General features: G+C 32.7%; 6 protein-coding genes across 7 annotated transcripts; 2 read left to right on the top strand and 4 right to left on the bottom strand.

Annotated features, from left to right (window-relative positions):
• Nucleotides 1-3,984: 3,984 nt before the first annotated feature.
• On the bottom strand, nucleotides 3,985-6,757 carry LOC107858360. The gene is made up of 5 exons (XM_047407871.1): nucleotides 6,509-6,757; nucleotides 6,247-6,424; nucleotides 5,267-6,183; nucleotides 5,057-5,209; nucleotides 3,985-4,569 (listed from the first exon to the last, which is right to left on the bottom strand). The coding sequence occupies exons 1-5, from the start codon at nucleotides 6,755-6,757 to the stop codon at nucleotides 3,985-3,987; spliced, it is 2,082 nt and encodes a 693-aa protein (XP_047263827.1).
• A 714-nt stretch (nucleotides 6,758-7,471) lies between these two features.
• On the bottom strand, nucleotides 7,472-8,760 carry LOC107861426 (MYB-like transcription factor EOBII). The gene is made up of 3 exons (XM_016706764.2): nucleotides 8,517-8,760; nucleotides 8,140-8,269; nucleotides 7,472-8,034 (listed from the first exon to the last, which is right to left on the bottom strand). The coding sequence occupies exons 1-3, from the start codon at nucleotides 8,659-8,661 to the stop codon at nucleotides 7,536-7,538; spliced, it is 774 nt and encodes a 257-aa protein (XP_016562250.2). The 5' UTR covers nucleotides 8,662-8,760; the 3' UTR covers nucleotides 7,472-7,535.
• A 5,854-nt stretch (nucleotides 8,761-14,614) lies between these two features.
• On the top strand, nucleotides 14,615-16,020 carry LOC107860424 (phosphoglycerate mutase-like protein AT74). The gene is made up of 2 exons (XM_016705787.2): nucleotides 14,615-15,249; nucleotides 15,553-16,020. The coding sequence occupies exons 1-2, from the start codon at nucleotides 14,790-14,792 to the stop codon at nucleotides 15,933-15,935; spliced, it is 843 nt and encodes a 280-aa protein (XP_016561273.1). The 5' UTR covers nucleotides 14,615-14,789; the 3' UTR covers nucleotides 15,936-16,020.
• Nucleotides 16,021-20,789: 4,769 nt separating this feature from the next.
• LOC107860425 (probable tRNA (guanine(26)-N(2))-dimethyltransferase 1) lies at nucleotides 20,790-28,665 on the top strand. Of its 2 annotated transcripts, XM_016705789.2 has the most exons (13): nucleotides 20,824-21,173; nucleotides 23,301-23,585; nucleotides 23,680-23,767; nucleotides 24,200-24,321; nucleotides 24,555-24,694; nucleotides 24,779-24,851; nucleotides 25,142-25,230; nucleotides 25,358-25,463; nucleotides 25,956-26,168; nucleotides 27,105-27,299; nucleotides 27,448-27,525; nucleotides 28,050-28,299; nucleotides 28,401-28,665. In XM_016705789.2, the coding sequence occupies exons 1-13, from the start codon at nucleotides 21,030-21,032 to the stop codon at nucleotides 28,403-28,405; spliced, it is 1,788 nt and encodes a 595-aa protein (XP_016561275.1). In that variant the 5' UTR covers nucleotides 20,824-21,029; the 3' UTR covers nucleotides 28,406-28,665. The 2 variants fall into 2 exon arrangements, with proteins under 2 accessions (XP_016561274.1, XP_016561275.1); XM_016705788.2 differs by having other exon boundaries at nucleotides 20,790-21,173; nucleotides 28,050-28,665.
• A 454-nt stretch (nucleotides 28,666-29,119) lies between these two features.
• On the bottom strand, nucleotides 29,120-31,622 carry LOC107860426 (UDP-arabinopyranose mutase 1). Its single transcript, XM_016705791.2, has 4 exons — nucleotides 31,207-31,622; nucleotides 30,386-30,636; nucleotides 29,905-30,073; nucleotides 29,120-29,808 (listed from the first exon to the last, which is right to left on the bottom strand). Exons 1-4 carry the CDS (start codon nucleotides 31,513-31,515, stop codon nucleotides 29,467-29,469), a joined length of 1,071 nt encoding a protein of 356 aa, XP_016561277.1. The 5' UTR covers nucleotides 31,516-31,622; the 3' UTR covers nucleotides 29,120-29,466.
• Nucleotides 31,623-33,898: 2,276 nt separating this feature from the next.
• Nucleotides 33,899-36,814, bottom strand: LOC107860427 (cytochrome P450 85A1). The gene is made up of 9 exons (XM_016705792.2): nucleotides 36,509-36,814; nucleotides 36,105-36,426; nucleotides 35,855-36,004; nucleotides 35,519-35,764; nucleotides 35,346-35,432; nucleotides 35,111-35,189; nucleotides 34,435-34,541; nucleotides 34,224-34,348; nucleotides 33,899-34,117 (listed from the first exon to the last, which is right to left on the bottom strand). The coding sequence occupies exons 1-9, from the start codon at nucleotides 36,697-36,699 to the stop codon at nucleotides 34,030-34,032; spliced, it is 1,395 nt and encodes a 464-aa protein (XP_016561278.1). The 5' UTR covers nucleotides 36,700-36,814; the 3' UTR covers nucleotides 33,899-34,029.
• Nucleotides 36,815-60,292: the final 23,478 nt, after the last annotated feature.

Raw genomic sequence — 60,292 nt, forward strand, 5'->3', positions numbered from 1 at the left:
ATAATATTTGGGAAAATAAGAATTTTATGAACCTAGCTAGATATATATATCCACAATAAGTAGAAGCATATACATTCAATTTTGTGAAACTATTTATCCATATATCATAGAGGAACAACTTAGAGTTTCACATGTGAAATTTGAAGGTAACGTCTTGCTAGTTACGAGTTTTAGGAGTAGAAGATGAGCTTCATCAATTCTTCCGATTAAACCGTTCGCGTTGATATATAGTCTTTTGGGCATACTTTAACAGCTTTCCTAATTAAATTTATGAAAGGCATAGATAACGGTACGTTCTAAGATTTTCAAACTCTTGGAATATATTTTCAAACTGTTTTGAAATATATATATCTAAACATTATATTCCTGGCATCCAGTTTGATTTGACTCTTGTTTTCCAAAAAAGACCATGCATAATTATCACAGTGACACTCACGTTACATTAGGACCACATAGAAATCAATAATTCAATACACAATATTATTTCGTTAATTTAGCAAGGATCAAATTTGCAACTTACTTAAACAATTGAGGACCATAAATTAAATACAGAAGCATCAAATTTTTAACTTTTTTAAACAGGAGACCTTTGGCTGAGATATTTTAGGTTTGAGCTTGTGATCACTTCTGACTACTTACTATTGGCCTAATTAATTAATTACTGATCAGCTCAAATATGAAGTTAGTTCAATGAACCCATAGATATGATTAATGCTACTATATAGCTTTATCCACGTATATCATTGAGGAGAAAATTGGCAAATTGAATTGGTCAAAGTCAACACGTTGCACAATGGTAAAGACTATTGGTACACGATGTAGTCAAAGTCAATCGTGTAATTTCAAAGACATTCAAGAACACAAAAATCCAAGACCCACCTTCCATTTCATTTGAGGCATTGATACAAAGTACATTTCTTCTTGTAAGAGAGAAAATAACTGCCCAATGTTAGAATTTGTCCTGAATTTTTTACTTTATTTGAATTTTATCATGATTGTGTTTTACTTCGAAAATATTTTATTGGTGGAAAAAGACTTCCTTATCTCTTTTCTATAAGGTTTATTCTTTCTTGAAATAAGGATTTTGTAACTCTATGAATAAAAGATCTCTTTTCTTAAATCATAACACAATAACATCCGCAATATAGTCGTTTAAGAGTTTTGTTTAGGAGGATCTCTCTAAATTAGTTTTATATTTTTTTATTTAGGTTTATAATATATCGGTCAATTGCTCAAATCATATCAATAATATTACTCATGTTATAGTTTAGTTTTCTTTGTCATCTAAATTATCATCTCCATATTTTGTAACTTTAAGCTTCCGCATGACACCGTCTCGATTCTGAACCCGACACTCGCTCCGTTCCAAAATAATTTTGTGCTTCTCTTTTTAAGAGTTAATTTGATTAATTTTTAAAGCTAAATTATGTTCGATTAAATTGATATTTTAAAGTAAAAAACAATGAGAAAAACTTATATAAATTGCAATTAATTTTATCATATGTCAATATAATTAAAAGATACATTTTTAAAATGTTGAATAAAGTTCATCATGTTTGACTGATATCAAAAAGGAAATTGCCAAAGGTATTTTAGAACGAAGGAAGTATATAAGAATGCAACGAGTTTTTGTGGTTGTCTTTTCTTTTATTCTTCCTTGTCTCGCTGATTAGGAGGAAAACTATTCTTCCCTCATCCTGAATTGTCTTTTATTGGAATTATAAATATCTGGTTAAAATTTACACGCACCCGATGTATATCAAAAATATCTAGTAAAAGATAGTGATCTCGTGCGAGCGAATGACAAATGAGCTAGCTTGTTATCCCTAACAAGACCTTTTTAATGTGTTGTCCACGATTTAGATTTTTAACGTCGCTGAACAATCTCAGGGAAATACATAGAATGTCAATTTCCAGTTGAAAGATTTAGATAATTAAGCATCAGAACATAATTAGGATTAATTGTCATTAAACTGGATATAGTCAATACTATATGAATCTAAGGAGGAGGAGGAGGAGGAGGAGGAGGAGGAGGAGGAGGAGGAGGAGGAGGAGGAGGAAGAAGAAGAGCAGATGAAGAAGATACAGAGTTAAGTGAATGTGAGGAGTACAACTTATTTATACTACACAATGCAGTTACTAACTGCTAACTACTAGACTCTAGAACCTCTGGTAGTTAGTTATAACTGTCAGATAGAACACTAACTACAACCTGTTTCAATGTGTTATTACTTAATACTCCCCCTCAAACTAGGAAGGGATGAATATGTCACACAATCCTAGCTTGGAACTAAAATAAACATGTTGTTCCTTGTTAAGTCCCTTTGTGAATAAATCTGCAGGCTGTTGCTGAGTTTCTATGTAGTTGGTTACAATTGTTCCTTATATGATTTTTTCTCTGATAAAAAATCAATCAATATTTATGTGTTTGGTCCTTTCATGGTAAACTGGATTAGCTGCTATCTGCAAGGCTGACTTACTATCACTATATACCTCAGTTGGAAGTGTTATGTTGAGACCAATTTCCTTCATCAAGCTTAGAATCCATACTAACTCAGATGTTATATCTGTCAGACTTTTAAACTCAGCCTCAGCTGAACGTCTAGACACAGTGGCCTATTTTTTTGATTTCCAAGCAACTACTGAGTCACCAACCTTCACAAGATATCCAGTAATGGATCTTTTAGTTTGAGGGCATGAAGCCCAGTTAGCATCACAGTAAGCACTTACATACTCATTTGTATTACTAGACAACAACATCCCCTTTCATGATTGATTCTTTATGTATCTTACAACTCTTACTGCTACTTCCATGTGGGATTTCTTAGGATCTTGAATAAACTGACTTAGTGCTTGAACACTAAATGAAATGTCTGGCCCGGTCATGGTTAAGTAAAGTAATTTTCCAACTAGTTTCTGATGCACTTCTTGATCTGCTGGAGGATCATCAGTTGATTACAGTTGTTTCACATATTTTTCAAACTCTCTTGTAGTTAACTTTACATTGTAATCTATGGGAGTCATAGCAAGTTTGGCTGCTGTTATTCCTACTTCAGCCAACAATTCTAATGCATATTTTCTCTGGTGCATTAGGATCCCTTTCTCAGACCTAGCAAATTCTATACCAAGAAAATACCTCAAGTCTCCAAGGTCTTTCATTTTGAACATTTGTTGCAGGGTTGTTTTTGTTTCCTCTATAAGTTCCAGACTATTACCAGTAATCAACATATCATCAACATATACTAAGATTAGTACAATGTTCTCGCTTGTCTTCTTGATGTACAAAGACGGATCATATTTACTTTGCATAAATTGAAGTGTTGTTAAAGCTTCTGATAGTTTTGTGTTCCACTGTCTAGGAGCTTATTTCAATCCATATAAGGATTTGATAAGTCTGCATACTTTATTCTCCCCCTAACTTGCAAATCCTTGTGGCAGTGTCATGTAAATCTCATCATCAAGATCACCATTCAAAAAAGCATTATACACAATCATCTGTTGAACAAACTATTTCTTTCTAGCTGCAGTGGCCAACACAGTCCTTACTGTCTTCATTTTTACAACAGGAGAAAATGTTTCCTTTTAGTCTATACCTTCTCTTTGACTGTATCCTTTGGCTACTAACCTAGCCTTAAGTCTTTCAATCTCACCTGTAACCTTATACTTTATTTTGTACACCTACTTACAGCCTATAGGTTTATTTTCTTTGGGTAGTGGAACAGCATCCCAAGTGTGGTTGAAAGTAAGAGCTTCAATCTTACTTAGCATAGCAGCTCTCCACCTAGGATCTTTACAGGCTTCTTGATATAATGTAGGTTCAGTGTCAATAAAATTTAAACCTACAAAAGCTTTGTAACTATCAGACAAGCCACTGTAAGATATGTTACTAGAAATAGGGTAAGGTACCTCCTTGTGAATGTTGAGAGACACAAAATCAGACATCCAAGCTGGTGGTTTTGTTCCTATGGTAGACTTTCTCTGATCCTATATTGCAAGTGGATGAATGACTTCTACTTCTTCATGTGTTATTTGAGGCTGTGCTGTGTTCTGAGCTTGTGATGCATCACCAACAACTGGTGAGGGATTATTAGTATGCACACCAAACTGAGTATCAACTAGAGTGTCAAAAAGAACTGTTTGTGACAGCTTTATAGGGAACACATGATGTGAATGAGCCTCAGACCTTTGACATTGTTTAAATGGGAAGACCTCTTTTCTAAATGACATATCCCTGCTTACTGACATAATTTTGGTGACCACATCATAAAGCAAATAACCTTTTTGAGCTTCAGAGTATCCCATAAACACAGTAGGCTTGGATCTAGCCATTAACTTATCATATTGATTCAACACTTTTGCATAACACAAGCAACCAACTACCCTGAGGTGACTGCAGTCTGGTTCCTTCTCATATAGTCTTGCATAAGGTGTTTCATATAGTAGAACTGCATTAAGGATTCTATTTATGAGGTACACGGCAGTTGAAACACAATAACCCCAAAACCTGATAGGAATTTCTGCTTGAAATCTGAGTGCTCTGGTGACTTCAAGAATGTGCTTGTGACTTCTCTCAGCCACACCATTTTATTAAGGTGTGTAAGCACAACTTTTTTGATGCACAATGCCATACTTCTTAAACAATTCACTACAAATAGAATTAACAATTTCTGTCCCATTGTCTGACCTTATTACCTTTATTGTTATGTGAAACTAGGTCTGAACATAAGCAACAAACTGTTGAATTAGTACACACACTTTAGATTTGAACTTTACAAAATAAACCCAAGCAAATATGGAGAAACCATCCACCACTGTTAAGAAAAAACTTTAATCATTCATTGTAGAAACTTCATAGGGACCCACAGGTCCATATGAACAATGTCAAAACAACTTTCAGTCTTGAACTACTAGAACTAAAGGGCAGTCTATGTTGATTTGCACTGGGACATATTGTGCAATGTTTAATTCTCCCATCTATGACTTTAACTTGTTTAGGTACAAATCTTTGTAATATATGAGCAAAGATATGACCAAATCTCTAGTGCCACAGATCTACCTCTGCATGACAATTATTGCTTCTGCACACAGATGAATCAACTGATGCTTCATGTTCCACCTTCTTGAGTGTATTTTTGTCAACTTGATCAACTAGTAGGTACAATCCTCCTTCAACTTTACCAATTGCCCTTACCTTTCCAGTACAAAGATCCTGGAATACACAGAAATTAGGAAAAAAATTCACTGAATACTTTTATTCCTTAGTTACCTTAGGCACTGGCAACAAGTTGTATTGAAACTCAGGCAAATGATACACATTAGTAAGTACATTCTTTTTTGTTAAGGCACAACTTCCAACATATGTAACTAATGCGATGTTACCATTTGGTAGATAGACCTTTTTAGGTACTGCAGACTGTATTATAGACCTTTCATCAAGCAATTTTAAATCAGACACCATGTGGTTTGTAGCACCAGTATCTATTATCCAATCTTGGTCTTGCGAAGACACAAAAAAAACACTACTAATACCTGCTACATTAGCTGCAGTAGTTGACTCATGATCATGAGAATCTTTAGAATTTTGATTAATCATTTGCATTATTTGCTTATACTGTTCTGTAGTAAAAGTTGCATTGCCCATCTGACTGATCCGAGACATTTGCACACCTGAAACTGATTGTCCTGCTGAGCCAGTTGAATAAGAACATTGACCTTCTCCTTGCACACACGTATTTAGTACTCCATAAGCACCAGACCCAGAAACATGTGAACAAGAACCATACTTTGTGACCCCATCTTGATAATCCAAGACTGCATTGCAAGCTCCACTACCTTCACTGCCTTCAAATCTGGGTTTCTTCTTGTTCTTAAAATCATTTGGATATCCAATGATCTTCCAGCAAGTTTCTTTGGTGTGGACTTTTATTTTGCAGAATTCATATTGGAGGTTATAGTTCTTTTTTAACCTCTGTCCCTGACTCGTTTCAAACCCATGTCTTGAATACATGGCAACATCAACACCTATTGAGTGCATTGAGGGATTATCTCCACGAATACCCTCAGTACCAACCACAGTCTTATGACTTTCATCACTAATAATCATGGCATAAGCCTGATTGACTGTAGGTAAGGGACTCATAAGAAGAATCTGAATTCTTTCTTGAATATTCATATCATTCAAACCTATCAAGAATTAGAACAATTTCAATTTCTACAAATGTAGTACAAACTCCGTTGATTTATCACAATCACAACTTGGTGCTGGCACCAACGCCTCAAATTCTTCCCAGAGATCCTTCAATTTTGAAAAATAAGTAGACACAGAAACATTTCCCTGAGATATGACATCAATTTTCTTGTGTAGATTAAAGGTTCGAGCACCACCAATCTTGTTAAATCTTTCATGCAAATCATCCCAAACTACCTTCGCAACGAAAGCATACATGATCCCTCCAAGTAGATTCTTAGAAATAGAATTCATAATCTAAGACAATACAATCGCATTCACCCTCTCCCATTGATTTCCCAAGTCTGCAGTGAATTTATCCTTTGGACATGTTCCATTAACCGTTCCCAACTTGTTTCTCCCAAGCAAGGCAACTCTCATAGATCGAAACCTGATAGAATAATTTTCAATACCAGTTAATTGGAAGGAGATAATTTGGACACCGCTTACATCTGCAGGAATAAGAAACAGAGGGTGATTATAATCAATCACAGAATTTGAAGTTCCAGTCTGAGCTACCGACTCAGCCATTGATTAACAACAGAAATTAGGAAGAATTTGTCGCAGAAGAACATCAAAAAATCCCCCAAAGATGGAGTCAATAGATTCAAGATTGACTCAATCTTGAAGATTCACACCAAAAATTACCAAGAACTGATCGACCACAAAGTTAGAACCTTCAGCTTAGTGGCTTTGAATTAGTGGCTTTGATGAAGAAGAAGAAGAAGAAGAAGAAGAAGAGGAAGAGGAAGAAGAGGAAGAAGAAGAAGAGGAAGAGGAAGAAGAAGATACAGAGTTAAGTGACAAGAATAAGAGAGAGAGAAATGATCTTGTTAACCCCTTAATTATGAATGTGAGGAGTACAACTTATTTATACTACACAATGCAGATACGAACTGTTAACTACTAGACTCTAGAACCTCTGGTAGTTAGTTATAACTGTCAGATAGAACACTAGCAACAACCTGTTTCAATGTGCTATTACTTAACATTAATCAAATGATCTCTCATCTCCAACTTAACCAAATGGCACTCAGATTACAATCTCGAGAGCTATAAAAAAAAAAAAAAATTTAAATGACAACTCATGTGTTGAATTATAGAATTGCATGCGTTGTGGAGCATTTTTCTTTATCAAATTAACTAATCATGTTAAATAAGTACAAATCATCATACACAAGTACACAATCATAATTAATTACTTGTACCGTGACCAAATCATCTTCTTCTTCTTCTTCAAAATTAGGGACATCAAACATACAGTACAATCTGACTAATTAATTAGTTCCATGATCAGCACCACTATTTCTTAGAAAATAAAACCTCCATTATGTAAGTTAACTGCATAATCAGTTGCATAAGTGCAATTAGCTGGTTGATTTTGGATATTTGCCACCTTGCACTTGTCATTAGTTGCCTGCATCAGTGAATGATCATCTAAGTTCCATAATCCTCCCCAGAAACCATCCATCAGAAAAGTATCCGTCCATGCATACGATGTGTCTGAACAAGTTGTCACTGGTGGCAATTCCACAACTGGATCCTGATCCATTATATTCTTATGGTAATAATTAGTATACGCGTTACTGTCATCACTCTTCATGATCACTACTTCTTCTGCTTGAGGTGACAACTTTTTATCAATCGTGGCTATGGTGCAGTTTGGTTGTGGTTGGTTTTTCTGTCTTATAATTTTCCTCTTGTCTTGCTTTCCTGAAGCTTTTTCCTTCTTCTTGAAATGTGTCCTCCAGTAATTTTTTATCTCGTTATCTGTCCTTCCTGGCAAGTAACGGGCTATAGTTGACCATCTACACAGTACCATACCAATGAATTAGTCATCAAAATGAAGTAATGGTAAATTTAAAAGGAGAAATAGCTAGAGCATAGAAATTGAGAAAGATTAAAGAATTTACTTGTTGCCCCATAAGGCATGCAATTCAATAATAATGCCTTCCTCTTGAGGTGTTATGTGGCCTCTTTTAAGTCCAGGCCTCAAGTAGTTCACCCACCTGAGCCTGCAACTCTTCCCCGTCCTGTTCAAACCTGCATGAACGAACGTCCATATACTTTCAAAATAAATATCGGAATACAAAAAATCACATCCGAGATCAGAGGCAGATTCAATATTTAAATTTAATTAATCGATTCAAGGTTCAGAGTTTGATACTATTCTACTTTTCAGGGGTTCAGACACACATATATACTATTCTAGACACACATATATACTATTCTGGAAAGATAAAGAAGTATCGTTAATTACTTCAGACACGTTTCAAATTATTATTTGTACCTGCACATCGAGCTACAGAACTCCATCTTCCCTCACCATGCAACTTAACGTACTCAGAAAGCATCTTATCCTCTTCAGGAGTCCAAGGCCCTTTCCTCCATCCTTGTTGATCAGAATTAGCTCCCCACCCCATCATAGCTACCATTGTTTGTTTAATGGAATAATAAAATTGCTAAGTAACTTTCACTAAATCTTCTTGATTTTACTAAGGAGTAATATATGTTGTCTCCTGTTTGTATGACACAATTAGTCACAAACTAGTCTACCATATATATACCCGCATCACCCTGTCAATTCATCGTCCTTTTTGATGCATTAATAATTTGATGATCTCACTAATGTTAAAGTAGATCGAACTCAACGGTTGTCTCAATTTATGTGACATTTTTTTCTTTTTAGCAATTTCAAAAAGAATATCGCTTTTTTATAACTTTAAAATAAATCTCTGCTAATACTTTGTTTTAGATCAAAAGCTTCAAAAATGTATTTTTTTCTTAAACTTTACATCAAATTAACAGTACCACATAAATTGAAGGGAACTCAGTTTCTGCTTCTTTATTACGAAATCATTTGTTACACCTCATAATATCTGCCATGTGTTATCGCATGGTGCGCCTCACTTGATTCTTAACCAGTTACTAAGAAACAAGTGTGCCTTGGAAATCTTATTAGAACCGTACCAACAAAGGTAATTAAGGACAAATATTCCTTGATATGATAAATATTTGGATTCAGCACTAGCGATTCCGTAACAGAATTTAAATGCATGCATGTTTAAATCATACACAAATGACAAAACATTAACTTATATACACCGACGGTACCTAATATTATGGAGAATTTTTATTCATTTTAATATTTTGTAGGCTTGTAGAAGATGATAACATGAGGTTTTTTTCATTATTAAGAATACTTGTAATATTTTTCACTAATCTAATAGCATAAAATTTATTTTGCGCTATTAGTATATAAAAATTAAACTCTTAATCGGGGATTAATGACCTCGGACTTAGCCGTGAAAATTTTGAAGTTAGTGCATGGTTGTTGGCATGTCCCTTGAAAATGGCTTATTAACCAATGTTTATGTAACAAATGTTGATGTGCGTAAGCCTCGGCCTTATACTTTAAACATAATTAATTAAGTACTAAAATATAGTGCAGCTAATGTTAATTAATATTTTAAGGAGATGAGATCGAAGCTTCTGGGGTTCTAATTTGGGGATAATGGCGCATTAGAATAATTGAAAAATGACAGGTTAATGAGTCATAGGATGGACACGTGGTCAACCTTCGTAGTCAAGTAGCATTTCTAGTATATTAAGGCATTGTTTAATTGGCTAAACTCATTAGTTTAAGTGAGTAATGCCATATATAGGTAATGATGTGTATTATGCCACTAATTAATTAATAGCCTATGCTTTTTTGTAAGAGATTGCGATCCAGCGATTGTTGAAGATTTTAGTTTGGATTTTGAGAGAGGAAAAAAGCTTGACTTGACAGTGATATTATAATGAAAGCTGAAAAGTTGGTGGTCTTCTCCTTCCCTTTCGCAGTTCCCCTTCAAATGCAACTCCTATGAAGAAGAAGCACTCCTAAAAATTTATTCGCACCCGATATTTATATTAAGTCAATGTATACATGATATGTATAGGTACAAATTTATTCGCACCCGATATTTATATCAAATCAATATATATATGACATTTATATGTATGACATGGTTCTTTTTAGCATCTAATTATTGACTAATTAGTGTGCATCCTCATCTTATTAAATCACTTAATTGCAACAAAAAAAAAAAAAAAATCCACGATTTGGTGTAAACACGTAAGTGCAGAAGTGCAAGGGATAAGTATGGAAAAAACTTACACGAACCGGTTCTTTAGCATGGTTAAGTAATTAAACTAAGTAACATATATGTCAATTAATCATGGTTAAGTAACATGAACTCTAAATGCAAACAAATGACATGCATGTATTGATTTGATGTAAACGTCGGGTGCGTGTAAGTTTTAACAGGATAAGTATTACACAATTTTATATTAAATCATATTTAATTTTTTATATTTAATTCATAAAATAAGATGAAAATGTATTTCAATTAACCATAAATATGTGATAGAAGTTACTAACATGCAAACGCATGTTATGTATTTATTAAATAAAAATAAACATCTGATTGCCGATAGTTTTTTTTTTCATTTAGAAAGTCCCTATGGATATGTAGAGTGAAATATATATCGAGTGACAGTATATTATACGTTCCTAACGGCATGTACCACCTCTGTGCTTTTATTTCTAGCTTTTCTTCTAAGTAAATTCTAATCTCGAATGCTGCACTTCGACTGCATTAGGATTTTAATTTAGTTGAGACAAGTTAGAATTTTAAGTATAGATTCTATATTTTTTTATAAAAAAAGTTAAAAAAAAATATGCAATTTGTGTTTTTTTTTAAAATCGATCCATCGACTTATACTTTCACCTCTTAACTTCTGTGTTGATGTGGAATTTGAAACTGACCTCCTATCTCATTTGTTGGAGTAATAATCAAGAGCTCACCAAAAAAAAAAAAAAAAAAAAAAAAAAAAAAAAAAATCAAGAGTATAGAAGGAAGAGAAAACATCAATGTAAGCAAAATGATCATCTAATGTCTTCTTGTCGATTGTCTAGATTACAAAAGATATTTTATTATCATAAAATATTTACACATATTGAGTGAGCTTTTGATCAAAATTACTGAGTTTCATTGAGCCTACAATCTTCTCAGTTCTCTGGCTCCCCTTCCATTATCAATACATACATATATATTAGCTAGCTAGTATTTCCTATAGATTTTTCTTGTAAAAACTTACTCATATATACATCATGTTGGCCTTTTGAGACATTAGAATTCCTTTTAATACGCTCGTTACGTTACACTTGTGATTTGCTTGAGTCTACCCAATTTGTGTTTTGAGTGCATTAGACAATGACTCATCGGATAGACAGGCAGTCAGCCTTTGAACTTTGTAACCATAGCCAAGTAGCATTTTTACTATATCATTGTTAATTGAACTCAATATTTTAAGCATATAATCCCATATATAGGTAATGACGTGTGCATACATATGCATATTGTGCCACTAATTACTTAAAAACTTTTTAAAGGGATGCGATCCAACCACACTTCATTTAAGTTCTAAGCCGCCTATTTCAGTTATTGCCCATTAGCCACATTTTTGCATCAAATTTTAAAGTAAATTAAATCCTCAAAGTCCTTTATATTTTATTTCCTTGGATTCAACTTTCTTGTGGTTCAAAACTAATAACTTAGTCTTAATGATCACTAATTTACTATACGTGTATGGTTAACAAAGGTATCCCCTTTATCAGTGCATGGCAACTAAGAAGATTACTCTAGAAAATACCATAATGTATAGCGTTTCCGGTTCGTTGCTTCACATTTTTCAAATCAAAAAGGGCAAATTAATAAACCTTGACATATGTAATGCTGAATTTCCATAAATAAATCAGTGTCCAATGCTGATATACTTGTATAAGTTCTATTTATTGACGGTTTTGAAAAAAAATATTATCTAGTATAAGTGTAAATAAAATTCATTACATGATTGCAGTGTATATAAATAGAGTTGTTTTTAGTGGTATTACACCGTCAGTGACCTCTCTTTTTCCTTTTCCTTTTTTCTTCACCATTTTTTACGTCAGCTGTTCAACCTCGCTGGGCCTAAGTGCCAAGGCCTGCCCTCTTTTAGTATGGGCTTTGCATATGCAGTGATTAACCGGACCTTGCTCCAAGCCCTATCCTTTGAGCCTAAAGTCCATCTCATACACTTGCTACTGACCCAAAATAAGTGGAGGTAAAGTTTGAAAATTAAAAATTTGAATATTTGTAATTGTGATTGTTGAAATTTGAAGTTGTATTTGAATATGTATTTTATTTTTTAAAAATTAAAATTTTACGAGTAAAATTCCAAAGACTAGGCTAAATTAATTGAGAATAATTTGAAAATCAGATTTTTAAAACGTGATCAAATTTTAGTACGAAAAAAATATTTGATTATAATTTTTCAAACTTTAATTCAAATTTAGGACCAAACATCGACATAAAACTTTTCCAAAGCTTAATTTAACGAAAAAAAAATGTACAAGAAAAAAAAAAGACAAACAGAGAAAAAAATAATCTTTACCCACAAAAAGAAAAATGGAAAAAAAAAAAAAAGAAGAGAAAAAGAAACCGCAAAATGTAACTGGCGAAACCCCAAATAGAGGAAGAACTACTAGCTAGGGTTTATAGTTATGCTGCTAACTTCACCTCTCCCACTTCCATCCCCTCTTTCCCATTACCAAATAAGTAGTATAAAAAAATCTCTAAGCTTTGTATTCTTTCATGCTATTATACAATTAGGGGTAGTGTGGTAGGCGGGATGAAATACGTAAGGATATCCCACCATCGTATGGGATAGTAATACAGTTAAAATAATATTGGGATGACAACAAAATTATATTCCTAATTTTTTAAAGGAAAAATTACACATTATAGATAAAATAATTTAATAATTACATAGTATGGTTAATGTTTTCAAAAAACTACAATTCATAGTTAATAATTTTTAATAATTCATCCCTTCATGAGGAATATATTACCAAACCATTTGATCCTTCGCTCAACTCTATGTTACATTTGACAAATATAATTGTATCAACCCAACCTCTTTTTTCTTATTACTCTTTTCGGTTAATTAATTTCTTGTCATGGAATCTACTTGCTATGTTGTTTTTTTCTTCTTGGTTAAAAGAGGTAGTCTTTTGGTAGAATGTATAAGAACAATGCTGAACAGAGTGTATTAGTAATGTTGGTATTAATTGTGCTTGCATTAGCTATGCTGATATTATTTCTTATACACTGTTTGGTTTGATGTATTAAGAATAATATATGTTGGTATAATTATTATAAGAAAGTATTTGTTGACAAAAATACCCTTTACCCTTTTTTTTTTGTTCTTTTATTAGAACAGATCAAGGAATTGGATATTTTAAGCTTGTTCCGTCTTCTTCATCTAACAACAAATTCTCAGGCTTGAAATCTCTATGATAAACACCACGACTATGACAAAAATCAATTGCAGATATTAACTGTTGAAAATAACCTCTTGCATTATCTTCCCTATAACTTCCCTTTAGCTGTTTTTTCAAACAATTCACCGCCTTTAACAAATTCCATAGAAATATATATATTCGTTTTGCTTGCCATAACTTCACGAAGCCCAATAATATTTGGATGTTTAACCATTTTCATGATGGAGTCTCAAACAAATCAAAACTTCAATCTCAAACCGTCATTCCCCATATTCATAACCTCCAAAATAAAGAATCCAATTTCAAATCTATACCCAATAATCAAACATTCAATTCTAGTGAAGAAGAGTAATATCTCATTAGGATTAGATCATTTTTGGATATTGTGATACTTTTTTTATGAGCTTAGAGTTATTCCCTCTTATCTTTTTATGAACCTTTTTTTGAATTATTAATAAGAATTTCATTATATCAATTCATTTTCACCTCTCATGATTTAATTTAATTTAATGATTGCTACTTTCCAAATCCTTCTATAAAATTTTTTAAAAAAAATAGCTAAAAACTCATTAAAGAGAAGGTTGATTTTGAATAATAAATAAATTAATTAATTCCTTTTTTTTTTCAATCGGTTTGACCTATTTTAACTTGACAGGAAGTTTAAGAAAGTAAGAAAATTTTTGAATCGTATATATGATCTTAAATTAAACATATGTTAAATGTACTAAAATATTTTTTAACCTTATAATATTAAATACGACATGTAACAAGTTAAAATTTAAAAATTACAATAAAAAGAAAAAAATATTTTTTAAAACAGATTTAAAAATAATAGATCAAACAAGAATTCACTTTGGATCATAAAAAAAAGGCCATAATTCATAAGTATCTTTTTGAGAGAAGGGAGTATTGTATAACTTTCCGTGTTTTCGGCGGTTTCATTATTTATTCACTCACGGACAAAAAGAATATAGCAAGCTTACAGCTATAATTGTCGCTAATTAATTATTTATGTGCGGACCATGTGTTTATTCCGTTAATAATGATAGCCATCATTTAGTTTTTTAAAAAAATTAATCAACTTATGCACGCTAGCTGATCCCATCTATTTTCTATGTATACAGAGAGAGAGACAACCACAATAAAATACATATATCAACGTTCAAGTTTGAGCAAAACTCATCGATCTGGCACAAAATGGGAAACGTCATCAGCGGGCGCGGAACTAAACAGAAACAGAGGCGTTGGCCGAAGAGGATCATACTGGTGCGCCATGGTGAGAGTGAAGGTAATCTAGACAAAAGTGTTTATAGAGACGTACCTGATCATAGAGTCCAACTCACAGAGAGAGGCAAAGAACAAGCGAAGAAAGCTGGTGAGCTTATCCGCAGCGTGGTTGGACAGTACTGCAAGATCTATTTCTATGTATCTCCCTTCTTGCGCACTCGTGAGACACTGAAAGAGATAGGTGCGGCGTTTTCTAGCACCGAAATCACCGGGGTAAGAGAAGAATGTAGGTTGAGAGAAATGGACTACTCCAAATTTCAGAATACAGAGAAGATGCCGGAGTATAAGAAGGAAAGAGAGAGATATGGGAAATTCTTCTACCGGTTCCCCAGTGGAGACTCCGCCGCCGATGTGTACGATCGGATTTCCGGTAACTTTATTTCAGTTACTTTTTGGAATATATTTTGTGGAATTTAAGTTTTGTGGGTTAGTGCCATCCAATTTTTTTTTTTAGTAATAACAAGTCAAGTTTATCAGCAGAATATTATTCTATGTACATCTAAGTAGATTTTATTTTTTAAATAAAAAACGAAAGTGGTGTTTCAATTGATCATACTTTTGAGTTGCGGAAAACACATTGTACCCAGATGGGAGATGAGTTGGAGCAGGAGTAGGAGTACTGAATATTAAAATTTCGACACATAAAATGATATAACTACCTTGTGAAATACAGGTTTTGTGGAATCGCTATGGAGAGATATAGAGATGAACAAAATACCTGAGAGTAGTGATAACGACAACCTAAATATTGTTATAGTTAGTCACGGACTTACCATTCGAATTTTGCTCATGAGATTGTTCAGCTGGACAACAGAACAAGTGGAAAGCTTAACAAGTCCAGAAAATGGGGAGGTTCGAATCATGGAATTAACAGGAGATGATGAGGAGTACAGTCTTGCATTACATCATGATGATCAAACACTTGAGAAATGGGGACTATCCCCTCAAATGATTGTTGATCAAAAGAAGAGGGCGTACGGTCCCAAGGTTGTTGACCATCTCACTAGTTACTTTGATCTCTTGCCACATATCAATCTCGACTTTGGAAAAAAATAACTCAATGTTTTTATTTGCTTTTGATTGGATACTGTGATTTCTTTGTTTCTGTGGCGTAGTAAAATTGAAATTTCTTATGCTGTCATTTTTGATTGTTTATGAGATCACGTTTATATTTACGTCTATTATGTTATTACTAATTTACATTCCCATTTTACTTGTCTCAAATTTTCTAATATAATTTTTTATTTTACTTGTCATTTTTTATTACAATTTTTTTTCTTTTTTACCCTTATTATTAATTATTTTTTCTTTAAATTAAAATGTAAACATTATTTAAAAAGGGTACTATGATTAAGTAGTCATGTTATTAATTATTTTTCTTAATCAAAGTATAATATCAAATTGGGATGAGTAAAATGGGACGGAGGGAGTAGAATAGAGTCAATTAATACACGATTTTATAAAATAACGCTTAATATTATTAAAATAAAATCTGCATTTCATAATTATATGTACGCGAAAGAGTAAATTATAAATTTTGTGCATGATAACTGTGTATCAACACTTGAATTAAGTTTTGATTAAAATTAAAATCAAATTGATTGAGTCAGTTTTTAAATTATTAAATCAAATGAAATCATACATAAATCTATTAAGAAATGCACAAATAGAAACTATATATGAATTTATTGATATTGAATAGACAAAGAAAAAATTATGAATATATTGATCTTGAATAATGTTGCAATAGATGATCAAGCTAAAATGTAAAATTTCTATAGGAACATTAAAGAGAAATCTAACCAACCAACTTCACTATTTAAGTAGTATTGTGTAGTGCAAATTATATTTCCACGACCTCATTATTTGAAATTAAAATCCAGTTAGGTATTATTCGTCACTAAACATATGGCTTCAGTAAGCAATTTTCAACCTTCATACGTCTCTGTCTCATTTAGCTATACTGTATTATATATACATACATATACATACATACACGCGCGATCATATTGGAGACCATGCTAGTACGGGCCTAATATATTATTATTTTTATTCAATTTATGTGGTATAGATAAAATTTGAAAAGTCAATAATTTTTTTATATATTTTAAAATATTTTACGTTATTAGTTACCGAATTTGTATTATTTTTACATAATTTTCGGATACTATATGTCATTTTTTTGTTTCAATTTATGTGACACTAATGAAATATTTGAAAAAGTTAATCAAATTTGTTATATAATTTTACATATTTAAAGTCGTTAATTATCTTATGATTTATATGATTTTCTACATAATTTTCAAGTAATATCCATCTATCTCAATTTATATGATATCTATAGAATTTGAAAAGTCAAGCAATTTTTTATAAATCATTCAAATAGTTTAGACTGATAATTGTTATGATTTATATTATTTTCATGTAATTTTCAAATAATGTATCCCAATTAAAGTTGCATTATTGTAAAGTATATTACTTTTCACGAAATTTTTAAATAATATATCTCAATTTATGTTGTACTAGTAAATTTTGAGTCAATCAAAATTTTTTATATGTCTCCAAATAATTTAAGTTATTAATTATCATAATTTATAATATTTTTTACACGATTTTCAAATATACAACAAATTAAAACTAAAAATAAAAATAATTAATTTAGATAATCAGTTATATTTTTAATATGTTTCTAAAATTTTAAAGTTGTTAGCTATTGTAATTTATAATATTTTTTCGACATTGTAATTTACTATTTTAGGCTGTTAGATATTGTAGTTTGTAATACCCTCTTTGTTCAAACTTTTGTGGCATTGATAGTCAATTTATATTTTAAAAATAATTTATGTTTTTAATTATTGAGATTTATAATACTTTTTCTTCTATTCCAATTTAAGCGACACAGATATAATTTCAAGAGTCAACCAAATATCACGATTGAAGTAGTGAAATAGACATGTTTTAAATGACTCATAATAACTAATTAGAAGTGATAGAAAATTTGCTATAAAAAAATTATGAAAAAGAAATTAAGTGGGCCTCATATAAGATGTTAAATTATTTTAAAATAGCAAGAGTTAGTTTATCATTTTATGTCTATTTTAGCTTTTTATTAAATATTATTAATTTTTTAATATTTAACTGACTTATAATAATTAATTAGGGGTGATATAGTAAAACTACAATTAAACAGTTGAAGCAAACATGTTATAAATGTCTATTTTATTTTTTAATTGAATATTATTAATTTTTTAATATGTAAATGACATATAATAATTAATTAGAGATGATATAGTAAAATCACGAAGTTAAAAGTAAACATGACAACCGGGAGCTATCTGCTTCCAGTTGTCTACTTCTCATGCTTATATATGGTAATGATAAATATATTATAGTAGATATATAATAAAAGACAAAAGTAGACTTCTCACGTAAAGAAAGGACGACAATTTTGGCTTAATAAAACTGTTTTTAAGCTAGATAAGATACATTTTAATTATATAGAAGAATGAGTTAGAAGACGATAAAGGTAAAATTATCATCTCATAAATATTTAGAATATTTGTTTCTGTTATATAGTCTTAAAAGTTAGTTATTAATTTCAAAATGACAAAATAGTCAAACATTTATCAAGTGTTCCCTAATGATGTACTAACATTTAAGGTGGATTTCACATTTTTTCAAGTATAATTTTTCAAAAAAATATATTTTGTACATTAATAGTTAATCTGTTTTATTGAGACATTATTTTAATTTTAATTTTTTTTTAGGATGTGAAATTTTTACTTTTATTTGATAAAAATAGAAATATCTAGAAAAAAAATAAAATTATGTTATCGTATACTTATAAAACTTTCATAAAAGAATATAAATTTAATTCCTAATAAAAACGTATAAAATGTTTGTATGATTTGAGATCAAATTTGTGCACAAATCAGATCAACTTGATTTTTTGAATCAATAGTTAATGACCCCAAAAATTAAAATAAACCTTTGTTTATAAATGTCAATCATATCCCAAAGTTGTATAATATCTCACGTGAACCCCATAGGTTACTTCACAATTTTCTATAAATATTTTTTGTTGGTTCTAATACATAATACTCATTTATATTACCTTTTATAAGTGGTAAAATTTCACTTTTATTTTATTAAATAAAATATCTACAAGCAAGTAGAATTAAATTTTTTCATTGCAAAATTAGTCATAGTAAATTATTTAATACAGTAATAAAAAAATTAAATAATATATTTATTACTTTCTTCATTTTAAAAAGAATAATCTATTTTAATTTGACACAGAATAAAAAAATAAAGGAAATTTTTTGTATTTTATGATCATAAATTAAAGTTATGTCAAATGTATTAAAATGTCCTTTATCTTGTGGCTCTAAACATAACACGTGAAAAATTGAAATTAAAGTATTACCAAAAAAAGAAATTTTCTATTCTCTTTTAAGCAAATTAAAATAAATCACAGATCTCTAGTTTTGAAATTGAGAGAATAACAAACATCTACAAGGCATTCATATATCCATAGTTCACATCATTCAAAAATAAATTTAAGTTTCTATATAGAATCCTTTATTGTTTTGTATGATTCTATATAAAATGTTAACAAATATATATTTATAATTTTTATCTACTCTCTTGTATAATTTTAAAATAAAGTAGAAAAAGAAAAATATTATAATTAGTTGTTTAATCTAAGAAAATGTGTTTGAACTGATATTAAAATAAGCATTAGAGTATATGATATTTTAATGTTTATTATGAAACCTTAAATAAGTTGTAAACTATTATTAGATTTTATAAAAATAAAATTTATATTTTATTATGTAGTGTGATTTCTACTTACATTTTCTATTGTGTTTATTCAAAAATATTAATGATCATTTTTTATGAAAATTAATTAAGTAGCTATAAATATACATAAAATTGTAATATTGGGCCCGTAAATAGACCTTCATTATCTAGTCATATATACATGTCCAACAAAGGATAAACAACCGTGTGGCTAGAAGTGCACCAATAGCCTTTTCAAGGTGTTGTTTGAGGAGTCGAGTTAAAAGGATCAATTTTTTGAGCAAAAATATCAAAGAAGATAATTGATTTTTTTTCTTTTAAATAAGGCAAAACACTTTTAATTGAGCGATTTGTCCATTAAACGTTAACGACTATGTTAGATGGCAAATTACAAATCACTGGCCTCCTAGTGACTTATACGTTGTTGGTGGCGTTGCGAGTGGCCCAGTGACTTTTTTTTTTCACAATTTTCTTTATATAAACAATAAACAGTTTCTTCTCATCTTGTGTTTGAGTTCTTCAACTTTTTAAAATTCCTTGTTTAGAAATCAATTTCTCAACATATGTGAAGAAATATGATCAATTAATATGAGACAGATGGAATATATGTTTTAAGAAAAATAATTTGGAAGAGAATAATAAAATCTACAATAGGGATTAATTTCATTCATGGACAACATTATAATGAAAAAAGATCAACTTAATAAATTGTATTAAATTTTTGATCCCCCTATTCTTAATGCTTTGCCACTTATATTATATGCCTCATGAATCTAGCTTCTTTGGCCATAAATTTTGAAATAAACTTGAAATCTTAAAATTTAAGTATTTATAGTTGTGATTGTTAAAATTAAAATTGTATGAACATATATTTTATTTGAAAAAAATTAAAATTTTACTGATGAAATTTTAAGATTGGGCTAAATCGATTGAGAGTAACTTGAAAAGATTTGAAAATTGAATTTTCAGAACACGATCAAATTTCATTACGAATAAAATATTTGATTATAAATTTTTCAAAATTTAATTTAAATTTATGATCAAACATCGACATAAACTTTTCCAACGCTTAATTTAACAAAAAAACAACGTAAAAAAATTTGGAAAAGGGGGAAAAAGAAAATACCCTTTACCAAAAAAAAAAAAGAAAAGAAAAGAAAAAGAAACCGCAAAATGTAACTGGCGAAACCCCAAATAGAGGAAGCACTACTAGCTAGGGTTTATAGTTATGCTGCTAACTTCCTATATTTAACCTCTCCCACTTCCATCCCCTCTTTCCCATTACCAAATATAAATAAATCCTTAAACCGTTCTTCTATTCATTTATTATTATCGGCGCATTACAATATGGCAGAGGAGGAAAGTGTGTCAATGGAAAATGAAGAGCAGAATGGGAATTCATTTGATCTGAATGACTATACAATCATCAAAGAAGGAGATGCTGAGATTCTTATGCATGCTAAAAATGAAGTCTTTTACAACAAAACACAGGTCTTTTATCTGTTAAAGTTGTTAGCTTTGTATTCCTTCTTGCTATTATACAATTAGGGGTAGTTTGGTAGGCGGGATTGGGATAAGCAGGGATATCCCACCATCATATTAATTTTATCTCGGGAATATTAGTGTAGGAGGTAACTGGAGCAGGTACTTATGGTTGAGGATAAGAGAGAGAGAGAGACGAAAGAGTGATTCATTAGACATATTTCCAAATACAAATTACTAGCATTTAGAGTATAATGACTTTGCGAATTTGTGGACCTAATTTCAGTGTCCTTCTAATGTAGCTTTGCCGGTACAATTGCTGATGCGTAGAACGTGTACATAATTGCCTTAGAATTTTTTCCATAGAAGTTAGTAGTCTATTTTGTCTGCCGATTGTCTGACCTGCTATTGTTGTCTTGTGCTTATGTTGCATTCACCAAGATAGTCTTGCTACATCTTGAATATTGGGTGAGTTTAGCTAGATAATTGAAATGAACAGGGACATCATCACATGAGTGTGGGATCTCTGCTAGATACTTTGGGACAAACTTAGTTACAACATGCACGCTTGGAAGAGGGAGTGCTCTCTTATTGAGAACCAGCCATTTGTACATCAGGGTTTTTTTAGTTGAAGTTTACTATCGATCTATGGCATTGCCTTATCAGGGAATTCAATTAACCATTTGTACATCCATTGGTTTTCAGTAAGTTAGATGATTTCTAGAATGTAGGTGCTTCTTGAGTCATTGCTCTTGTAATGTGTGAAGAGAGAGACTGAACAACAATGCCAAAAGTGAGAAGTGTAGAAAATCACTAAGGTCAAGTTCTCCTAGGAATTTAAACAGAAAGAACAATTAAAGTGCAATCTTTGTTTAAAATCTGTAGATGTAGGGAAACATTTTTAAAAAGTTATATTTAACTATATTTTTTATAAAACTAATCATATAAATCTATTCATACATACAAAAATTATATGGAGCATGAAGTTGAAATAAAATACTGTTCCTGTTTTTTTTTTTTTACCGGGACTAACAAATTAAAGAGCCCAAGACCAGAAGTGATATTAGATACCAATCGCTTTCCGGGAAAATCTCAGTATTGTATTCCTCTAGAATGGAGCTCCGTTGGTACTTGACTGCTTGTCACATAAGTGCAGACACAATTGCCTAGGTGATTGCAAAAAAAAAAAATCGTTTTCATTATGGCTTTACAAACAAAAATTACATAGTACTTTTATATGCCAGAAAAGCCAAGAGTTCAACATGACAAGTTATACTATAGTTACTTGAATGGCTTTTGGATAACATCCTTTGTTCAAAATGTCATTCCTCATCAAAATACATCCTTCTTCGGCTGTGTGTGGCTTCAACTTTTTATGCAGCACGTTAAATAATTAATTGCCAACATATTTTAGTTAATGATATACTCGTTGTCACTACAAACCTCAAAATAATATTACGACAAAGGATGAATAAAAACAGAGAGTTTGATTCAAAAACTTTATAATTCATCCCTTCGTGAGGAATTACCAGACCCGTTGATCCTTTTCTCCACTCTATGTTGCATTTGACAAATATAATTGCATAAAGCCAACCTTTTTTTTTCTTATTACTTTCTTCGGTTAATTTCTTGTCGTGGAACCTACTTGGTATGTTGTTGTTTTCTTCTGGGTGAAAAGGAGGTACTAAGTGTGCAACATAGGTACGTCCAATATTAGTAAATTATTGGTGTATTACAAAGGATGTTTGCAAATATCATGCTTTTAACATGTCTACATCTCCATGTAACATGGGCTCAGAATGTAATTAGTACCATCTTTCTAGTATAAAAGGGGCTGTGGAAGTTTCACTTCGTTTTGACTTTGTGACAGTTATCCTGCTCATGCAGGAATTTTCACCCAGTAAATATTTTGGATAGGGTAGTTTAGCCCTTTCAAGATGATTATTGGCAACTTGTATATACATATCTAGTCCTCGATGGCCTTGGCATGCCACACTAAACAATTTTTGCTTGTCAAGCACCTTGTGGTTTTACTGAGCAGTCAAGTTACATCCCTTTATTCTCTACTCTATGTGGTAACACTTAAGGACTGTGGTAGCCACTTTATTTTAGCTCATCCAAAACTATCTGCACCAGGTGAATAACAGAGATATGTCTATAGCTGTTTTGAGGACCTTTATATCACAACGAAAGCAGGAGCATGACGCAAAGTTGGCTAGACGAACCAAGGCTGGAAATAAGGCACCAGATGCTAATGCGGAAAACCCAGGTGATTCAGTGCAGCATAATGGTGAATTCATAGATGGATCTGAAGTCTTGAAAGACCCATCGCATGGTGAATCATGTAGCATTCCAGAGGAACTGACTAAAAATCTACGGGGAAAAGGTCGAGAAGAACTAAAGCCTCCACGAGTTCTCGAGGTTTACTGCAATTTTTTTTTGATTATTATAGTTTATCAGAAATGAGGTATTTGCTGTGGTTGACCAACAGTTTTCTTTCAATGCGACTTAACAGGCTCTCTCAGCTTCTGGATTGAGGGCTTTAAGGTATGCTCGTGAAGTAGAAGGAATTAGCCAGGTCGTGGCCCTTGACTATGATAAAGGTAATTCTATCTCAGTTAGGTGCTGCTGCATAAAACGTATAGATGTTACAATATTAATCCTCACTGCCAACCATTTTTAAAGAAAAAGAAATGCATCTCTTGGGTCAAAATATCAGTCTCAAAAAAAAGTAAGACTGTCTGATGGAATGGACTTGAAACATCTAACTAAGAGTGTGTTTTATATCAATCATTCAGGTACCAACTTAACTGTTTAGGTATTAAAACTGTAAATTAATGCGAGGATATAGTGGATGCCTTATGGTGTTGATAATTAAGAGATAAAACCTGTGACATAATCGGAGAATGTTATCTAGCTTTAACCAGTAGATTTACTTGTCCTGTTTCAAAATATTTGTATAATAACTTGATACATACAGTATATTACTTCTAAGCTCCGATCCAGTATTGACTAGGTATTTCTTCTCTTTGCAGCCTCTGTGGAAGCTTGCAGGAGAAACATAAAATTTAATGGATCAGTGGCGTGCTCTAAGGTGGAGTCACACCTTGCTGATGCAAGGGCTTATATGCTTACCCACCCAAATGAATTTGATGTGGTATGAATGCACAATAAATTGTCGCATTTATATTCTTCTGCACAGTTGTCTAGCAATCACCTGTAATTAGTGAATGCCGTTCTTTGGTGCTGAATTAATAAGGCTACCATGTGCTGGGTATTTATTTTACACGTTTAATTCCTTGTCCTGGTTAATTGTTTGTAAAACAATTTTGTGAATATCTCTTTCAAGTTGAGTTATCATTCATGCATTTTTTGTTTGTGTTCTTTCAGGTTGATCTTGATCCTTATGGAGCACCTTCTGTCTTCTTGGACTCAGCAGTTCAAGCTGTTGCCGATGGAGGGATTTTGATGTGTACTGCCACTGATATGGCAGTGTTATGTGGAGGAAATGGTGAAGTTTGCTATTCCAAGTAACCAAACATTCCCTTTCCTTCTGACTTTACATAATTTTATTAGTCATTGTATCCTGCTTACGTGATCTCATCTGCAACTAGATATGGCTCCTATCCTTTGAGAGGAAAATATTGCCATGAAATGGCTTTGCGGATCCTTCTTGCGTGTATTGAGGTACTTCATTTGTGAACTTTTTGTTTCTAGTTCTTTTAAGCAATGGTTTCTGGCTATATTCATGCAATTTCTTCCTTTTCATGCTTTTTTGCATTATTCTAAAATTCCAGCTGCCTTTAGCATATTGAATTTTTACCAAACAGACTAGAAAATCAACTTATTAATTTTATACAGAAATTAGAAGTATCATTAACTTATTTTTGTTAGTCCTATATCCTTAATATCTGGTGCTTCTTTATTTTTTATTTTTAGGTCTTAACCCTTTCATTTGTTTTGTTATTTTATTTCAGAGCCATGCAAATCGATATAAAAGATATATAGTTCCGGTATTATCTGTTCAGATGGATTTCTATGTTCGGGTTTTTGTTCGTATATACACGTAAGTGTTTTCTTTCCTTCAATTTAGCTAATTTTAATAAGTTATCTATTTTCTCTCTGTAGATATGAGCTTATAATACTTTATCAAAAAAACAAATAAATATGAGCTTTATAATAACTGTTTGCAGTTCGGCAAGTGATATGAAAAATACTCCTCTGAAGCTCTCATACGTTTATCAATGCACTGGCTGTGACTCATTTCATCTTCAGACAGTTGGGAGGACTGTTGCCAAGGTACTTCTCCATTCACAATCTTTGAATGTCTTACTCGTACAAACTGGTTTTGCTGGATTGACCAGCTTATAGTGTAATCTAGAAATCTTGGTAGATGAAAAAAGGAGTCCTAAAGATGCACATTCATATCACTTAGTAATATTCTTCATCAGAAATTGGTCTCACAAGCTTTATGAAGCTAGGATGTAGTTGGACGTATTTGGCATAATTACGCCAAAACTAGAAAAAGTTAATTCATAGACGGGGCTTTTGGACGAAGAAAAAGAACACTAAACCATAATTGATTAATTGAATTGTGGCAATGATTTGGCTGGTTAGTTTTGCTAGGAAGTTGAAGGAATCCCTTCAGATTCTTGTATGTTCAATGGGTAAAGCCCTCCTCTTTGCTATAGATCATGAGTTCTATTCGTTGTACGTTATAATCCTTAGTAGATTTTTAATTCATATTTTCAAATATGACCATTTATATATTTAATCTTTCTGCTTATTTAGAATAACAGTGTCCGATACCTCCCTGGATTTGGCCCCGCCGTTTCTCAAGAGTGCAGTGATTGTGGTAAGAAATTCAATATGGGTGGACCTATATGGTCTGCCCCCATTCATGATCAAGAATGGGTAGCTGCCATACTTGCAAATGTGAAATCAATGAAGGAAAGGTATCCTGCTTATGAGCGAATCTCCGCTGTGTTGACAACTGTATCAGAGGTATGGTTGCCTTAAAATTTATATTATGCTCATTTCAATTCTGTCCATAAGGCTGTTTCTTTCCTTATTCTATCCAAAATATGTCAGGTATTTTAAAGAAATGTAAACTACTTGAAATCCTTGGCAAATTAAACTAGAAATTACATTGTTTTTCACTTGTTGCTGATTTAGTATTTAACTCTCTTCCAACTAGAGGCACATAAACCTTTTCTTGAAGTTCTTACTGGGCGTGTTTCCGGGGAAAGGGTGCAAACAATCTTTTGAGCATATGTTGCTCAATTGTTCCTTTCTTGATGAATCAAATTCTGCACAGGTAGCGCCCTTAGAATCTAAGCCTTTTGAAGCACCAGTAGTTGTAGCTGTGGCCACACCAACCCTTCTGTTCTTATCGCTCCGGATTCCGATCAGGAGATTGAGTTGGCGTGAAATCTTAGTATTATTACGTCTTTTCTTTTCGTTTGGTACAACAGTTTTTCCAATTGGTGAAGAAACATTACATACTAGTGAAAAAATTAGCTACACTCATATTGGACATCGCAAATTGGTTGATAGGAATTTACCTGCCTTAATGGCAACAAATGTAAAGCTTGCTCTTGTAATGGGGCAACACATGTCAAGCTTGATCTAACATGTTTTAAGGAAAATGGGTACCAACTTCCAAAAATAAAAAACCATGTTTAATTAAATATAAATCCAGTTAGGACGATCAGTTCTTCAATCAACTTGCAGTTCTACGATGATGAATTTGAAACTTATGCCGTGACTTACAGCTTGCACACCAGCACAAATATCTTTTTAGGGGAAAGAGACTTTTGTCCTTCACTAGTTATTTGACGATATTACCTTTTCGGTGCAGATCATATGATGAGAAACAGTTTAATTGGTTATTTTCAGTGGACGTCCTCTTAACGCTGATCAAGTAGTGTTCTTTTGCAGGAACTACCTGATATTCCTCTGTTTCTGAGTTTGCACAATCTCTGTGCAACACTGAAATGCACTTCTCCCTCAGCAGTAATATTTCGCTCAGCCGTGATCAACGCAGGATATCGCATATCAGGGACTCATGTGAATCCTTTGGGGTTGAAAACAGATGCTCCTATGGATGTCATTTGGGATATTATGCGCTGCTGGGTAATTTTATACTTTTGCTCGTTTCTGGCAGCTCTTGCTTGATATTCTTTGAAGTAGCTTAAATACATGCCTTAGCTTGTTTCATATGTTGACAATAACTTATCCGTCCCCTTCTTCCATCTAAGTTGATAAAATGTTCTATTTGCAGGTCAAAAACCATCCTGTGAAAGCTCAACCATCTGACCAGGCTGGAAGTGTGATTCTTGCCAAGGAACCTGTTCTGCAGGTGAACCTTTGACCTTATTTTACTGTATCATTATCACATGGCATAGAAGTTGTAAAGCTAATTATAAAATAAGGACAAAATTTGCCTGTTCTTACCCTCCAAACTTTGCCAGACATGTTTAGTGGTGAAATGATAGATTCTGGTCCTTTATTTTTAATTCCCGTACCCTGTGGTTATTTCTCCTTGACTTTCAATTTCTGGGAATCATTTTATTACAAAATGTCACCAGAAGTCAATAGAGACTTGGTTCCTCTTTTGCAAGTCAATTTTTCCTGCTAGTTACAAAGCTGCAATCTTTGTATTTTTAAGTTCGTAAGTCCTATCGCTCCTTTTTCCTTACAATAATTCAAAAGAAACTAAGTTTAACCCCCTATCACCCTATTACTATCACGAGGACTTTAGCCGTCTGCATGTCTGTTAGATTACTCGCCTTTTATTTTCAATTAAGAATGAGATCTTTGAATTCTCATGTCTTTTCTAGTCTCATATCTGGAATATTGATCTAGGCGTGATATTTATTTCAGGCTAATTTTTCTCGGGCTGTTGCATCTCTTAGCAAAGCACAAGCTAAGAAGGTTGCTCGTTTCCTCCCTAATCCAGAAAGGCATTGGGGTCCAAAACTAAGGGCAGGCCGACAGATCACCAGTAAGCATGTGTCTCTTTTGGGTCCTAAAGCGTTGAATGTAATTAACAACCATGAGAATGGCGATGATAGCAACCATGAGAATGGCGATGATAGCAACCATGATTATGTCGAGGAGCCTGCACTCAAGCGTAAGAAGACAGAAGAATTTGATTCATAACTTATATGTTGGCCAACTGTCTGCAGTTTTTATCCCATCATAATCTGCCTCTTCTGCTGCATTTTCTTGCAGAGTGAGATCCATCCTCTTTCTGATAATTGTGAAAACGCGTATCGGTAATGGGGAGGATGTTATCCTGTTTATCTGTCAGTTCTTTTTAGTCTTTAGAAGGTTGTAGGGATATTTATATTTGTTTTGTTTGCCCTTTTTATCTTTATTTCAATCTTAGTTCCAGTTGCTATATTAAATTTTGTTTTTTATTTTTATTTGTAAGAAAACTACTGCTTATATGGGCCTTCCATGTCGACAAAAAATTGTTACCTGTTTCAGCTGTTTACAATATTGAAAAAAACAGTACTAAGGGCTTGTTTGGTATGAGGAATAAGGGATAATTGATTCCAGGATTAATTTTAGGATAGCTTATCTCACGTTTAGTTGGGATAAAATTATCATCCCGCATTCAGGGTGGAATAACAATCTCAGGACAACTTGTTCCCCAACCAAACATACCTTAAAAAGTAGTGTCTAAATAAACAAAGGCTGAAAAATTTCCTATGGATGTCTGAAATCTCTAGTGTTCCTGGCAGTAACTGTTTGTATCTTCAGACTTCGACTCTTGAGAATTCTTAATTATATTAGCGAACGGAATGTTGATTTAGGATTTACTAAATTCGTAACATTATTTTCATAATTGTTGCTTGATTAATCGTTTGTTAATCAGATATTGTAAAGCAAGATACTGGAAGACAGTAATTTTCTTCTGACAGGTTCTGTAAGAAAGAAAAGCAAAATTGAAAAATTTCATCTGATCTTCACATCAAAGTGAAGACTTTATGGTTTATTATTTTACAAGAATTAAAGAAGCTTTACACCCACGGATACTCTAAATATAGAGCACCCAAGTTCGCTAGCCCTGCCTTGGGCATCCCTTCATTGTGGTTAAGGTAATAACTTGGTGCATGGCCAGCTCCTATAGTTTGAGGGGCGGTGTGTACACGGCTCAAGAATTAATTCACTGCCGTATGATCAAAAATGGATGTAAAAAAGATACAAACGTCAAAAGTAAATGAATCCAAAGCTACAGAATACTACAAGCAAACCAAAAAGTGTGTCCAAAAAAAAAAAACTATGAAACCATTTATTTGGAAGCAGCATTGGGAGCTTTGGCAGCCTCTTTAGTAGGAGGATTGAGCTCATCCCAAGCTTCAATCCAAGTGACCATAGCATCAGCAAGCTTCACAAAATAAGGATCTACTTTCCCAAGTTTTTCATTAACCTGCTTGGCCATTTCCACATAGCATTTCTGGACAGTAGTTGACTCTTTGGACAGGTTCAATTGTTGGAAAAATGGAATGATCTCTTCTTGCCAGAATATCCCATTGTACTCTTTCTTCAAGTTAACAAATGGATTGCTAGCCTTGCTGTGGTAGATGTAGGGTAATCCAGTCTTGATTCCCAATCCCAAGTGATCACATATAACCTGTCATTTTGTTGAGAGTTTCAAGTTCCATGTAACTAACACGTAAAAGATATCTGCACAATCAGATCACTCAAACGATACTAACAAATGGCGAACCTTGCAGCACCAACCAGCCCACATGTCGTCGTAGCGTCCAATAGGCTGGCCATCTCCCATGAGCCCAAAGTACATAGCAGGCCCAATAAGCTCACGGTCAAATGCCAGATTCATACCACACATGGGGAAGAGAGTACCCTTTGGGATTGTCAACACCATATCAACATACCTGTCAATCCGATTTCAAAATTTAAACTTAATGGCTTTTATGTTTAAAGTTCTCAAACTTGCTCCACTTTTCACACACTGAGTTCAAAATCTAATATTTCTCAAAAATATTGCACCTATATACTACCTATATTCCATATCGAGCAGCACAAAAATTTCCTTCCACTTCTTTTAGTCCATTTAGAAGATAACTAACGATATTAATCACGATCATATAACCTAGAAATAGTGGCAACGACCCACTCGATCACCACACTAGGTTGAATTGCATTAACTGAAATTTGTTTAAAAACAAGGGAATATAAAGAGAGACCTAGTATTCCTCTCGAGGGGCTTGACAAGTTGAGTAGGTGCATCGTAATCAGGGATGTTGAGCCAGAGGCCATGAGAGACTGCAGTTGAGACGCCCTCGCGTAGGCTAAAAGGGTATCCGCGCACAAAATCAGCACCATCTCTGAATGGATCATACAGTGTGTTGAAGAAATAGGGAGTTGATGGGCAAAGAAGGTTCTTTATGTGTTGTTCCAATGCATTGATGTCTTGCCCACTTGGGTCCTTTGCAACCTATGAATCATGAGTGTGCAAAACCAACAAGTCAAAACACCCTCATCTATATGTGTTAGCCATAATCTAATGTCATTATTGGAACGGAGGGTGAATTGAATTTGGTATGATTTCTATTGGAGAGTGAAATTATATTTCATTTTAGAACAAATCAGATAGCATTTTGGTTAAATTTTTGAGCCAATAATATCTGAATTTTGATATAATTGGGTGAGGGAAGTTATCAATTTCCTCGTTTAGTGGATTTTTCCTGAAATTAAGCTATATCGAGGAGATTAATTTGTCTCAATCAATAAAAAAAGCATGCATCCGTCAATGCTATTAAACATTTACCATCTCTTCGTTCCACGTTATATGATGTTTTAGTTAGGGCATATACAAAAAAATTCACTCGCTTGTGAAAAGTACGAGGTGTTTTGATTAAATTATCATTATTTCATCGGTACCATATGATGTGAATCGAAGGAAGTATTGTTTAGCATATAAAGAAGGAGTAATATATACAATTAAGAAAGAGCAGTAAAAAAAAAGGCAAAGGAGGAGGGAGTTAAGCTAAGTGTAATGACTCACGAAGCAATCATCATCAATGGTGTAAATATACTTCTTCTTGGAGACCATATAACCAAAGCAACGACAAGCAGAGTCCTTGAATGAGATGCAAGAAGCCCTTGGACCCAAAATCTTGTTAATATCATTACGATTATAGAGCTCATAATCAAATCCATCGGGAACCTTAATGGTCTTTGAAGGATCACCATCTTGTACAATAATGAGATGATATGGCTGAAAAAATGGCCTCCACATCTCAAGAAAATCCAAATTTCTAATTGTTGGTATCACTATGTCTAGCTCATCTTTCAAAGGAACAGTAGTAGCCATTTTCGAGAGAAATGATGTAGTTTTTTTTTCCTTTTCGAGTTTGCTTAGTTTTATAGCAATGGAGAGAATTTATTTAGTGAGAAATGAAAAGAAATCGGAAAGAGTAAAAATATTGACACTTGTGGGGTGTGAGATAAAAATGGAGTTGTTATTATCGTTACGGACTTTGTCAAAAGCATGCAATGCCCCTCTTTTTCCCCGGGTTAATGGCGACATATTTATTTATTTATTCCAACCATATGGTAAGTTAGGTGAAATCTGAAATCTCAAAAATAAGCAATATTATTTGCTACATCTTAACTTATGATATTAATCTTTTTTTAAAAAGAAGAAGTACGGAAAAATGAGTTAAAAGTGAGATATCTCAAAGTCACAGAAAAAATGGTTTTATTGAACAATCTCTCAAAAAACAATCCCAAAATTTCTCTAACTAATGGATAATTCTGTTATTCCATTATTTTTTTAGTGAAATAATTTCAGATACCTCTAATTACACTTAACCTGTAGTTACAAATATTATACTCATATCCCTTATTTTAACTTTTTGGTAACCAGATTTGTTTAAATAATAATCCAAACATTTTTGTTCAACTTTCCAATACTAAAATTTTTTTAGCTTGAATTTTGAAATATAAAATCATATCTCAAAATCTAAGGAAATCAATAGAATTGATTAGTATAAATCAACGAGTAAGTTCTTTTTTTGGATAGAAATTATTGCATTCCTGTTTGGCCTACAAAATTTCAATAAATACTAATAAATACATTAGAAGATAAATGTATTTTTGTCATAATAAATATTTTGAACTTTGAAGAATAAAATTAAATCATGCTAATACATAAAAAAATTTGAAAGAGCAGAAAGTCCAAACCCACTAATAGTAAAGAATAATTCTAGTAAAAAAAAATTAAGCCATTTGTTTGTGATACATTATTTGGGATGTTGTAAAAATTTAAAATATTTATATAAAAATTTGAGTTGTTTAATTCAAGATTTTAAAATATTTCTGATAAAAAAGGTAGATAGTTTGTCTTTTTTTTTTTTTTTTTTTTTTTTTTTCTCTTACCCAAAAATATATGAACTAATTAACCCCTCAAACACTAGTTTTCAAAATTACACTATTTTCCATTAAAACTCATTCTTTTGGATACATGTATGTGTCTTTGTATCTGACTTCCATAATTTGTTATATGTTTTATAATTTCATATATCTGTGTATCTAAAGTTCGTTATTTCATGTATTGAGTTTCATAATTTCATGTTGTATGGGTGAAACACCTTCAAATGTCGTTCTCCTATTGGAAACAGACAACGATGGCATCCCATGAATAAAGGATGTGATTTTTACTCATTCCTGATCTAAAGAGATAAAAGATCTTTTAGTTTTGCTCTTTTTTCTTTAGTTGTATCACTGTTTTCTTGGCAGTACGATTGCATACTTTACGTCCTCGGTCACGTTTTGCCTATTGTCCCATATCGACAGTAAACACATATATATGTATATGTTGTATTTGAGTTTTATAAGTGTTCATATTTATCTATTCGAGTTTCATAATCACTTTCAACCAGTTTTCCAGTACCAGCAACGGGATAATTGGTTAATACAATAGTTACTGGGCTTCGAATTCTTGTGGGCCGGTCAGTATCTAACCCAACATAGGAAACGTTACACAGCCCCATTAATCTAAGGGAAAAGGACATGGGCTGATCATTTTGAAGAGAATGGTCAGCCCATGTAAAAGTTGGACAATTGGAGTCAGTCGATCCAATTTAATTTTGATTTTTAGCTATTTGATTCGTCGATCGCATGCAGTCTCTATACTCAATTGATATACTTTTATACCCTATTGATACGCTTTTATACTGCATTGATACACTTTTATACCACATAAATGACTATATTTTGAAATTTAAAAATCAATGGCCACTCGGCCGAAATTATTTTAGCCGAGTGGCTATTCTTGTCCTTTCCCCTTAATCTAATGGGCTCTCACTTACTACTGTTAAGCTTCTCATTTTTATTCATTCATTATTTGCAATTTTTTGGTGGAGAATACCTAAGTATTAAGGTACAAAAAAATAAGAACAATTTTGTCAAATTACATTTTATAGCATATGTATATGTATTTTTGTAGCAACAAATTGCAAAAATATAAAATACATATCGATTATAAGGACAGTAAAAATCCTATGTATTTATATTTTTGCAGCAACAATTTGTAAAAATACAAAATACAACTTGCTATATTATGTAATTATGAAACTGTTGCTATAAAATTCATAATTAAGGAGATAAATATGTTATTTCTGAATTTTGTCCTTTAGGTTTTATGACAACGCTGTGTAGAAGTAATTGACGGTGGATATAACATTGATCACCTCTGCAAAAAGAATGTATTTAATTCGTCATTAGGTTAGCGGGAAAAATAAGTTGTACATCCCTGTAACTCTTAGCTTTGCATCCTACAAATCTTTTTTTTTTTTTCACTGTACATTCATGAATTGATAGTTAGTTAATTAGTTGAAACTCTAATTCGTAGACCATTTGGTGCCTCAACTCTTGGAAACTTCATCAGTTTATCTCCTCCTACTTCTTCCCATCTGCGTAAAACCATAACGCAGATACCTTTAGTAACAACTCGATACGCAAAATATTAGTAATAAAATTTAATTTATATAGTATATGTTACTTATATATATTAGTTACCTGTACTTTGTTACGAAGTAATGAAGAAATGTAGAAATTTCTGCTACACCAAGCTCTTTTCCAGGACATTGTCTAGTACCACCTCCAAATACTAAGAACGAATTTTGGTGTTCCAGGCTCTTATCCTATAATTAGAAGCATAATTATTCGATAACTCCGATTTAAAAATGAAATTTAAGCACATTTTTGTTGTTAATTCAACAAGACTAACCATCCATCTCCATGGATTGAATGTATATGGATCAGGATAACTCCTTGGATCGTAATTCAACTCCCTCGTGTATACGTATATTCTCCATCCTTTAGGAATGACGTACCCTAAAAGAAATACACAAAACAAATAATAATAATAATTAGACCAACTATACATGTACTTCTTTTCTAAGACAGACTTCTAAAGCATCTACTTAGAAGATAATAAAAAGTTTAAAGAAGTGATTTTAAGAAGAATGTTTTTTGTAATGATAGGAAATAAAATTAGGGAATTGTACTGCTACTTCCTTTTCCCCAAAAAGTTTAGAGAAGACACATGGGTCAGGAAGGGAAACTGTATAGGCTGGAATGGTAGGTGTGCCATGTGGATTTTGGTATTAGAGGGTCCATAACACAAAAGATGATCATATTGTATATACATCTATTATTATTTTAAAGATTTTAATGAGTATAAATGAGAAGAATATTGTCTCTCCATCTGATGCTCATAATTTCAGCAAATCACTCAAGACATACAAATAATATTATAGTAACTCTTTATTAATACATACTGTCAATCTATTAGAATGTTATACCATTCTACTTTTAAGATTATGAACCCCACATTAAAGGAAGCTGATGTATAAAAAAGTTTAAAACTTAATATGCATGAGATTTTCCCAAAGAAAACTTACCATTTATTTCCATATCTTGAGTAGTTTTTCTCAGGACCCCATTTACTATTGTTGCTAACCTGGAGGTTTCTAAAATCACCTGCACCAACAAATAAATAAATGGATTGAATTCGCCACCACCTTCAATTGACATAACATCTAAATTGTTGATTTATTATTGCATAAACACAAATAATAATGTAATATATATAATTTTTCTTACTTTATCGATGTAATTTAACGTGTCAACACTTACAGCTCGTGTGAACCGCATTGCCTTGTAGTCATTGTAATCGATAGGATCTTCAGGTTTTTTCTTTTCTCTAATTGCCATATGTTCTTTCTGCATAATTACAAATCAAGGTTATTAATTCAGTTTAATTAAAACAGTAATGTAGTTAATTACTGGCTGTATGATTTTGGACTTACTCTGAGCTCTTCAAGAACTTTAGGATGATCATGAAGATATTTGACAGCCATCATAGAAGTAGTGGAAACAGTTTCATATCCAGAGTACAAAATGGTTATGATCAAATCAATCATCTCATCATCTGTTAATTTGAATCGATTTGCTTCTTCATTCATTAGGTAACCAAGCATATCATGTTGAATTTGCTTCGAAGCTCTCCTCTCTTCTATGAGTGTCCTTAGTAGGCTCACAATTATTTTCCTGGCCTGAAAAGACATTTTCGTCTTAATTATTAAATACACCCTCAACTTCACATGATCATATAATAACATGTTAAATTATACGGGAAATTTTACCTGAAATCCGCGATGATAGTTGGTCTTGGGAAGATTGATGGGTAGTGAAAGAGTTCCCAGTACTAGCTTGAAGAATTCAGGCATGAATTCTTGAGCCAAAGAGCTAGATTCAATCCCAGCAATTTGCTTCAATGATGACAGAAATGCCATCTGTAGCAAAAAAAAAAAAAAATGTTATTTTAGCAAAACCTAGATCAGAACAGAGGAAAAAACAGAGAGTTTAGATGGGGTATTAATCAGAGTGACTGACCTTATTGGTTTTTTCTTGAATATCAATGACTTTGTTATCCCAATTGGCTAAGTGGGATCTCATGAACTCATCAATTTTAGGCAAAAGTTGGTCTCTGATCATGGTAGGGCTAATTAAAGATAACAATGCACCCCTCATGTACTTGTGAGCTGAACCATTGACAGCTGCAATATTGCATTTACCTAAAATGTCTAGCATAGATTGTGGGTATCCTGGGACCAGTCCTTTTGCTTCATTCACTAATATATATCTATTCAACTCTGGATCCATTGATACTATTGTTGGACACCCAAGTATGTGTGACTTGAAAAAACTCCCATATCTGTTGACACAAACATGTATAAAATTACAGCTAGGCTTGTGTTACATATAGCGCTATCAAGTGATTGAACAGCAATTTTTACCTGGCTCTTTGGTTTTTCATGAAGCAAGGGCCAAGCTTAAGAAACTCAGTAGTCTCACCAAAAAGTGGCCAACCCATAGTACCAGGGGGCAAATTCTTCTTGTTGTACTTGACTTGGTTCCATCTTAATAAAGCAGTACTAAAGATGCACAGCCCAAAAAAGGAAGCAAGAAAAACTAAGAAAAAGGCCATTGATGTTAGCTCAAAAAACAAGAAGCTCCAACCACCTCACAGACAGACAAGTCTAAATGGTATGGACTTCACAAGAGAGACCTTTAAGTCATAATTGCTGGCCAAGCGTGTGCTCTGTTTATATAGAGAGACTTAGATGAGGAGGAGATGGGTTTTCACAGTTAAAAAGGACAGAGGGACCACTAAGGCTGTGGTTGGATGGTTCATTCCGCCATCCTTAATCAAAAGTCTCGTTCGCGTGACACATAAGGGTCATTTGATGTAAGGCATAAATTATAATAATTTTATAATAAAATATAAAATTATTTTATCTTGTATTTTATTGGAAGTATTAGCTAATCAAAAGATTATTCATCTCACTATTTATATTATGGGATAAGTTATCCTATATATATATAGTTAGATAATTAATATCAAAATTAATTATTTTGAGATAAATTATTTCCAACCAAACAGCTCCTTAATCATAAATCTAAGAAACGCCTATCTCTTCAGATGGACTTATTCGATGTGAATTTTGATTAGTCAGGCATGCTAATGAGCTATAATGAAGAACTTCTTGATAGAACTTTATGCTTTTAGTAGACTTATTTGATAAAATTTCAATTAATTGGACTAGTAATTTTTAGATACTGAACAATTAAATTCGAAAAGGAAAAAAGAACAAAGAAAGATTAACCCTAAAAACAAAATTCTTCAATAGAAAACGCTTTATCCCTTAGCAAACTTGTTTCAACCAAATCTTGATTAATCAGACTGGCAATTTTCAAATACCGGATGGCTAATTAGAAAAAACGAAACAAAGAGAGTTAGCCCCTTAAGTGTAGAATTCTTTTATAGGAAATGTTTTAACCTTTAGTCCGATATGCTTAAGCTTCGATTATATATAAGGTTTGAAGACGATCTGATGCACAAAAATCTATTTTACGCACACTTCATTTACATTTTTATAAGCGACTTGAATCCATGACCTCTTTGTCACATGACAATAACTTTTTTAACTATTTAAAAGCCTCATAAATTTTAATTAATCGAATCAATAATTTTCCTAAAATAAAATAAAAAAGACACAAGAGTTGTGGGGGGAAGTGGCCTAATACGCCAAACCCCCACGCCCTACAAAGGAAAATGGCCTGCCTTCTGAGCCTCGGTAACAAAAACTTCATAAATAGCAATGTCTTTTACTGCAGAGTTACTTTTAGTGCTACTTGTAATTCATGCAAACCAATTTGACTTTAAATAATGGCTAGTCAAGATCTGAAGGGCCTTCCTGCAATCTTTTATTTAAATTTGATCACCGACTTAGCCATTTGTTTAACAAAGCTAAGATTTTGGGCTGTCAATTAAGTTTTTGTTTTTATCCCATTGAGGGTGTGTGGATGTTGATTGTTAAACTGGATGAAAACAAAGTAACTATTCAGCAGCAGTACTTAAGAATGATCTGTTTTCCTTAATCATTAGGGTATTGATGTGAGTTAGTATTATTTTTGAAAGATGAAAAGGACTTAAACTAATGAAGAAAATTATACATTGTGTTAAGTGAAGAGGCACATGCACACCACCCTATTGGAGGGTTTTGGGAAAAAAATAAATTAAAGGTATATTTACAAGACTAAGTGGTTCACATGTCCAACAATTAATAGATCTGCTGCCCTAAGGAATTAATTACTTATATATAAGTCACTAGAGGACACATTCTTGGTTACCATGTGAATATAAGTGCACTCAGAAGTGGGGCTACGAGTTTAAATTTTTTTCAGTTCAATCCTAACTGCAAGTTTGAAATTCCTAGACTGAATCCTGTAGTAGTCTTCTGAAGCTCTGGACTGTAATTTCTAACAAGACTTTCTTGTAACTTTGAAAATTTTGTACACTGTTCAAATCATAAAGATAAATTTTAAAAAAAAAATTTAATGATTCACTTATTTTAAAATATCAATAAATACTCCAATAATTTACTTATTTCGAAACACAGGACGTACTAAACTAGCATAGTTAGTATCAAGTTTGATAGTTTTTGAGTTGCTTTATATTAAAAGTAGCACATTAATTATGGTATTTACACCAATAATATCTTTATTGTAATTTCATAAGTAGATTTTAAATAAGTAAAGTATATACATTCTTACCCTTACCTTGATGTTTTATCACCCTTGACTCAAGAAAAGCAGAAACACAATATTATGAAAACTTAAGCAGCGACACAATAGAATAATAAGAGGAAAATAAGGTATTTAATTAGTATTATTTTGTAATCTCACATAAATAAAATATATAGTTGTATAATTTTATACGGTGTACGATGTGATATAACTAATCTTAGCATTATTGTAACGTGCAGCCAAATGATCCCTTGCTGATTTAATGATAGATTTCGATAATATCCACATAACTTTTTGGACATTTCACTGTGGAGATTGACAAAGCAATTATGTTATTCGCTAAAAATGATTAAAATGGATACTTATAGATGATGAGATAACCTTCCACTGCTCTAATCACATCAAAGAACAGAGATTCTGACCATTATTTGGAAAAATTATACTTTAGGCACACGTATGTGTGTCAAATCTAAACCACCAATATCATCAAACATTTAAGGATGTCCGATATATTGCAATGATTTACAAATAATTACTATTCCTTCTTCTGTGTAGGAAAATGCTCCACATTTCAATCTTCAATGAAGATTAAATTTGAAAGATAATTAGTATATTATTAATTTATTTTATGTGTGAATATGAATAGTTAAAGGAAAACGAGTGAGTAATTCAGAGCTGACGAGGCTATAGCAATAGCAGGCATTGCACTTTGTATATTTTATGTCAAATCCAGTTACCTATGTGTTGAATGTTTTGTCACATTGCTCGATGAATCTTTCTTTAACTTTGACTGAAATATGCAGCACACGTGCGTTTGGATTGTTGGATGATCAGTTTGATTTTTGGAAACCATTTTTGTGATTTCTACCTACACCCACCCACCCTAAGGGTTGGGGTACATCAAATCTAGCTACTTCTTGTAGTAATACATTTTGACTACTAACAAACTTGTTAGCAACCTACCACTATCCTTGGTCCATTATTTAAATCACCTTAGAAATTTATTCTACGGATAATAAGTTTCTTAAAATTAAAAATTAATGTTTCTTTCGTAAGTAGAAAAAATAAGTTCATACTAATTGTTCAATACTATACTCGTGCCTCCTCCCTCCAACACCCCACTCCCTCGTATCAATCAACACTATATCGATCACGCTTTCACCATCATAATATTTATCTAAATTAAACTTGAATGATCTTCATAGGAAAATTACCTGTTTGAAATTGGGTAGGGTTGGGTTATATCAAATCTACCAGTATAATATTTGACTCAACAAACTTTAGAGACCTACCACTATTCTTGGCCCGTTTCTCAATCAGTTTCGGTAAAGGTTTCTTAAAATTCGAAAAAAATATTTTTCTAAAAAGGACAGCTCAATGCACTAAAGTTTTTGCTAAGCGTAGAGTTTGGGGAAGGGCTCCACCACGAAGGTGTATTGTATGTAGTCTTACCTTGCATTTCTGACGAAGGCTGTTTTCAAGACTTGAACTCGTGACTTCTAATCACATGACAACAACTTTATCAGTTACTTCAAGGCTCCCATTCAAAAAAACATAATAGTAATAATAATTTTACTATTAGAAGCATAAAAAAAATTCATATTGATTGTCTTTTTTCCTACTCCAATATTACACCCAGCCTCTCCTGCACCTCCAACCCCCTTAACCCTATCCCAAAGCACCTCAACCCCTACCCCTCGCGTCCAACCCAACACCCACGGAAATCTCACCCCTCATCCCCCTCTACTTCAAATTCCTACACCTACCCAAACTTCTTAAACACCAATGTTTTTTTAAAAAAAATATATAAGACTCAAAAATATCCCTGAGCTATCTGAAATAGTTTTAAAATACCCTTCGTTAGATTTTTTTGCTTAAAAATATTCCTCTGTTAAATACTTGGCTCAAAAATACCTCCCCCTCTAACGAAATTCGGAAAAAGATCAAAAACACCTCTGAACTATCTGAAATTGATCAAAAATACCTCTGTGTTAAATATTTGGCTAAAAAATACCCCTCCCTTAACGAGATTAAATTATTTTGATTATTTCGTTAATTTATATAAACTTCATCATTTAATTTATATTTCGTTAATTTCTTTAAATGAAAATTTATATTTCGTTAATTTATATTTCGTTAATTTCTTTAAAGATTAAAAAGATGTAAAGTGAAAATACATTTTTAGAATAAATGTATGTTTATTTTACAAATCAAATTAAGCCAATTTATATTATAATTCAAATACTTTTTTTATTATCTTATTTTTAAAATTAAAAAAAATACTTTTATGTAAAAAAATTAAAGTATTAGGGGTAAAAAGTTAAAGTTAGGGTTTAATTCAATCGAAATAATTTAATTTCGTTAAGGTGAGGGGTATTTTTGAGTCAAATATTTAATAGATGGGCATTTAACGAAATTAAATTATTTCGATTATTTCGTTAATTTATATAAAATTCATCATTTAATTTATATTTCAGTAATTTCTTTAAGTGAAAATTTATATTTCGTTAATTTCCTTAAAGATTAAAAAGATGTAAAGTGAAAATACCTTTTTAGAATAAATGTATGTTTATTTTCCAAATCAAATTCAACCAATTTATATTATAATTCAAATACCTTTTTTCATTAGCTTATTTTAAAATTAAAATAAATACTTTTTGTAAAAAATTAAAGTATTAGGATTAAAAAGTTAAAGTTAGGATTTCATTCAATCGAAATAATTTAATTTCGTTAAGGGGAGAGGTATTTTTGAGCCAAATATTTAATAGAGGGGTATTTAACGAAATTAAATTATTTTGATTATTTCGTTAATTTATATAAATTTCATAATTTAATTTTTATTTCGCTAATTTCTTTAAGTGAAAATTTATATTTCATTAATTTCGTTAATTTATATTTCATTAATTTCTTTAAAGATTAAAAAGATGTAAAGTGAAAATACCTTTTTAGAATAAATGTATGTTTATTTTTCAAATCAAATTCAACCAATTTATATTATAATTCAAATACTTTTTTTCATTATCTTATTTTTAAAATTAAAAAAATACTTTTATGTAAAAAAATTAAAGTATTAGAGTTAAAAAGTTAAAGTTAGGGTTTAATTCAATCGAAATAATTTAATTTCGTTAAGGAAAGGGGTATTTTTGAGCCAAATATTTAACAGGGGGTATTTTGACCCATTTTAGATAGTTCAGGGGTATTTTTGATCTTTTTCCGAATTCCGTTAGAGAGAGGGGTATTTTTGAGCCAAATATTTAACGGAGGGGTATTTTTGAGCCAAAAATTTAACGAGAGACATTTTTGAGCTATTTTATATAGTTCAGGGATATTTTTGAGCCTTTTCCGTTAAAAAAAATACGTATTTTTGCAGAAAAAATATTTTTATGCAAAATATTTTCTTTCACACCATACACACTCTTAATGACGTACTTTTACAATCATAAATTTCGCATGCCTCTATTTTTTGAACGTCCTATTCCACCAAACAAAGGTGGGGTTAGATCATCAACTACATGTCCAGACGAATTCAATACCTTTTGCTTAGACTTTAGATTTGTATAAGAAAAATCTTTAAATATGTAGTGCTGAATCTAATACTAAGATGAGTTATAAATTCAATTGCATGTTCAAAACTTATAAACTCTAAATCATGGCTTACCTCCACCATAAAACATTAGTACATATTTAATATTTTTTTCAAAAAATAAAAAAACAATTAGTCTAAAGTCTGTAAATAAGCATTACACCTCCATTTCAATTTACTTGTTTTACTTCCTTTTTCTAACCTGTTTAAAAAGAATATCTTTTTCTGTTTTTGTCAACTCTATAATTTTAACTTTTTCTATGTTATGTGTAAGATCACAAAATTAAAAGATATTTTAATATATTATACGTATTTTAAATTTAAGACCACAATTTTTTAAAATTTTATTTTTATTTTCTTAAACCCATGTGAGATCAAAATCACTCAAATAAATCAAAGCATAGAGGAGTTGTATGTAATTTGAGCTGAAAATACGTAGCGTACGAAAACAAACGTAGATTATTGGATTTAAACTTGGATTTGTTACAGCTAAAAGTGGCACAATTTGTGGAAACAAGTATTAGTCATTCATATTCATATCCATATCGAATGGAGTCTCAAAAAGACCAAACACTTAATTGCTAGGTCTGTTACATGTCATTATCGTACAATTATGTTCTTACAAATCGATGGTTACACGTCATTAATGGTACAAAAAGGGAAAAAAGCAAATTAATGAAGCATATCTTGAAAATTAGTCATCCAAATATTAATTGCAAGCGTGGAGAGTTGCTGTCCAATAAAACATACATATATGTAGCTAACTATACATACAATATGAATTATGAAATGAACCGTACAAACATGCGTACATGAACATGAAGATGAATGACTAGTCTAATCAGTAGGTGAGATATATTATTGTTGTTATTATTAATTATTATGGGTTGGAAAAGGAGACAAGGATATGTTTGTGCAACTTTATGAAATGAAAATTTTAATGTTGATCTTATAGCTAAAATTACTCTCATTTTGTTTTTTTTTGACTTTGTGCAAGAAAATTGATGGGTTGTCTTGGTGTGGCACAAAAGGCCGATTGGGATGGGGACTTGAAGAAAAGTGTAGATCCTTTAAGAGATCCTTGGATAGGGATTTGACAATATGATATGATGCGATCTTCCCTTAACCTCCCACCCAAAATTTTCTTGTGGAAATTATTTCATTGCAAATGGTACTCTATTTACTTTTCTCAATTGGTCCATAACTTTGTTTTCTTTCCCTCGTACAATTTTGAAATTTGATATTTTTAGTCTAGGTCTTTCCGAAGCAGTTTTGCTACTTTCACAAGGTGTATGTAATGTTCGCATACACATTATTTTCTCTAAATTTCAGTTGAGAGATTGTACTGAATATGTTATTGTTGATGATAGTTTTAGCTATTTTCTCTAAATTTCACTTGAGAGATTGTACTGGATATGTTATTGTTGATGATAGTTTTAGTCAATCAGTCAGTAATACCACCATACAACGCTTGCGTTTTTTAAAATAACGAATGCACATCAAACCTGGAGTACTACTACTTAGTTCAAACAGTAAATAGTAGTAACTTGGGATAGTTTGACATTCAGACATTTTCAAAACTTATTTTGGCATTTAGACACAAGTCTTGGAAAATTAGGTGTTTAGACACATTTATGACATCATCCATTCTTACATACAAACCTACCACACAAGTTTTAAACTTTACACTTTAGTCCCCTCAGCTCATTCATTTAATATTTAATATTTCCCACCTTTTTTTATATTTTCACCATTTTTAATATTTTCTATTTTAATTTAGAAAATTAACCGAGAAGCCATCAATAGGAGTTCCTTTTTTCACTAATAATTTCCAATTTCAGACACTTTTCCAGCCACTTTTACGACGAAAAATTGTTCATCACAACTGAAAATCTCCATTCTTCATCATTGCCTCCATTGTTGGTCCATCCTTCTTGAAAAAAAAATGCAAAAAAACAAAATTTTCACCATTTCTACTAGCTCGAAAAACTTTCCAAATCCGCTCAATACCTTGTCATTAGATATATTTCAGTAGTTTAGAAGTCCTACACATACATTTTTTCATCCTAGAGCTAGGAGGGCAACGATTACATCGAAATCTGTCGATTCGTGTCTTTGTACGGGCGTATTCATACCAGTGATCGACCATCTATAGACCTAAACCTTGATCTATTATCGATTTGTGTGGTCTATTATGTCAGTATCTGAGGTAGGTGTCGTGGGTGGTAATTATATGGGTGAGTGGGAGGAGGGTCCCAACTGTTGGAGGTGGAAATCATATACAAATGAGACAGTGCCCATCCCGTTGCATCGCAATGGATTATACGACGACATGGTTCGAAGCGTAATTGAGAGCGGAGAATTAGAATGTGAGCAAAAGAACATTGTGATTTAGCTATGTAATGAATGGACGGGGTAAAATACCTTTCACGTTCATAAATAATGATCGTCTTGTGTCGTTATACATTTTGGATGTCGCTGCTGATGGCTCTAGGCCAAGATTGAGGATAATATCGTTCCAGAGTCTCCGACAATCCCGCTACCATAGCCGACAATCAACGAACAGATTCATTTGAAGATGGGAGTTTGGATGCTCATCCAATGGATTCGAAAGATGATTCAATAGAATTGGAAGATTTAATTTTATTTGAAGAAGGAAGAGAAGAGTGCGAATTGGGAGCACAAACCAACCACACCTTCTCCGACGGAACTAATTTTCAGGTAAATCAAACATTTAGTAGTAAAAATGAGCTGAAATTATTGCTGGACGTATCAGCTGTGAGTAATTCTTTTGATTATGCTACGTTGAAGAGCTGCAATAAATTTCTCAAGGTGAAATGTGTTTGTCCTAGCAGTGGGTGGATGTTACGGGCGAAGAAGTATGAATGCACAGACAAATTCATCATCTATAAATACATCGACGATCATAATTGCAGCGTCAAATACGCCACCCGTTGCCATAGAAAAATCTCATCAAAAGTCATTGCATCGCTGTATGTGAACATGTATCGCAAACGAAAGGGTCCGAACACTTGCGAGATTAGGAGGATCATTTTTAAGAACTTAAAAAGTAGAACAAACTATTGGAAATGCTGGCTAGGGGGTGTGAATGCCAAGGAAATGGTTTGATGGACAACGGAGCACGGGTATTCCCGTTTGCCCGCTTTTTGGTACATGATCGACGCTCTTAATGTTGGCACTACCTATTCCATCATGGTGAACAAGGTCGATTGTAGGTTTATGTACTACTTTTTATCGTTGGGCCCTTGCATTAGGGTATTCGCCCACATGAGGAAGGTTATTGCGGTTGAAGACACTCATTTATATGGCAAGTACGAGGGCGTGCTGCTAAGCACGGTTGCACAGGATACGGAGAACCATATTTATCCCATTGTCTTTTACGTCATTGACAAGGAGAACGATGCATCTTATATGTTCTTCTTTGAGAAGCTGAAGTCTATTGTGGTCGATAGACCTGATTTGTGCTTTATCACAGATAGGCACAAGAACATCGCCAACGACATCGTAAAGGCGTACAACCATGCAAATCACGGGTACTGCATGAGGCACCTAGGTGAAAATCTCCAGGTAAATCACCATTGCAGAGAACACCTCTATCTATTCTACAGCGCAGCAAAGGCATATTCTCTCGAAGAGTTTAGTGATCAATTTGTGGAATTCAAGAACTACTGTCCCGAGATAGCCTTTTTTCTCGAGCATGAGTTTGATTTTGAGAAATGGAGCAGGGCATATTTCCTCGGCAACAGGTTTGACGTGATGACCATAAATATTACCGAGTCGGTGAACGCTATGTTGATCGACGAAAGGGAGTACCCCATGGCATCCATATTCAATTCGATTGTCAAGAGGTTTGTTGAAATATTCAGGGAGAGGCGTGCCTACATTCTCAAATGTGACGATAACAAATTTGTTTCGGACGAAGAAAAGATCTTAAGAGACAATATGAGCGATGGAAAGTCCTTCTATGTGGAGAACATAAGCGGGACAAAAGGCAATACACTGTGTTTGGAAGTAGTTGTACGGCCAAAGTCGACCTACTGGAAAGGTCGTACTCTTGCAGGAAGTTTGCCTTGGTCAAAACACTATGCGATTTTGCGAGGACCACATTGCGATCGAATCACGGTGAAGATTATGATTTGAGAGTCAATGATTACTCTTCGTCCCTGTATAAAGTGGAAGAGTACCACCTTGCATATTCAGAATCAATTAATGTTGTCCCTTTGGAGTTCGAATGACGCGTGCCACAAGAATTTCTAGACGTGAACATTATTCTACCTCTCGTGGTTACCAAGCTCGGAAGGAATAAAAGAAAACACGTTAAGAGCGTGGGCAAGACTTTCAAGTCAAATAGGAGGAACAAGTGGTCACTGTGCAAGAGACCTGGACACAAGAGAACCACTTGTAACAACAACAAATCGTAGTTAGTCTTGTATGAATTTATGTTTTTGTAAGTCATGGCAGTGTATGTATTTTGACAACCCTTCATTTGTCTGATTAATGCTAGATTTATCGACTGCACTCTGTGTCTATTATCGACCTTTTAAAGTATTACATATATTGTGTCTAGTCTATTTCTTTTATTCTTTATTTAACACATTATTTATTATTTATCCCATATAAGGTCTATTAAAAAACTCAAAATATTCAACGGGACAGATGAACAGTTGAGCATTTATTACACATCAAAAAAACTGTTGCACGTCCAATCACACGTTGCGTCGATTGGGTATACGCTACCTCTCTTTGATTTCCACTATTCACACATCTACCAACCAATGGGCGGGAAGACCAAAGGGTTCTATTTTGGTCTATATAAACACCCATCTACTGCACTAAAATTTCATCTTCATCAACTCAAAATCAGATTTAATCGACAAGATGCCAGACATTTCTTTGAGACCAAGAAGGAGGAGCTGCCATAACTACGACCTGCTCCTCCTCCGCAACGACCTCAACCGGCTGTTCTATGGGCTGGGACAGGATATAGAGCACCTCCACTGCAAATTTCAACGGATTGTCCATTTTTTACGAGCGATTGTGGAGCGGCTCTACATGGAGTCGGAGGAGATGATCACCCCCCCCCCCCGACCATCCCCTCGGATTTAAGTTTTTTTATTTCCATTTTTTTGTTGTTTTAAGTTCATTACAAGGAGAAGCTTTCATGGTTAGGAATGTTAGATGAAAGCTTCTTCGTTTTTTTGTTTTTGTTGTAATTATGGTTCTGCACCATCATTGCAACGAATTATTTATGAAATATATTTGTTTGCCTACATTCGTGTATATTTTAGTTTTACAATTTTGTTATGGTTTAATTTTTTACAATTTTTGATGTTTGAAGATGAATCAAACAGTTGTGAGATGTGAAATTAATTCTTGTTTAATTCTTATTTCCTTCATTTTTCATCACTGTAATTTTATAATTTTTTTCTTTTTAGAATTTTTGTATGAGATCAAGTTAGAAGATGAACGGGACAGTCGTCAGATGTCAAATTAATTCATAAAAGCAAATGAAAAACTAATCTGGTCTATCCGCAATTATGTTGATTTATACAAAATTAAATAAAAATTTATGGGGTTTATTCGATACTGATCACAATGTCTATTCATGAACAAAAAAATAATCGATGTGTTAAACAATATCGATCCATCAATTGTGTTCAGTAAATTTCATAGACTGTAAGTCTTGTCAATAATATACCGTATTGGTTTATTGCCCTGAGCAGTATATTTGAAAAAAAGAAGAAGAAATAATTAATCAATAAAATAATAAATAAATAGATTTTATACAATTAAAGGAGTTTGAACAAGTCATGTGATAGTATGAGAGTCCAAGTAAATTGGATAAGGTGATCAATGATGTGTGAGGATGAGTAGTGGATAAACAAATGAATTTCTCACAACATACTTGTGGTTCGGTAAGCATTTCCCTAAGGATGTTGGTTGTTCAACCACAACTCATCACCTCATATCTTGTTTTACCACTTTAAATTTATGTGGACTCTCATACAATCAAAAACTTGTTTAAGCTCATTCAATTGCATAAAATTCAATTACTTATTATTTTATTAATTAAATAATCCTTTTCAAAATATGTGCTAATCATGGTCTGTAAATATGTGTCATAGTCTAGTGCATGTATTAATGAAGTTGTACAAAATCTATGGTAGACTATGTTTAGTTTTGTACGCGACATGATTTAGTCTGGCACAGACTATTAACTACTTCCACAAATAAATAACTAGACTATGATATTTATTCATAGACCATAACTACCACATATTTTTAGAAGGATTAATTAATTAATAGAATAATCACTAATTAAATTTTATGCAATCGAATGAGTCTAAACAGGTCATATGATCGTATGAGAGTCCACATAAATTGAAGGTGGTGATCAAAGACGTGAGGTAATGAGTTGTGGTTGAACAAATGAATTCTCCACAACATAGTTGTGCTTTGGGTAAACATTGCCCCATCCATGTTTTTTGTCAGATTTTTACAACAATGAAAATGTCTATGAAATAAAACCGGCAGTAGAAAAAATGCAAATGTCAATTTTTTACAACGGTCATAAAGTACACGTCAAATCAACATCCAATGATAATACCTCACTTTTTTTTCTATAAAAGAAAGGCTATTTTTGTGTTAACACTCTCATTTTTTTGACTTTAATTTTTATTAACAACTACAATGTCTCAAACATCCCAAAAATTAAATGCAAAAGTGTTCTACATATGTCATTGTGACAATTCAGCTTCTTTTTAGGACGTCACGCATCGATTGAAATTCAAGTCAAAAATTCTTTAACTGTGCGGTTGGTAAGGATAATGATGGATACTCTTTTTGTAAGTGGCTTGACGAAGACTCACCGACGAGCAACCCATCGACATCAAATTTTTTAGGTGCTTCCAAGTTTCATATACTCCAAAGGCTTGGGGAATCCGAAGAAAACTAAGATCTACTCATGACAATGCTAAAAGAAGCCGAAAATCAAAGGGATTACTTGAAAGGATCGCTAAAAGAAGTCCAAATGGAGAAGGATCAAGTAAAGCAAAGGCTGATTTTGGTCGACAAAAAACAGAAAGGCCTAAAAAATTTATTTTATAATTTGTTATTGTTGTTGGCTTTTTGGAAAGGTGTAATAGGGATATAGGAAACTGAATATATAGATGTAAGGTTTCTTAAACAATCCTGGGTGTAATCTGAGGTTTCTTAAATCAATCGTGAGTGTAATTTATAATTAATAGAGAATTATGTCTATATTTTTTATCATCGACCTTCATAAACCGTGATAGTTACGGTAAGTAAATATATGAATTGCTCAATCGATAAAATGTTAAGTCTACAAATTATAGAGAACAACTTCTATTATGTTGTTAATCAACCACTATAAGTTAGGAAAATAGCTTAACTGATAACGCAATGCAGCCAGCTGTTTAATCTAATGAAATAATAGAATAACTGAACATTATTTTATTAGTAAATGCCATCATTGACATATCAAATATATAGAATTCAATTATCCATAAAGAACAAATCATTAAAAAAATAAATCATTAAGAAAATTGCTTGTTCCAAATCCACAAAACTATTTATTTTCTTGATTGAGTTCCGCAACAATGTCCATCACATCTACTTCTTTTTCTTCGTGTTTTTTTTTTCTCTTCTTCAACTTCTTTCTTCTCATTTTCCTTCTCTTTTTCTGATGATGATTTCCTCTCTTCTTCAATGTTTTCAACCTCCTGTTCGATCACTAATTCTTCTTCAATTTCTTTCACGATTTTGTCTTCTTCTTCTTCTTCTTCTTCTGATTTATTTTCACCATCTTCTCTTATTTTCTCCTCATTTTCTTCTTCTGCTTCAGCTGTTATCTCCTCATGTTTTTCTTTTTCTTTTTGTTCTTCTTTTGTATCTTCTTCATCTGTTGCATTCTCCTATTCCATTTCTTCTTCTTTCTTCTTTTCTTTACCTTTTTCATTTACTGCAGCCATGTCCGTCATTGAGACTGCAAGTTCTTCGAGGTTTACTTGATGCCGGCTACGAGGGGGACTGTCCAGGTGCACGGTATTATTTTGAAAGAATTACAAAACATATGCAGCAAAATTAAATTGGAAGAGCAAAAAATAAATTAATTTACCTTCTTCTTGTTGCTTCTTTTTATTCTTCTCGATTCTCCTCATCCTCTCATCTCTAACAAAAGAAGTAATATTCAGTAGACTTTTCTCAAGCAAAGCAACGAGCTCCCACATGTCATCGTCATTAGAAGCGTCTGGTGAAGGTTTGAGTCCACTTGAATCAGCATGATCATAAGCACGTGGTGGACTTAGAACATTATGGTGGCCACCCAAATTTTCGTCTTCGTCCGCGACCTCCGCTGACGAAGTCAGGATAGTCACGCCTTTTAGCTGCGCCTTCAACGCGTCGATGGACTTATCCTTAACTTCGTTCGTGTATGACTTAAAACTTTTCATGTATCTCTAATTCACGGACAGTATGGGTAATGTACGAATGCAGAATCTACAAAAAAATAAAAATAAATTATATGACATTCGCTAATATAATAATATTAGTAACATATCATAATAAGTATAAATTTACCTTTGTGCTATTTCCTTTGTACTTAAATGGGTCGTCTTTCATTATATTGTTGCACTTCGACGTGTGCCATCAAAGAAGACAGAAAATGGACAGGGGAGAATCCAACGACTTGCCGGTGTACCTTCCCAGATGAGGAAAGGCCTCGTATATCCATACCTGTAATCAATAAAAGAACAAGTTAGTCTACACTATTTATGTATTATTGCATAGGAGTTTATAATAAATCAATAGAATGGTAGATTATAAGTACCAGAAACGCTCAGGGAAAGCCAAATAATGCGTACGATACATTATTTCTCTTGACAAAAGCTTCTTTCTTCTTGGTTAGATCAATCTTCTTTTTTCAGATAGTTCTAGACGCTCAAAGAACTCTTTTCTCCATGGATACCCCCCGAAGAATTCTAAATCAGCCGCCATCTTGATGTGGTCCGAATCCACTTTCTTTGATGGGTCATTTGCCAGCAGCACCGCGTGCCCAAACCAAACCAAAGCACACTTCAATTATTCATCCTATTAACTTTCATCATGCTAATCAACTTTGCAGCAGTAATTCTCTTATTCTTCGTCATCTTAAAATGAATGTTTTCTCCATTTTGGAGGACTTTGTTCATTTTTTATTCATGGAGATGTGCTGAACAATTTCGCCCCGTAATCAAAGCAAATTTTTTTAAGCCGAAACAAGTTGGTTTACTGTTTACACAAAACCAAATTTCATGCAGTTTTTTTTTTATTTTTTATACGTCACAGCAATATATAATGACCCATCTGTCCATTAAACTTAAAATGTTTCGGCATATTCCTTAAGTGTCCGAAACATGTCTTCTTAAAATCACAATACAACTTTTGTTCAACAAGAACCCGTCTAAACTCTCGATACAGTATCATTCTTGCTCTCACAGAAATCTTTGCAGGAAAAGAGCCAAGATCATCCGTCCAGGTTCTTAGGCCGTACGACTTAACGGAGATATCTCTCACACAAATTGGCAAGGATTCGGGATCCTCCTCCTCGTCTTTGCTATCTCTCATATCCTCACCGTCCTCTCTATCACTTTCACTTTCTTCTTCGCTTTTTTCCTCGTTTTTACCTTCACTATCCTCGGCATCCTCACTCTCGTGTGCACTACTTTTGTCATATTCAAAAATATCGGCAAGAATTTTTTATTCGATTTTCGAATCTGATTCATCGACTACGAATTTTTATCTCTTGAAAGTTTTCAAAACTTCTTTGGATTTTTGCTTTCTACTGGTAGAAGCAGTGGAAGCATGTCTTTTAACGGCTCAATGAGCTCTTCTCACCATTTATGATCTATAGCAAAAAATGAATCTATTGTGGTCGATTTATCGACCACTGGTCTATTAATAAAAACGAACAAATGCAGCAAAAACAAATCTGCAGTGGTCGATCTATCGACCATTGGTCTATTAAGAAAAATGGGAAAACGCCTCGCATCAAACGTGCAAATCAAGTTTCAACTTTACCAGATATTGGCAGTGCAATTCACAACAACAAGAACACCATTAAAATGGGTCCAATTCAGTACAAAAAATTAAAAATCAAGCGCAACATAACTACAAAAGTTGAAAAAATTTCCAATCATTATCCAAAGCAAAACCCGATTAAACATGCGAAATCGACAATGTTAACAAAAAACACTCAATTTTTGACTAATTCAATGAAGAACAGTGCAATTTTTGTCAAAATCGAAGAACTCCAACATAAAGCGTCATTGAAAAAAATTACTAAAATGAATCTAAAACTGAATGGGGAAGAGCATTACACTTACCTGAGCAAGAGAAATTGAAAAATTTCGCTTGAGGAAGCAAGAATCAACCGAATTGTTTTGTTCGAAACAGTAGGAACCAAAATCGGGAGAAAAAAGGTTTTGAGGAAAGAGAAATGCGTAGTTTAAAATATTAAATAATTTTAATAAATATTTTAAAAATGAAAAAATATAAAAAGGGACAATATTGTAGTTTTAAAAAAAGTTGTATTTTTCCCCACGTTTTTAAAATGTTAAAGGAAGCTATGACCCTACAATCCTGATCCATTATCTTTTTCAAGATCTAATCCTAAAAAATAAATCGAAAGGAAATTTGATATCTATGATTCAAGATAAATTTAAAAGTGGATAGAAATCAAAATTGTGTCTAGTAACTTATTTTAATTTTGTTCTAGTGTGACAATCATACTTTGATTTAAATTTCACTTGACACGACATTTTATCACTTTATCCTTTTAAGAAAAGTCAAATTTTAATCCGAATTTGCTTCTTGTCATGCTGTGTCAACGTCGTTGTTCGACAGAAACGGCACGGGGAAAAAAAACGTCTTATAAACTCCCTTTGGTTTTATTCCCCTGCCCTTTTTTCTTCTTACAGTGACAACGGCGTTTTGTAGTATAATTAACACAAAATTAAATCAAGTACTACTATCTTTTATTATAACTGATGTTAAGCCAACATTTTCTTAATTATTTTTCACCTAAAACATTTAATACATGATATTGAGTTATTTTTCTTCTAAAAAAATGCTTTGTTTATTTACGTAAATTTTTATATTGAAAACTGAAAGTACGACTGTTCTGAAGCAGTCGTTATTGGAAGAGTAAATACATATTCCGAGGAAACGAACAATGTAGAGGTGTCTAGGATTGACAATTTTCCGAAGGTAATTAACTCTTTACCAAATTTTACTAGCACATCAACTCTATGATTAGCTACTTAATAGATATACGAAGCTGCTAGTAAAAAGCATATACTCATTATATGGTGGACAAAAGGTTAAATCCTATGCAAGTCGAAGGCCTATTGACCAACAAGATTGTATGAGTGGTAAGACTTTAATTTCTTTTATACGTTGACTACAACTTTTTGGAGTAACAAAATTATTTTTTTAAAAAAAGAAATCATGGTTTTTAGAAGGCATTGCTTGTAAGCATTATCCAAATTGAGCCCCATATCTGAGTTTTGGTTTGAATTTTAATTTGCTGTCAACTGGGGTGCGTGTCGGCCAATAATAAAAGCAAAAATAAAATTAATTGCCGACGGAGGATAAAAAGGAAAATATTGATATAAGCAAAAGAAGGGGGCCTAATTTAAGAGAAGATAGGGATGTGTGAAGGATAGAAATTTTTAATGTGCTGAGAAAAATAAAAGGTGACATTCATTCATTAGCCCTGCAAAAGGTTCATTAGTTATACAGAAGGAGGACCCTCCGCACGAGTGGGTTCCTTTTTTCTTTTTCGAGGGTTGAGGGGGTGGGGTGGGGTGGGGGGTTGACTGTTGAGTGTTGAGGGGAAGAATTAATGTCTACCCAAATCATTCACTCTATGAAATTGAAGCAGTAACGGAGTCAGAAATTTGACAAGAGTAGAAAAATTAAATAAATATGCATAATAGTTAATATTTAATCTCTACAAATCACGTAATATTTTGAAAAAGTATGTACATCAGACCACCTTTCATATAAGATAAAAAGATAACTATTTCTCTTTCTCTTGTGAGGTCTCTAAGTTCAAATATGAGTTCGCCCGAACATAACAATTTTTGAAAAATATTTTCTTCATTTCAAAATAAATGAATTGTTGAGTTACTTTTTTATGTTCAAAATAAATAAATTATTCATTCTTTAAGAGACATGTTGAAAATTTCTTTCAATTTTACCCTTTCATTTAATGAAATTCTTAAGTATTTCACATTTTTTAGGAGAGTAATTTAAAAATAATTACAAAAATAATAGTGAAAAGTTACCTATAATTTATGTCCTAAATTTTTTTTTCTCAAAGGGTGTGTCATATTTCAATAATTTAATTATTTTAAAATGAAGAAAGAATATGAAAATTTTATTAGATTAAATAATTTTTAAAATTCAAAAATTTCAAAAAATTTCAATAAATATAATGTGTTTGTGTTCTTTTTCAATAAAGGAGTGATGTATTTATTGTGCATTGATTGGAAGTCCAGAGTTGCACGCACGGGGAGGGACTCTTATCTTTTGTTCGTTTGTGCTTTTTGCTTCACTCACTTGGTTCCCATCCCCCACATTACCATATCCTTCCAATTCCATTCTCTCCCTACCATTATTTCACTTGTCAATTATTGCATATGTATTTTTGTTCCATCCAAAACTCTATTCATCAAAAACCCATCACTGTTTCACTAGTGAAATTTTTTAATACGGAAAATGTCAAAAAGAACATCTCTAACCTATGCATAAATAACTTTTTAATTTTACTTTCCTTCGATTATCGAATCTTAATCGTTTTAAACATTAGTTTTTGGTATATCACGCCATTCACAATGTTATGAACCAATTGTCTCACATTGAAAAAATAAAGAAATGCTAAGGGGTTTATAGGCCAAATGAGTTCTCCCACCTATCAGACTAGTCTTTTGAGTTGGGTTCTTCTGTTTAGTTTATAACATTGGTGTTTTCACCGATAGTACTCCTATTGCAGTGATGGTCCTCGATAAGTAGTGATGGTCTTCAATAAGTTTAACGGCGTTAACCCTGAAGGGTGGATTCGTCGTGCTGAGCAGTATTTTGCCAACCTCGACTTCCCCGAGAAGGATTGGCTACCTCTTGCTCCCTTCTCTCTCGATGCTGCTGCTTATGATTGGTTCCAATGGTTCTATCGCAACAAGTAAGTTTTTGATTGGAAGCATTTCATTAAGAAATTGAGAATTCATTTTCGAAACGGCTCTAACATGATGCATAACCATGTCGACATTGCCCTTCATTTGCTACAGAAGTTCGATGAGAGTTACTTTTCTATGCTCAGCAAACTTGGCAATGTGCACCGCACACTGTCAGCTTGCTCCCGGCTAGCCACTACAAATATCGGGCTTTCAGGTGTGAACTCGTCTTACAAAGATGAGGAGGATTCCGACGTGTCTAAGCCTGTTAAATATTCTCCTGTCTCTACAGATCTTGTTACGGAGATTGACAAATCAGAAAAGGGTTTTTCCGTAAAACATGAGGACCAGGTGTTTGATCCTTTGTCTCAAAGAGTCGAGCATATATTTTCAAAGTTATCCCTTATGGATGATGACTTCGGGAATATGGGTCAGATTTTCAACAAAAATCGGGAGTCAGAGATTAAATATGGTGGGAAATTAAGTGTTAATATTGGAACCTGTGAATTTCCTATGATGATTTAAAATGAAAAAGGCAATGTCACAACATAACACGATGAAGAGAAGTTCAACACTTATGTGGGGCAGGCATTTGCTAATTTTTATTATGGACCTGAGTACTCTTTGGTTGAACATGAAGTGCTTGAATCACTAGGGGAAAGAAGTGCTCTCTTAATTTTTGTTAGTATCTGGATGCCTGATCATATATCAGTACACCTTCCCTTTGATCCCGGTGAACCTACTTCTCCACCTATTTCGTTCGAGTATGGGCTTCGACAATTTGGTATATGTCGCAGATATGCAGAAATTTCACTAAATTTGGAAACAAAAGTTGTCAACATATAGAGGATAGACTATACAGCTAATGTGTTTGACCAAATTGCTTATCTAACTGCTGGTATATTAACTATCTCCCTTGGCTACTTGTCTAAGGATGAAGTGGGCTGGAATATTGGTTCTTTCCCTGTTATGCTCTATTGTTTTGTCCAGAACCATCTAGTTGTGCAGTACTTTAATGGTGCAAATTTACTGGATAGTTCAGTTGTCCATTTGAACCAACTTGGCTCAGAAAGGTTCCAGAAGATGCTTGAACTGTTCTTAGTTGGATTAGAGTTACCATTTGATCCTTGCTCTAATTTACTTACTGTATTCCTTAGAGTTAGAAATTCTGTGTATTGTATTGCTTTGGACGGTTTGGATCATGATAAGTTAATTATGTCAATCTTGTGAAATTCTTGCAATTGGATTGATACTGGACAGAAGCGTAATCTTCCTGGTATCTTGTTGTCTAAATCGAGAAAGCTTGGTAGTGAGGATAAAATAGAGGTGGTTTTCAAGGCATTTGTTGCACGACACTCAGAACAGATGCAACATATTTTGCTCAACAAAGATGATGGTTTGTTGTTTTCTATGTTTGGTGTAGTTCGTATATCAAGGCGAACTTCATCGTATCTTATTTTTGGTCCTAATTCTTTTCTAGATTCTGATATATTTGTGATGTTGCTTGGTGATTTAATGAATCCAATCTCTGTTGATTTTGATAACGTGATGAAAGATGACATTTGGAGAACACGTTTAAATGGATTTTGTGTTGATGTAAGTATTGAATTGCCCTACAGTTTTAATGATGTGTTAACTGATGTGATTGACTCTATTTACCCAACGAAATCGATTATGTCAGTATCTCATGTTTCCTCATTGGCTCCATCAAGGAAATCATCTGGTGTGGTGGGCGTATTTCGCCAACTGTTATTTATTGATAAAGAACTTAGGCCACAGACAATGCAACAACTCATCTCATACTACCAGATAATGCAGAGTTGTCTAATTGATAGCATTGTTGTTGAGAGTAATTGTTTCCAAGCAGAGTCCCTATTGCAGTTCATTTGGTTAATGGTATTTTCAAAGCACAAGCTTAGGCCGTGGGTTGAAAGAGCTCGTTTTAGATAGACTTTTGTTTGTTCTTTTGAACTTAATGGAGAGCACGTTGTAGCTCCTCTTTCCTTCTACAATCACTGTGAACAGAACTTGAAGGTAGTTTTTAAAAATATGGAAGAGAAGAACAATCTAGCTAATTTAGGAAAAACAACAGGTTCCTATATTTGCAGCGTATCATCTGCTATACCTCTAACTTACAAGGAATTTTTTTGTTGGTTTACTATGTTGAAAATATTAAGAGACTCATTGCTTTGGTCAAATGACATCCACATGGATGCTTCCGGAGGGTTGTGGCCAGGAGGCGTTAAAAGCTTGAGTGGAGGTTCATCGAAGAAGTTTCTTTGACACAATGCGTATAACTATCAGTTATGGAAAATAGAGAAAGACCCTAGATAATGTGCAACAATTTCTCAGTAGGGCATTCTTGTTTTTGATAATGACAATCCATAAATTCCTGGATTCATTCATGTTATGCTTTCAGTATATGCTCCTCTACTTATGCATGTCAATGAATTTCTCAAGGTGATTTGTTGTTGTTCTTGATCACACAAATATTGGTTGAAAAAGGCAGTCACTATCATAAAGATGTTTAACACACTACTCACTGGTTCTGGCAATTATTCAAGGGAGTTGTAAGCTATTTTTATATATCAATTGTGTTGTACTAAGATTGCAGCATTTGGATAGAAAAGATTTTCAAACCAGCATCACTCATATTCTTTTACTACAACAAGAACCGAAGAGTCCTATGGTGTAGCCGCGCGTTGGACCGTGACTCGAAGTGGTGGCCTGGACCAAAGAGGGGTGCCAGCCGTGACCAATGAGGATTGATCCACGCGTGGAGCCGCGACTCAGTGTGGTGGCCTGTGCGCAAGGAGTGGGCGCCTGGACCTAAAAGGGATGCCAACCGAGGCGATTATTATTAACCAATTGTCCTATACTGGTAAAATAGAGTAATGCTAAGGGGTTTATAGGCCAAATGGGTTCTCCCACCTATCAGGATAGTCTTTTGCGTTGGACTCTCTCGTTTGATTTATAACACAGATAATCCAACCCATCTAAGTTAAAACAACTTGAAAAAACTCTCATTGAATTTGCCAAAGACCTCTGGATTTGCTCAATTTCTTCGATACCTCACATTTTGCGACAAATTAGATTAAGAGACAACAATGTCTATTTCTTTTAAAGATGAAATTTTTAGTTGAAAATTAGTGCTAATAAACTTCAATCAATTCCAAACCTAGGTTCTACTCGACGCTTCAATTTTTAATAATAGTGGATTCCTAGGAATCAAGCCCCAACAAAAAATTGTTGGAGTCTCAAATCGACGTGGAATATGAGATTCTTAATCTCTTTATATGATTTTAGACAATTTTTTATAATGAACTAACTTTTGAGGATTGACTTGGACCTAATATCATACATTATATCAGAGCTAGACTCATCTCAAACCTTTTTTTTAATGTTGGGGATTTATCTTATATTGTTCAAGCTAAAAAATATCTAGTTCTGAGCGATTAGTAAAAATTTGTAGTCAAATTTGTCAAACTTTTACAACAATTGATACGTGTTTGAGTAACAATATATTTTATTGGATATGACTTTAACTATTTTCACAACTCATCAATTAGTTAGCCATTGACATATTTTACTTAATGATCAAACGCTAAACATATCGAGTTATTCTTGCAAACTCTAGGAGAATCTTACGACAAAGGATGGACAGAAATTTAAACTTTGATTTAAATTGCTCTTTCTAAATGGCATGAGCAACGGACTTTTTGCATACAATGACTCTAAACTTCACATATTTCATCCAAATTACTTGGAAAAGAAAATTGTTTCGATAAGCAGAGTGACGACTGACTAATGATGAATTGTTTGCGCGCAAGGTGACTTTGCTTATTGAAGAACCATGTTTGTTTTACCTTTTTCAACTATATAAAAAGAGTATTACTAGCACATAGTATGTTATAAGATCTAATGTTCTCCCCATGACCCAAAAATTAAATAGTAAGTAAATAAATAAATAACATACATAGATACTTCATAAAATAAATAAATATTTGAATGATGATCATCTGTTTCAATTATTATGGAGGAAGGTGCTTCTAGATAATTCCTTGTAAGACCAGGTCATCAACATTTCAATTCCCCACTACGCTTTCCATCCTGAACAGCTATCTCTTCTGATTCTTCTTCCCCATTTTCTCCGGATTGTTTGGTTGGAAATAAATTATGTTGAAATTATAATATGAGATTAAATAATATTCCAATAGAATTATTTAGCAAATATACTTTTATTGTAAATATTAGATATATAAGAGCTCGTGCTATATTACTCTTTAGTTTTAATTTATCTGATATAAATATAATTTAGATCGTTAATTATATAATCTTTCCGTTTAAAAAAAAATGATCTACTTTAACTTGGCACAAAGTTTAAGAAAATAAAGAAGACTTTTAAATCTTGTGGCCTTAGATTAAAGTTGTGTCAAATGTATCAAAATGTCCTTTAATCTTGTGATCCTAAACATGTCATGTGGAAAGTTGAAATTAAAGTATTGCCAAAAAGGGAAAGGAGTCATTCTTTTTTAAACGAACTAAAAAAAAATTAGGTCATTCTTTTTTAAACAGAGGGGTTATTTGATATATTTTTAGAAATTCAACATTGTTAATTTATGTAATTTACATATTCTCTGTTTCAAAAAGAATGA

Source organism: Capsicum annuum, chromosome 2 (genome assembly GCF_002878395.1).
Source record: "Capsicum annuum cultivar UCD-10X-F1 chromosome 2, UCD10Xv1.1, whole genome shotgun sequence".
In the NCBI taxonomy this organism is placed as follows: Eukaryota; Viridiplantae; Streptophyta; class Magnoliopsida; order Solanales; family Solanaceae; genus Capsicum; species Capsicum annuum.

Bases quoted from the DNA above. Each gene is read 5' to 3' on its own strand.
- LOC107858360 (XM_047407871.1), bottom strand. From the start codon at position 6,757: ATGGCTGAGTCGGTAGCTCAGACTGGAACTTCAAATTCTGTGATTGAT. The intron at 6,425-6,508 runs GTGAATGCGATT...TTCGTTGCGAAG, and splicing joins TGGGAAATCAATGGGAGAGG to GTAGTTTGGGATGATTTGCA. The intron at 4,570-5,056 runs GTAGATCTGTGG...GGTGTGGCTGAG, and splicing joins GCAATAATTGTCATGCAGAG to AGAAGTCACAAGCACATTCT.
- LOC107861426 (XM_016706764.2), bottom strand. From the start codon at position 8,661: ATGGTAGCTATGATGGGGTGGGGAGCTAATTCTGATCAACAAGGATGG. The intron at 8,270-8,516 runs GTACAAATAATA...TCGTTCATGCAG, and splicing joins TTCTGTAGCTCGATGTGCAG to GTTTGAACAGGACGGGGAAG. The intron at 8,035-8,139 runs GTAAATTCTTTA...GGTACTGTGTAG, and splicing joins CATGCCTTATGGGGCAACAA to ATGGTCAACTATAGCCCGTT.
- LOC107860424 (XM_016705787.2), top strand. From the start codon at position 14,790: ATGGGAAACGTCATCAGCGGGCGCGGAACTAAACAGAAACAGAGGCGT. The intron at 15,250-15,552 runs GTAACTTTATTT...TGTGAAATACAG, and splicing joins TGTGTACGATCGGATTTCCG to GTTTTGTGGAATCGCTATGG.
- LOC107860425 (XM_016705788.2), top strand. From the start codon at position 21,030: ATGGCAGAGGAGGAAAGTGTGTCAATGGAAAATGAAGAGCAGAATGGG. The intron at 25,231-25,357 runs GTAAGTGTTTTC...AACTGTTTGCAG, and splicing joins GTTTTTGTTCGTATATACAC to TTCGGCAAGTGATATGAAAA. The intron at 27,526-28,049 runs GTGAACCTTTGA...TATTTATTTCAG, and splicing joins CCAAGGAACCTGTTCTGCAG to GCTAATTTTTCTCGGGCTGT.
- LOC107860426 (XM_016705791.2), bottom strand. From the start codon at position 31,515: ATGGCTACTACTGTTCCTTTGAAAGATGAGCTAGACATAGTGATACCA. The intron at 30,637-31,206 runs GTGAGTCATTAC...CATGATTCATAG, and splicing joins CCATTGATGATGATTGCTTC to GTTGCAAAGGACCCAAGTGG. The intron at 30,074-30,385 runs GTCTCTCTTTAT...TCGGATTGACAG, and splicing joins CCCCTCGAGAGGAATACTAG to GTATGTTGATATGGTGTTGA.
- LOC107860427 (XM_016705792.2), bottom strand. From the start codon at position 36,699: ATGGCCTTTTTCTTAGTTTTTCTTGCTTCCTTTTTTGGGCTGTGCATC. The intron at 36,427-36,508 runs GTAAAAATTGCT...TTGTGTCAACAG, and splicing joins ATGAAAAACCAAAGAGCCAG to ATATGGGAGTTTTTTCAAGT. The intron at 35,433-35,518 runs GTAAGTCCAAAA...GTAATTATGCAG, and splicing joins AAGTTCTTGAAGAGCTCAGA to AAAGAACATATGGCAATTAG.